Source organism: Mytilus galloprovincialis, chromosome 8 (genome assembly GCF_965363235.1).
Source record: "Mytilus galloprovincialis chromosome 8, xbMytGall1.hap1.1, whole genome shotgun sequence".
NCBI lineage: Eukaryota > Metazoa > Mollusca > Bivalvia > Mytilida > Mytilidae > Mytilus > Mytilus galloprovincialis.
Window position 1 is genome coordinate 85,023,019 of NC_134845.1, and position 72,089 is coordinate 85,095,107.

General features: G+C 32.2%; 1 protein-coding gene and 3 long non-coding RNA genes across 4 annotated transcripts; 1 reads left to right on the plus strand and 3 right to left on the minus strand.

The window, feature by feature from the left end:
* Positions 1–1,964: 1,964 nt before the first annotated feature.
* LOC143042708 (uncharacterized) lies at positions 1,965–29,682 on the plus strand. Its single transcript, XM_076215141.1, has 11 exons — positions 1,965–2,383; positions 9,192–9,355; positions 15,191–15,385; positions 17,456–17,650; positions 21,667–21,789; positions 23,220–23,286; positions 23,844–24,019; positions 24,764–24,882; positions 25,816–27,462; positions 28,101–28,232; positions 29,017–29,682. The coding sequence occupies exons 1-11, from the start codon at positions 2,041–2,043 to the stop codon at positions 29,204–29,206; spliced, it is 3,351 nt and encodes a 1,116-aa protein (XP_076071256.1). The 5' UTR covers positions 1,965–2,040; the 3' UTR covers positions 29,207–29,682.
* Positions 29,683–41,756: 12,074 nt separating this feature from the next.
* On the minus strand, positions 41,757–44,500 carry LOC143042709 (uncharacterized). The gene is made up of 3 exons (XR_012968102.1): positions 44,373–44,500; positions 43,414–43,572; positions 41,757–42,082 (listed from the first exon to the last, which is right to left on the minus strand). It is a non-coding gene; the product is annotated as an uncharacterized LOC143042709 (long non-coding RNA).
* A 4,530-nt stretch (positions 44,501–49,030) lies between these two features.
* Positions 49,031–53,115, minus strand: LOC143042711 (uncharacterized). Its single transcript, XR_012968103.1, has 3 exons — positions 52,968–53,115; positions 51,807–51,968; positions 49,031–49,379 (listed from the first exon to the last, which is right to left on the minus strand). It is a non-coding gene; the product is annotated as an uncharacterized LOC143042711 (long non-coding RNA).
* A 2,755-nt stretch (positions 53,116–55,870) lies between these two features.
* Positions 55,871–60,163, minus strand: LOC143042712 (uncharacterized). Its single transcript, XR_012968104.1, has 3 exons — positions 59,696–60,163; positions 59,331–59,480; positions 55,871–56,311 (listed from the first exon to the last, which is right to left on the minus strand). It is a non-coding gene; the product is annotated as an uncharacterized LOC143042712 (long non-coding RNA).
* Between the last annotated feature and the right edge of the window lie 11,926 nt (positions 60,164–72,089).

Genomic DNA, 72,089 nt, shown 5'->3' on the forward strand with positions numbered 1-72,089 from the left:
GACCACAAAGTGCTCAATGTTCAAAACCTTCCTATATCTTAAGTTTCCATGTGTAACCATTACTCAGTGACATATATTAAAGTCTAAAAATCAAATAAAGAAAATAAATTTATTAAAAACTCATTGTTAATTTGAAGTGTTTATTTCAGATATTTTGTCGGTAACAACTCTGCATGTGTCAGTGTGGTATTCTTTATGGTAAAACATCTCTCAGCTGTGTTCATACAAATAGCAGTCTTCATTTGCTGAAAAATATAATTGTATCATTTTAGAAGCTAAAATATAACAATAAACAAGATTATCAGTCATGTTAAAAGTTTAAAGAAAAAACAAATTTTAAAATCTTTGATCTAGTGATTTAATCACTCATCTTATACCATTAATTTGTAATGTAAGCACGGGGATTTTGACAGCCACCCATCCTATATCACAACATTGTAACATTGTAATGTAAGCACCAGGATCTTGCCAGCCACCCATCTTATACCACAACATTATAATGTAAGAACCGGGATCTTGCCAGCCACCCATCTTATACCACAACATTGTAATGTAAGCACCGGGATCTTGCCAGCCACCCATCTTATACCACAACATTGTGATATAAGCACCGGGATCTTGACAGCCACCCATCTTATAACACAACATTGTAATATAAGCACCAGGATCTTGACAGCCACCCATCTTATAACACAACATTGTAATGTAAGCACCAGGATCTTGACAGCCACCCATCCTATATCACAGCATTGAAATGTAAGCACCAGGATCTTGACAGCCACCTTGAGTTTTTAATTCATTGTTGTGAATATCGATTGCAGTGTTTATTTTTAAAAGTTTTTGCTCGGGTGAAAAAAAGATATCGCTAAATACTCTTTTCAATCGACAATACGTTGTATGTGTATCAAAATTGATATCCCGTATACATATCCCCCCTTTTTTATTGTCCTTACGTCAACATGTGCCGATATTACTTTTATTTATACACTCCTTTTTCTTAAATTCATTTTTTGTAAGTTAGAATTAAAACAAACATACATCATACTTACTTTAAACAATTGGTTTATCTGACAAAATAACAGTTTCCGTGCCTTCTGGTTTGTTTACATCTACACAGTCTATGGAACAAAGGGAACGCGAAAGAGTGCGCGTGAAAACCGATACTCTACACCACGTGGTGCTGTGACCACTAACATAGTCAATTGACCATGCAGGTAGTCATAATGACTTGATGGGTAGTCATATATGCTTTTGACTACCCTTCAGCTGATATTTGACTAACTGAATAGTCATCGTGACTAATTTAGATTTTCAGTGTGGATCATGCTGGATGCCAATTTGTATGATTTGACGGTTAAAAAATATATGTTTAGGTTAAGATCATATTAAACTTGCATTCTATCAAAAGATATTACAACATTTGTGCACATTAAAAGTTGTCCAAAAGAAAATATTTCAAAGATGGTATTTTTTCCCCAAGAAAATGCTTTTTCCAATGTTTAAATGTGTTCTAAAAATAGAATTTATTATTTCTAAAAACAAGAAAAGAAATTAAAAGAATGGAATATTTTCACTTTTGATGGTATACAGAGTTTCTACATGTTATCCTTCCAGATACATGTCACATAACATTAATATTCAAAACTTGCTTATGGACGATTTTGTTGTCATATTACATTGATTTCTCCAGAGACATATAGTCTACACATATATATATATGTCTCTGATTTCTCATAGACAATAGCTAATATTGAATATAACAAGGGACAGATTATAATAAGCACTTATTGCTCGTTTCTATTTGTAAGTGTGTATATAAAAATATTTGTATAATTCATAATAAAATAGTAACACTATTAAAGGGCACCTGTTGAGTAAATTGGATTTTTAAACTCCCGCGGTAAAAACTTTAATAGACCAATCAGTCATTTCGTTGCAAAATGCTCTGGGACGATTTGATAACCGGAACTAGATTTATCTATAATGAGATGTGGGTTGTAAACAAAGTTTGGCATGTGATTAGAAGACGAAGTTAACGCGATGGATGACATTCTAAACGAAGTTAAGGAACTGTCAGTCGCAGAATTAAGGACTAAATTGATAGAAGTAGGAGAAAAAGTTGGACCAATCACTGCCACGACACAAAATTTGTTTCAAAAACGTCTAGCAAAACGATTGTACCAGATACAGCATCCAGAATTATTAACCAGTGAAGCAAAGGAAAAGGATGTGGTGAACAATAACTCACCCCCAGATAATGTAGAGCCTGTGAAGAATGTAGCTAAAGTGAACGAGGATACAGTGGATTCTAAAACGTCCGATGTTCCGTCTGTATTCTTTGGGGTCTGTCTTCCACATGGGGTAGACAAGAAAGAAACAGAAGGTTTGTGGGTTTATTGTTTAATTTCTATGAGCAAATAGCATAATATACATGTATGTAGAGTAGTTAGGATCCAGGGGGAGGTTTCCAGGGGTTGGAGCCCCACTTTTTTGACGATCCATGCATTAAAATGGGGACATACATGTATATGATATACAATGTAGTTGGAATCCCCCTTTTCAAATAGCTGGATCCACTCCTATAGAGTTTGAATAAACATATAAATTGTGTCCTGGTACCTAAGGTAAGATTTGGCTAAACTATTTAACGGGAGCTTACAACTTATGTGAGCCTACGACTTATGTGACATGCTAAGGTTATGAGTTATTGTACATGTGTGTGATAATTATGGGAACGAGACAAGTTGACCTGGAGACACGATAACTTGGGCTGTCAATAAGACAACTCAGACTAAGTTTATTGACGGTCTGAGTTGTCTTAATCTTATACGATCGGATTTGTCTTCTTAGACGGTCCAAGTGGACTCAGTCCGACTTGTCTCCAGGTCGAATTGTCAAGCATTCATCATTATGATCCATGGTGATAGACCATGGTTTGTCATGTGATCAATTTAACAAAAAATCTTACAATGTACTTAATGAACAGGTTTTCAGTCTGCAGGAGGTTTCATTTTTATTATGCCCCACCTTTGACAGAAGAGGGGCATTATGTTTTCTGGTCTGTTCATCCGTCCTCCTGTTCATCCATTCGTCTGTCCCGTTTCTGGTTAAAGCTTTTGGTCAAGGTAAGTTTTTGATGAAGGTTAAGTCCAACCAACTTGAAACTAAGTACACATGTTGCCCATGAAATGGCTTTCTAATTTTAATGTCAAATTAAAGTTTTAACCCCAATTTCATGGTCCACTGAACATAGAAAATGATAATGCAAAGTTCAGGTTAAAGTTTTTGGTGAATGTAGTTTTTGATGAAGATGAAGTCAAATCAACTTGAAACTTAGTACAAATGTTCCTTATGATATGAACTTTCTAATTCTAATGCCAAATTTAAGGTTTGACCCCAATTTTACGATACACTGAACATGTAAAATGATAGTGCAAGTGGGACATCCATGTACTTTGGACACATTCTTGTAAAATGATATAAAATTGCCACATTTTATTTTACCCAAATAAATATATATTTTTAATGCACATGATACAGGTCTATGTCAAAATTTATGATCATGCAAGCACGGAATCAAATTGTCATTTATAATCATGATAATTAGTAAAAACAAAACGGTTTTGTTTCTGGTCTTACTTTTCACCAAAATGTCGACAGTTCATGATATAAGTTTCATGTCAGAAACTTTTATCTACAAAGAAATATAGCCACTTTCAGTCTTGTCAAATTTGCCTACTTGGATACATGTACATGCATGTCATGCATACATGTACATGTACATGTACATACATGTCATGCATACATGTACATGTACATATAAAATACATTGCATTGTAGCCTAATGATTTGTCCAAACTTAATTTTAAAGCTATATAATACAATGTATATACATTTCATAAATTCAATGTACATGTAAGTAAAAAAAATATGATGATGATGAATTGGTGCATCATGTCCAGTGACAAATATCACATGCATTAATCAAGACCAAAACTAAAGGTTATAGAAAATCAAATGCTCTTATTGAATATTCTGTTTAACAATTGTATGCGTAACCAGGATTGGCAAATTAAGTGCATTGTAACATGAACAGAAGGACTAAAGATGCACCTTTCATGATGAGTAACAAACATTGTTGAAATTTATCCAGGATTTGTGTGTTTACATACACTAAAAGAGTGATACAGTCATGACAGAGAAATTTCTGTGGAGTCAATTAGTTTTATTTTAGAACCATGCATAGAAGCAGTTTATTTGACTTCTTCCAGTTTGATACAGGTACATGCAAGATAACTATGATAATGATGGTGAAAAGCTGATATTAAAAAAATCTTGCAAGCCAGAAGTTTGAACACCTTTAAATTTGCTGTTTCATATTAAGCCAGTTCACACATATTATATACATGTACATGTATGCTTTAAATGGGCATGGTGCCAAAGTAATGCAGTTCTAAGGCAGATGTTGTATCAGTGTACATTTATTATATAGCATTCAATAAAAATTTAATGTGATTTTATTAAACATCTTAGCTTAAGTATGATGATTGTATATTACATGTGCCTTGATTACAATTACTGAAAGTTGGAAGATGATTTTCACAGAACAGTAAAACTATTTAGCATTAAAAACTCTTAAACAGGGAAAGGGATTTTGAAATTATTGCCGTTCTTAAACCCATTTATGTCTGTCTGAACTCCCAATGGCACCTATCTGTTGGTCACTGTTTGATTTTGTGTTGAGGTTTCATTTTGAAGGACAAACTATGTACATATGTACATGATATGTAAATTTAACATCAACCGCTTTTGATTTATGAAAAGTTAATAATGTTAATGGTTGCAGCCTTGAAACTAATTTACTAGCAGCTAATTTATCATTTAACATGTTTAGATGAGATTTAAATTAAGTAAGTTTCAGAACTGTCATATGATATGCCTTCAGTCAAGAAATTTTCACCTATTGAAAACAATTAAAAACGATAGTTGTCAAGTAGCTACAAAATGTATCTGAAATAAAAGTTCTGAAATTGAAATTAAAAATACTGCCACTAATTACATCTGGTTCATTTGGTGTTTTTTTCTGTAATTGCCTGTTCTTAGTTGCATGATATTTTAAAAAAGTTTTTGATGTGTAAACCCATCAGTCTAGATTTGATTTGTATAACCAATGATTTGTATATATAGTCTTACTATACAAATCCATGGTATAACAAGTCTATAAATTTATCAGGTTTTAAACATAAGTACTGTTATACCTAATCCAATTAAAATTATATAAACAAACTGAAAAATCAAAGTTACTATTGCCCAAGCTAGTAACTATATGTTTAAAACAAATGTAACTATCTTTTGTATATCATATAGGCAAACAAAAAAATAAGTGTGTTTCGTATTACCTGATTACATAAAAAAAATATCATGAATAGAGGGGAGGTAGGATTTTTTTTATTTTTACTTTTTTTACATTGAATCTTTGGGAGGGTCATTCTGACTTTAACAATGCTTATAATTGAAAATTAAATGACAAAAAAAAAATTAGGGTAGGCTTTATTTTTTAGCTTATAATAATTAGGAAGGGTAGGGTAAAAGGAAACACTCATCTTTTTTATTTGGCCTAAAGCATATTGATTCTGGTTAAACAAACTGTCTGTCATCAAAAGCTATCATCATCACTCTCAAGGCTACCTAAATCTATAATCAATTCAATTTGATAATAAGTTTTTTGTACTTTATGATGGTAGGTGTATTTAAATAGCTAGGATCATATTGCTATGAGAATTCACTTATCAACATGATCAATATTGAATACAGAATGGACAATCAGGGGCGGATCCAGCCATTTTAAAAAGGGGGGTTCCTAACCCAGGACAAAGGGGGGGTTCCAATTACATGTCCCCATTCAAATGCATTGATCGTCCAAAAAAAGGAACCCCCTCTCTGGATCCGTGCCTGACAATCATATTATGAACATGATGAAAAAGATGAATAGACATACATAGTATATGTTTCTTTATTCTACATTGTCTAGAGGTATTGGGAGGGTTTAACCTCCTGGATTTTTCCTGTTTTTTTTTTTTATTCATCTTGTTCAAGTTAAAAAGCAAGACTTTAGTTGACACAGAAACAAAAAAAGTTCAAGGATTTAAATGCATTTCAAAATAAATACATGTATTGATATTTCACAAATCAGCGATTGAAAGCATCAAGTTTTTGCTTTTGAGGGCCGGGCAAAGTAAAATGACAGCTTCGCTCCAGTCATCTGGTAGCTTGATCGCTGTCTATAAATGTAGTTTTGCTGTTTCCAGCCACTGCAGTATTTACAGTTGATATAAGTTGGGCATCAGACTAATTTCCAAAGGTGCAGACTGATACCCTCAGTCATGGTCTATTGACTTTGAAACTTTTGCATACCAATTTTAAGGTAGTTTACATGTTTAAATTAATGAGTATGTTTGTTAACAAGCCTCTGATATAAATGATAAGTCATTGGTCTGTGTTTTTTTTTGTTCAAATGTTTTTAAAATTTCAGAATTTTCCTGATTTCACAAAAATGAAAGACACAAATTGAATTATCCATTCATCCAAAGTCACAAAAATTTCAGAATTTACAGTATTTGAAATATTTGGAATGCTGTTTTCCTGATACCATGCATGGAAACCTAAATCTGGAAAATCCCAATGGATTTGTTAATTATAAGCAATAGAAAGATATATACTTATTGACTTTCCCTATTGATTTGTAATACATATATATATATGATGATATAATTTTTATCATGTATATATGAAATGTGAATGATTACCTCTCCCAAAGGATTTTAATTTTTCTGTATTTGTGTCATTTTTGTAGTATCTTTACCAGTACATGTACTTACAATAAGAACATGCAGAAGTTAGGATTTGTTTAACATGACATTGCATGCATTCTTGTTATATTTTTTTCAACAGTGAAAAAAACAAACTTAAAAAAGCAACTTTCTTTTGGCATTCTTGCTTAGGCCCAAAAATCAAGATTATTTTAAGCTGTATTCTATCAGTGTGTTTCCAATTCAAACTAAATTTAAAGCCAGAATAATTGTATGCATGTAACAAATACAGTGCATGTCAAAATTAGACAATAAGACATTGTTAAAATAAGAAAAAAGCAGCAAAATCATATTTATAAAAAAAGCGCAGCAAAATCATATTTATAAAAAAGATGTGGTATGATTGCCAATGAGACAACTCTTCACAAGAAACAAAAATATTGAAACAAAAATAAACAGCTATAGGTCACCATTCAGCCTTCAACAATGAGCAAAGCCCATGCATGTAACAAATACATGAACAGTGCATGTCAAACTTAGAATAAGAAAATTTGTTATTATAAAAGTTATACATGTACAATGAACATGATGAGGTTTTACATTACCTGATCTTTCATTAACATACATTTTATGTAGAGATAAAAAACTAATTTGAATTTTTTTATGTACTGCCAAGAGCATGTTATTAAAAAGATAAATAACTTTTGATTGTAAACAATTTTTTCCTTCACAGAATTTATTATTGCTAGCGCAAAAACTATAATGAATATCACAAGTCTTCATGGACTTTTGTACAAGAGTAATGATTTCTTGGTTCTAACAATACATGTGCATTATGTAATATAATTGAAAGCAGAAATCACTTGACACAAATAGAAAATGTTTTGTACTGAAGTTTGTATATAACTTTCTTACAAGAGGCAGTTTGTGTTTTGTAGAAAATTGGAGAGTGGTACTAACTTTCTATACTCTGATTCTTGTATAAAATTAAAAGAATATTATTTGCAATGTTTCTTTTAAAGCACAAATTATTGTTTTTTTTTACCAATTTGACAACAGAACAAGAATGTGTCCAAAGTACATGGATGCCCCACTCGCACTATCCTTTTCCATGTTACATGGACTGTAAAAATTGGGTAATAATCTAATTAGCATTCAAATTAGAAAGATGATGCTACAGGGAACATATGTACTAAGTTTTTAAGTTGATTGGACTTCAGCTTCATCAAAAACTACCTTGACCAAAAACTTTACCTGAACGGACGCACAGACGAACGCACGAACGGAGGCACAGACCAGAAAACATAATGCCCCTCTACTATCGTTTGTGGGGCATAAAAATGCTAGTTCATGTAAAAGGATTTGCATTAGACCTGTGTCATATGTGTGTTGTCAGTAAGAAAGATTTTGAAAAGCTAGCAACATTTTCAGAATAAGTGGCAGATATATTTTCAATGGCCTGAGATATACAGATATATATATATACACTGATGTGATAGGGGGTTATGTGGTAATTAGCCCCCATGAAATTTGGACTATTATTTAGGCAAAATCATGCAATTTAAGATTTGATCCTATATTTTACCAAGGATCTATATAATACCATGGATAGTATTATATAAAAATTCTTGGTTTAAATTACTAGATTGTTGAAAAATCATTTGAAATTGATCATCAGAATTAATTTCATCAATTACATTTAGATATGTTTTTACCAGAAGAGCTTATTTGTCTCCGTTTTTCAAAAGGAATGTATATTGTATTTTCTTATCTGTCAGTCTGTATTCAAATCATTGCATTGATTATTTAATACCTAATAAATCCACAGAGGAGAAAAATTGATACATTTCATAAAAACAAGGTCCATATAATTAAGTATAAACATGGTAAGTACCAGAGTTGGTAAGTAATTCACCAATTTAGAATATATAATGCATTCTGGGTAATATTTTCAAAATTGTACACCAAAATATTGTGGTTGGTGTAAATTTAAAATGTTTTAAACAATGAAAATTATCCATTGACTAATGACATAATGTTATTTTCATTTTGTTTACAAACAATGAGATCACCCATAGTCCTTCTGATTCTGAAAAGACGAATTACAAAAAAAAATTTGAAAAATATCATGTCAACCATTAATCTTTTTACATAATTAATAATCGCCGTTTTCACAATCGAAAGCATTCTGGGTAATATTTTCAAAAGCGTACACCAAAACGCTGTGATTGGCTAATAACGTCCCAAACAATTGAAATTCAACCAATGACGTGACGTCGTTTTCATTTTGGGGTACGAACAATGGAATTACCAAGAATGCATTAGATTCTGAAACGACGAATTGTAAGAGTACTTTAGATCAATAAATCATTTCTGTTTCAGATGAAGAATTGGTATTCAAAGACAAAGTCCAGGCCCTACAGGCTGTTAAAAAGTATGCTGGGGCCAGGTTTAAAGTCTTCAAGTCAAAACAAGATGCCAGACTTTTCAGTCAGTCTTCAGCTGATGAGCCTTCTCCATCACCATGGAAACCGTCATCTCCAAAGGTTAAAGTTGTTATCAATTTTATTGATTTTGAAGTAAAGTTGTTAACTTTGTTAAATCACTGGATTTAAAATAAATCTGTTTTCTTCAGTTATAAGTGATGTGCCTGACTGTCTGTAATTGAAATACGTCCCCAAATGAATTAAAATCTTCCAACTTTACTAAATTTATGTACATAAAATTGAGAGTGGAAATGTGGAATATATCAATGAGACGACAGCTTGACCAAAGAGCATTAAACAGCCCAAGGCCACCAATGGGTCTTCCAACACCGTAAGAAAATCTGGCACCAGTAGTTGGGCTTCAGCTGGCAATTTTGCCTAAACAAAAATGTGTACAAGTTCAGTAAAAATGGATGTCAAACTAAACTTTGAAACATATACATGATATAAAAGAAATCAAAATTGAAAAAACAGATAAATTAAGCCTGGTTGCAGGATTGTCTAGCTGCCTTGAAGACCCATTGTCTGCTCCCCATTTTCATTCTCAATTTTAAGACTATCAAAGGCCAGAGGTTCTAAGACATGGGCAAACATGTGGTGGGGTTTGAATTAACATATTTATATTTCATGAAAAAAGAGTAAATGCATGCATATTAAAGATTTTGAACATCTTTCTGAAATCAAATCTATTTTCCCTGTTAGGCCATTCTCAATAAAATGTCAGTTATATTTTTATGACATGATTATAAAATAATGTGAATATATATATCTGTCTGATAGTGTTTATCTGACCTTGACCTCATTAACATGCTTCTTTTGTCAAAGTTTAGTTTTTTCTCAAATGTAAAACCAAAGCAACTTAGAACACCATGACATGCATAGAAGGATGTGTACAAGTATATAGTGAGGACTTGTTATATGTACATATTGATGATAATGCATGTCTTTTAAGTTTGAAGACAGATGATTTAACAGTTTAACTTCCTGATGTAAATAAAGTTATCTCCCCTTTACATGCTTCAAACAGGAAGAAATTTTTAAACTAATTTTCAAGCACCCTTATATGTCCTTGTCTTAACGGAGGATTTTTTGAAATGTATCAGTTTTGTATCTTTTTCAGTCAGTGGCGGATCCAGCCATTTTAAAAAGGGGGGGTTCCCAACACAGAGAAAAGGGGGGGTTCCAACGATATGCTCCCATTCAAATGGATTGATCGGCCAAAAAAAAGGGGGGGTTCCAACTTTATGCTCCCATTCAAATGCATTGATCGGCCAAAAAAAAAGGGGGGGGGGTTCCCCACCTCCCCCCCTCCCCCTGGAACCGCCACTTCCAGTGATGTATATTTACAGATTATTGAAATTTTGCAAACAACATGAATAATTTGTGTTATGCATGTTACGTAATTACATACAGAAATGATAATTGAAAAAAAACCATGATATTATCAATGTGGGTGTTTTTGTTAATAAACATAAACCCAATCATGGCACTTTGTAAAGAGCTATAAATTACCTTTATTTGAATATCTAGAACACATTGGGTGGTAATTAGGCTAATGGATTTTTTTCTAAAAATTATTGTTTATGCAGAACACATAATTGTTTATTTAAAATTACAGGCAAATAACTGTATTTGTACAAACCATTAACATGATTAAGTTTATTCTTTATGTTTAACTATATTATGACATAAGCGTATGATATTTTTCATGCACTCTTTAAGGATGTTCGCTACTCTGTTTCAAAATAACAAGCTTTTTAAAAGACTGTTATAAATTGATGTGAATAAAGGAACTAAAAGAGTAGAAAAAATGGAGGGTCCATGAGCTTGTTTTCCAGATATAAGTTATTGAAAATTCTCTCTAGATTTTCTTACTTTTAACATTGGCATCTTTTTTCTTTCAAAAAATAATGAAAAAATAGCAAGGATTTTATAAGATTTCCAAAGATGACATTTTAAACTAAATGTAATCAAATTATGGAAAGAAAAGGAGGGGCTAGTGGGGCTAAAATTTTAATTGCACTACATGGATAAAACCAGAGGATTCCAAATATCTGGCAATAATTCAAAAACATGAGGAACAAATATCCTTAATTTGTCTGCATTGTATTATGTAAAATTAAGCTAAGAGTACTTAAAATTATTAGCTCCTATTGGGTACTTAATCCATATTTTTTGTCTAGCCTGCTACAAATGTAACATGAGCAATGGGATATCAGGTGCAGAGTTTTAAGAATGACAGTCATTTTTAGCTCACCTGACCTGAAAGGTCAAGTGAGCTTTTCTCATCACTTGGCGTCTGGCGTCGTCCAGCGTCCGTAAACTTTTACAAAAATCTTTTCCTCTGAAACTACTGGGCCAAATTTAACCAAACTAGGGGAGAAATGTAGATTTTGGCTTATATCTCTGAAACCAAAGCATTTAGAGCAAATCTGATGTGGGGTAAAATTGTTTATCAGGTCAAGATCTATCTGCCCTGAAATTTTTAGACAAAGCAGACAACCTGTTGTTGGGTTGCTGCGTCTGCATTAGTAATTTTAAGGAAATTTTGCAGATTTTAGTTATTATCTTGAATATAATATAGATAGATGTAAAACTGTAAACAGCAATAATGTTCAGCAAAATAAGATCTACAAATAAGTCACCAGGACCAAAATTGTCAATTGACCCCTTAAGGAGTTATTGCCCTTTATAGTAAATTTTTAACAATTTTCATAAATTTTTGTAAATTTTTGTAAATTTTTAGAAAATATTTTTAACCGTAATTACTGGGCCAAGTTCATTATAGATAGAGATAATTATAGCAACAAGAATGTTCAGTAAAGAAAGATCTACAAACACATTACATCACCAAAACACAATTTTGTCATGAATTTATCTATATCCATTGTTTAATATGCACATAGATCAAGGTGAGCGACACTGGCTCTTGAGAGCCTCTAGTTCTGTTAACTAATGCAATGTGTTAAGCTTAGGGTTTCCATCTTAATATACGTCCATTATAAATGTCCTTGACATTAATTTCATCCCCCTACCCCACCTCCCATGTCAGCCATGCAAAAGTGCCAGTACGCAAGTTTACCTGACAGGGTTTATCTGTTATGACCTCATTTATATTAATTCATAATACTTGCGTTATTGGAAATTACATAAGGATTATCTCCCCCTAATTTTCATGGTTCTTTAATGTTGGGTATACATTTTTAGCTCACCTGGCCTAAAAGGCCATGTGAGCTTTTCTCATCACTTGGCGTCCGTCGTCGTCGTCGACGTCGTCGTCGTCGTCGTCGTCTGTCGTCGTTAACAATTTTTCAAACATCTTCTCCTCTGAAACTACTGAATGGATTTGAATGAAACTTAACATGATTGTTCCTTAGTATATCCTGCACAAAATGTGCGCTTCGATTTTTGATCCGTCAAAAAACATGGCCGCCGTTACTTAAAATAGAACATAGGGGTCAAATGCAGTTTTTGGCTTATATCTCAAAAACGAAAGCATTTAGAGCAAATCTGACATGGGGTAAAAATGTTCATTAGGTCAAGATCTATCAGCCCTGAAATTTTCAGATGAATCAAACAAACCATTGTTGGGTTGCTGCCACTTAATTGGTAATTTTAAGGAAATTTTGCAGTTTTTGGTCATTATCTTGAATATTATTATAGATAAAGATAAACTGTAAACAGCAAAAAAGATCAGCAAAGTAAGATCTACAAATAAGTTAATATGACCAAAATTGTCAATTGACGTCACCCCTTAAGGGGTTATTGTCCTTTAATGACAATTTTTCACAATTTGTTCATCATATTTGCTAACTTTAAAAAATCTTCTCCTCTGAAACTACTGAATGGATTTGGTTAAAACTTAGCATGGTTGTTCCTTAGATTATCCTGCACAAAGTGTGTGCTTTGATTTTTGATCCGTCAAAAAACATGGCCGCCGTTACTTAAAATAGAACATAGGGGTCAAATGCAGTTTTTGGCTTATATCTCAAAAAGAAAGCATTAAGAGCAAATCTGACATGGAGTAAAAATGTTCATTAGGTCAATATCTATCAGCCCTGAAATTTTCAGATGAATCAAACATCCAATTGTTGGGTTGCTGCCACTTAATTGGTAATTTTAAGGAAATTTTGCAGTTTTTGGTCATTATCTTGAATATTATTATAGATAAAGATAAACTGTAAACAGCAAATATGATCAGCAAAGTAAGATCTACAAATAAGTCAATTTGACCAAAATTGTCAATTAACCTCTTTAGGAGTTATTGCCCTTTAAAGACTTTTTTCACAATTTGTTCATCATGTTGACTTACTTTAAAAAATCTTCTCTTATGAAACTGCTGTATCAATTTCAGCCAAACTTAGGCTAAATGAGTTTCAGAGTTTCAGAGTATCTAGTATAAATTTTATATTTCATTTCCTTGTATGTCAAGAAACATAGCTCCTATGGCTAAAATAGAACATAGGAGAAAATGATTTTTTTTTGCTTTTGAAGAAAATAGGACGATTCAAAGAACATTTAAATAAATTGAAAAGCCAAAATAATCATTGATGAGAGATTAAACCAAAAAAATTCAGGTGAGCGATTCAGGCTCTTGAGAGCCTCTTGTTATGATAAGGTCAGTTTCTCAGGTATTGTATGGGTTTTGCTCATTGTTGAAGGTTGTACAGTGACCTATACTTGTTAACTTCTATGTCATCTGGTCTCTGGTGGAGAGTTGTCTCATTCAGCTTTCCATACCATATCCATTTTTTTCATCCATACTTGTTGTGTATAAATATTGGAAGAAGTACATGTTTCTCTGACAGAGTCTGACCTTTACCTCGTTTTCCTTTATCATCAATAATATTCAGTTCATGCAAACCTTTTAATTTTAGTTTCTTGTGTACAATTCATAATTTAGTATGACATCCGTTATCACCGAACTAGTATACATATTTGTTTAGGGGCCAGCTGAAGGACGCCTCCTCAGGAGTTTCTCGCTACATTGAAGACCCATTGGTAACCTTCTGCTGTTGTCTGCTCTATGGTTGGGTTGTTGTCGCTTTGACACATTCCCCATTTCCATTCTCAAAATTTACTTCGTATTCCAGACATTTTATGTAAGATTCAATCATATGATTACTCAGTACTACAGACCAGACATTTCTGTGTATACACTTTTTTGATATCCAACTATCAAACATCTGATCTTGCAATTTTATAATCTAAGGCAGACATTTATCATGTTTATATAAGTAACCTTTTATAATTTATGCATTATAACTTAGTGAATGTAATAATCCTGTGCTATTTCTGTCACACAAACAAGTCATATTGAATTGTGTAAAGTATAATATATTTGAAAACTATATTTAGATTTCACAGACATTGACAAGATTTCATTGGTCAATAAAGTTTACATAACATCAAAGGCTAATTAAGGTTAACCGATGCAAGTTGTTTGATCTTTTATGCCATAGTTAATCTTCATCATGTTCAGTGGTATTATGCAAATGATTACATGCAAATGATGTATAATTCATGGTATTAGTTCATGATTTTCAAACAAAACCATGATGGAATACTAGTAGCATTAAAAAGAATTTACGTTTTGATTAATTTCTAAATTTATCACTGAAGGACATTTGTCATAGGATCTGCATCTTCAAATAGTTTTAATGAAATAGAATTAATAAATAAGACGAACAAATATTTTAATGATTTATTTATTAATTACTATGTGTGTAACACATCAAAGGAACGACAACTATCATATTCTTTAATTTGGACAGGCCCATTCTAGGTAGAAAATGATGGATTAAATCTGGATTTATAACTTCTCACTTGAATGACAGTTGCATCAAATTCCATCAGAAAGGTTCTTGAAATTTAATTTGATTTTATTTTTTTCAGGCAACAGATGGCTTTATATCAACAATGGGCACTGGAGTATCATTTGAAAGCTCACCATACAAAGCTCCTAAAGTACAGGAGATTTCTAAGTTTAGATTAGCCTTAGAACAAGGGGACACCACCACCATTGAAACTCTGGTGTGGGAAAATCCAAGGTTCCTTATCAGTAGTGCTGATACACCACTAATTATACAGGTATTTATTTAGGGGAAAATCTACTTTTGCTTTCCATCATTGCTATTACATCACTAGTGATACAGATACTAATTGTGGAATAAGCATTTCTATCCAAAAGGCACGATGTTTGCGTCATATGATGTTGTCGTTGTTGTCCGAAGACACATTTAGTTTCCGGACAATAACTTTAGTTTTAGTCTATGGATCTCTATAAATTTTTAACAGAGGGTTCAATACCACTAAAGGAAGGTTGGGATTGATTTTGGGGGTTGTGGTCTCAATAATTTAAGAATTAAGGGCCAAAAAAGGGCCCAAATAAGCATTTTCTTGATTTTCGCACAATAACTTAAGTATAAGTGAATAGAAATCGATGAAATTTAAACACAAGTTTAATCAGGACAATAGGAAGCTTAGGATTGATTTTTGGAGTATTGGTCCTAATTGTTAAGGAATTAGGGGCCCTAAAAGGGCTGAAATAAGCATTTTTTCTTGTTTTTTGCACAATAACTTTTAGTATAAGTCAATAGAAATCTATGAAATTTTAACACAACATTTATAATTACAAAAGGGAGGTTTGGATTGTTTTTGGGAGTTTTATTTCAAACATTTGAAGAATTAAGCGCTAAAAGGGGCTGAAATAAGCATTTTTCTTGGTTTTCCCTCAATGACTTTAGTATAAGTCAATAGAAATCTATGAACACCAAGGTTGATAAACTCAAAAAGAAGGATGGGATTGATTTTTGGAGTTTTGGTCCTAACAGTTTAGGAATTAGGAGCCAAAGAGTCCAAAATTAAACTTTGTTTGATTTTATTAAAAATTGAATTATTAGGGTTCCTTAATATGCCGAATATAACCATGTATTTAGAATATTAATATTTGGTCCCATTTTTACAATGGTCTACATAAAGGTCTAAAGGGTTTAAAATTTAACTTAAATTAGATTTCTTCAAAAATTGAATTCTTGGGGTTCCTTGATATGCTGAATCTAACAATATTGGACCATAATAGGTAAATTTCCAATTTAAAAGTTTTTAAGTTTAAGTTCTTCGACCACATTCATTTTGTGTCAGAAACCTATGCTGTGTCAACTATTTAATCACAATCCAAATTTAGAGCTGTATCAAGCTTGAATGTTGTTTCCATACTTGCCCAACTGTTGAGGGTCTCACTTCTGCAGTCTTATTAAGCTGCTCCCTTCAGAGCACCTGGTTGGTGTTTAATGCCACTTCATCACTTTTAGCTATATATCATCTTACAGTCAGTTTTGATAAATGCAAGAAGCTAGAGATAAGCACAACTTTCTGTAGGAAAACTGTCAATCTTAGGCAATTAGAATAAGATTCTAATACACAATGCAGGGTTCAAACTGACAACCTCAGTATCGACAGACTAGTGATACAGTAGAGTATGCATAACTACTCGGAACACTTGTCCACTGATCATGAGGTCCAATTTGATGCAAGAAAGAAAAGTATATATAGGACTTAATGCTTGATCTTCATGATCTTGCAAATGTTTAAAAGAAATACCTATATTACACACATATATATAGCAGTGAAGTTAGAGTCTGCCATTTGAAATTACTTTACATTTAGAAATTTTGTGTGGATTTATAATTGTGGTTTTTCAAGAATGGACAAAGATTATTAATTGCCAATTCAGGAAAATTTTTTAATCTGCAAACAGAATGACAAAATGAAATACATAGGCCAAATAAAAAAGTATGTGTGGTTCCAGTTACATCTGAAAAAAAGTTAGGGTAGGTAGGTAGGGATATTTTTTTTATTTTATGTTTTTTTTTACTTTGAGTCTATGGGAGCAACATTCTGACTTTAACAGTGCTTAATGAAAAATGACAATAAAATCTTTAGGGTAGGCTATTTTTCAGCGGAAAAAGTAGAGACGGTAGGGTTACTGGAACCACACATATATTTTTATTTGGCCATACTGTATGTATCTTATATCAGAATATGTATTCTTATTATTGCTATACTCACACAGTAACATTAGTAACATTAATAAAGATCTTTCAATAATTTCTGCTCTTACAGTAGATTAGATATAATCTTTCTCTAATATATTGACAGGAAGGACCAAGATATAATGCTTTACACGTAGCAGCCAAGAGTAACCAGCCACAAGTATGTCAGCTGATACTGGATATCTTAGAAGATCCAAGCTTCCTTGATAAGCTCTATGGACACACTAAAGAAACTGAGTGTACCAGGACAGATAGAATGAATTTTGTTGTTGATTTGTATCTCAACACACCTGATAAAGGGGTAGGTAATATTGTAAAATAAATATTTATAAAAAACAGAATTATTGTGTTATTGGAAGTAACAGAAATTAGTAGAATACTCATGTTTAAAACTCGTAAATCCATTTATAATATACAAATCAAGATAAAAAAAACCTAAGAGATTTGCATGAATTCCAAATTTAGGGAAACCACAAATTAAATCCATCCTTTCACACATTTATCAAAATATTAAAACTCAATCAAAATGTAGTGACATTGAATCAAACACAATTGGTAAATTAGCAGATTAGAAGACTGTTACATTCTCATGGTTCTGGTGAGCTAAAATTTGAGGTCAGGAAAATAAGTCTCTAAGACACTGATAAATTGTATGTGTCAATAAAGCATGATAAAAATGAGACAACTTTTTATACGACCGCAAAAATTTTAATTTTTTGGTCGTATATTGCTATCACGTTGGCGTCGTCGTCGTCGTCCGAATACTTTTAGTTTTCGCACTCTAACTTTAGTAAAAGTGAATAGAAATCAATGAAATTTTAACACAGGGTTTATGACCACAAAAGGAAGGTTGGGATTGATTTTGGGAGTTTTGGTCCCAACATTTTAGGAATTAGGGGCCAAAAAGGGCCCAAATAAGCATTTTCTTGGTTTTCGCACTATAACTTTAGTTTAAGTGAATAGAAATCTATGAAGTTTTGACACAAGGTTTATGACCACAAAAGGAAGGTTGGGATTGATTTTGGGAGTTTTGGTTCCAACAGTTTAGGAATTAAGGGCCAAAAAAGGGCCAAAATAAGCATTATTCTTGGTTTTCGCACAATAACTTTAGTATAAGTAAATAGAAATCTATGAAGTTTTGACACAAGGTTTATGACCACAAAAGGAAGGTTGGGATTGATTTTTGGAGTTGAGGTCACAACTGTTTATGAATTAGGGGCCAAAAAGGGGCCCAAATAAGCATTATTTTTGGTTTTTGCACCATAACTTTAGTATAAGTAAATAGAAATCTATGAAATTTAAACACAAGGTTTATGACCATAAAAGGAAGGTTTGGTTTGATTTTGGGAGTTTTGGTCCTAACAGTTTAGGAATAAGGGGCCCAAAGGGTCCAAAATTGAACTTTGTGTGATTTCATCAAAAATTGAATAATTGGGGTGATTTGATATGCCGAATCTAACTATGTATGTAGATTCTTAATTTTTGGTCCCGTTTTCAAATTGGTCTACATTAAGGTCCAAAGGGTCCAAAATTAAACTTAGTTTGATTTTAACAAAAATTGAATCCTTGGGGTTCTTTGATATGCTGAATTTAAAAATGTACTTAGATTTTTAATTATTGGCCTAGTTTTCAAGTTAGTCCAAATGGGGGTCCAAAATTAAACTTTGTTTGTTTTCATCAAAAATTGAATAAATGGGTTCTTTGATATGCCAAATCTAACTGTGTATGTAGATTCTTAATTTTTGGTCCAGTTTTCAAGTTGGTCTACATTAAGGTCCAAAGGGTCCAAAATTAAACTAAGTTTGATTTTAACAAAAATTAAATTCTTAGGCTTATTTGATATGCTTTATCTAAATATGTACTTTGATTTTTGATTATGGGCCCAGTTTTCAAGTTGGTCCAAATCAGGATTCCATATCAAGTATTGTGCAATAGCAAGAAATTTTCAATTACACAGTATTGCACAATAGCAAGAAATATCTACTTGCACAATATTGTGCAATAGCAATTAATTTTCAATTGGAGTTATCTTTCTTTGTATAGAATAGTAGTTGACAATATATGTTGGAAATTTGCCAGACATGACTATGATGTCATTTTCTATTTTTATTTGCCAATAACTTTATGTAAATAACTTCATTGGAAATTTGCCAATATAAAATGTTGCTGATGAAGCTTTTTTTATTGTTTTATACAATAAACAATGTATATTCACTTTTACTACCAACCAATCTTTACCATTCAGTGATAACAAGCACTTTATTTTACATTTTAATATTTTATGATGTATTTAAAAGAGTAGTTATTGTTGCGAACTCCATTAGAAATTTGAATTGATATCATTTTTGGAAAAAGGGAAGCGGGGATGTGAAAAAAAAGGGGGGGGGGGGTTAAATTTTTCTCATTTCAGATTTCATAAATAAAAAGAAAATTTCTTCAAACATTTTTTTGAGAGGATTAATATTCAACAGCATAGTGAATTGCTCAAAGGCAAAAAAAAACTTTTAAGTTCATTAGACCACATTCATTCTGTGTCAGAAACCTATGCTGTGTCAACTATTTAATTTTAGATTTAAAAAGTTTGAAGAAGAAATCTTTAATTGATTTGTAAAATCTTGACATTTGTTTTGTGTAAAAAAAAACCCATGTAATGTAAAAAATTTGATCACAATCCAAATTCCGAGCTGTATCACGCTTGAATGTTTTGTCCATACTTGCCCCAACTGTTCAGGGTTCGACCTCTGCGGTCGTATAAAGCTGCGCCCTGCGGAGCACCTGGTTCAATTTTTAATCAGTGTTCTCCCCAGTCCGTTTTAGCGTCGCAGTACCGCGACGCTATATTTTTATTTTCAGGATGTTATTTTTCTCGTTTATATATGCAAAGCCATGTCCTAAATTTTGAACTTTTATCTAATTACCGCTTGTGATCATAAAAAATATATCACCTTTAATCCCTTCAAGTCGGACAATAAACAATTAATATCAAATATGTGTTAATTGCCCTTTGGGGATAACGTTTGGATAGGAATACCCCAAGCTGTCACTTGTGACATGATTAATACCACGTGGTCTGCAAAATATTACAGTAGTATTACTTTCTTTCTCGTTTATTTTCGTATCTTTCATTGCTTTCGGCGGCCATTTAATATTTTAGTGTAAACTAATGATTGGAACCGGACCAGATATGACAAAAATCCGTATTTTACAATAATAACTACATTTGCACAAATGGCACAGTAAACAGAAAACAATGATACCTAAAGAGAAAACTAAGCATTAACAGACTATTTGTCAGATAGTTAAGAATATATCATTTTGATAAAAAGAAACAACTGGGACTGATTCATTGAATACCATGAACCAATATATTTCATAGACATGATAAAGATTTTTTTTTAACTGGGTAGGAAGGGTAACTGGAACCACACATAAATTTTTATTTGACCCAAGAGGAAAAATAATTCTGGAACTATAAATGAATATACAAAACATAAACTGAAAATACTGTTATCATGGTTATAGTTTAATTGTATTCTCAGTCATGAATTCAACAATATTGACACAAAGAATAGGGTTGAATAGAATATTTTATTCACCAAATAAGGACCTATAGCATTCAAACGATATAATACATTTTGTAATAAACAATAACGCATATATCATAATGGAAATAGAGCATTGCCACGACGCGACAAATTACATTGAAAAAAATACATTTTTTTTACGCCAAATGTGATGCTATCCAAAAATTCTGGGGAGAACACTGTTTTAATGAAAGTAAAAAATGCAATAGATATATGTTATTAGTGCCAATGTGACAACTCTCCATCCAAGTCACAATTATAAAAGTAAACCATTATAGGTCAAGGTACGGTCTTCAACAAGGAGTCTAGGATCATACCGAACATTAAGCTATAAAGGGCCCCAAAAATTACTAGTGTAAAATCATTCAATGCCCTTTTCTTGAGAAAAAACTACTTAGAGAACAGTTAGGCTTGAAATCCACTTTGCATTCCAACTTCATCATGTTCATGAGAAAATGTTGGTCTTCTGTGGATACAAAGGACTTTAAAGAAATGTCTTTCTTTCTTCATCATGTTCATTATAAAATTGAGAATGGAAATGAGGAATGTGTCAAAGAGACAACAACCGGACCATAGAGCAGACAACAGCAGAAGATCATCAACAGGTCTTCAATGGAACGAGAAATTCTCACAACTGGAGGCGTCCTTCAGCTGGCCCCTAAACAAATATATCATTACATATTTTAGAAATTTAACCTTTCTTCAAATTGCATATTTTATTTTATGTTTACAGTGTTGTGAATCACCTCTACATTTTGCCTGTAAGTTTGGATACACAGATGTGGTAGCAGTCCTTGCGTCTCATCCAAAAGTTGACAAAATTCTAAAGAACAAATATGCAGAAACTCCAAGAGATGTAAGAATAGTAATAATAGGGTGCAGCTGTATTAAACTTAAAGATATAGTTGAATAAAAATACAGAGATGCGTTATGATTGCCTATGAGACAACTTTCCACCAGAGTCTGAATATTGTGCAAATAAACGACTATGGGTCAGTGTATGGCAAGGTTGACAAAAAAGGGGTCAATATTGACCATGCCAGTGGTAAATACAGGTAAATACCAGGAAATACTGGCAAATACTGGGAAACACAGGCAAATACTGGTCAATTGAAATTTTCAGTGGTCATTACTATAAAAACCACTCTCTTCTTAAGCAATTATAATTACTATTAATAATTAATTTATATAGAAAGTGTTCAAAGCATTTTTAATGCTTTCATTTCTAATTCTATTGTAAATTCAAACAGGGATCTACATTGATTAATGTGTAAATGTACTGCAAATTTGTACTACAATGTGTTGCTTCTATGGGCCTGAATATAATAAATATATACATTTAAGGAATGACTGTAATATTTTTATGCCCCACCTACGATAGTAGAGGGGCATTATGTTTTCTGGTCTGTGGCTCCGTTCGTCCGTCCGTCCGTCTGTGGTTCCGTTCGTCCGTCCAGGTTAAAGTTTTTGGTCAAGGTAGTTTTTGATGAAGCTGAAGTCCAATCAACTTGAAACTTAGTACACTTGTTGCTTATGAGATGATCTTTCTAATTTTTAAGCCAAATTAGACTTTTGACCCCAATTTCACGGTCCACTGAACATAGAAAATGAAAGTGGGAGTTTCAGGTTAAAGTTTTTGGTCAAGGTAGTTTTTGATGTTGTTGCTTATGATATGATCTTTCTAATTTTAATGCCAAATTAGATAATTACCCAATTTCACGGTCCATGGAACATGGAAAAGGATAGTGCGAGTGGGGCATCCATGTACTTTGGACACATTCTTGTTTCTGTCTATGAAGAAATAACATAAAAAATTAGGTGCACACTGAATAACGTGCATAGTTATGGTTACCTGGGAACTACTAATTTCAATGTCCAACGAATTACAAATGTTATATAGAAATTTATACAGGCTTTGGCAATTTCACAAAATCAAATATCCACGAAGATGAAAATTTTCCTCAATCCACAAAAATTGGTACCCATGAAAAAACCGAATCCACAGTAGTTCAATTGAGTGATTTTTTTCAGACTACATTGTGAGTCTCATTGGGGTCTAAGCGTGACGCGGGACACATGAAAGTCAAATTATTGTGTCGTGAAAACGGGAAATGAGGTCTAGCAGGACTGGGAAATGACAAAAAAACTAGAATTGCTTACGTACATAGTGTAAGCGGGATATGGGAATCTGACAAAACAGTAAGCGGGATCCGGGATCGGAACCCCCCAATGAGACCCCCTACATTTGTATAGCAGATATGAACTAGATTCTGATTATTATTTTAGGTAATATGCACCAGATTAAAAACCCCTACTCAAGATCAGAAAGCTGAGATCAAAGATTTACTTGAAGGTAAAAGACATATTTCTTTATTTATCATAAAAGGCTAAATTTATGATAAAAATACAGTTTCTAAAGTTTGAGAAAAATTCAACATATTATGAAAATAATACTGTGTTACAATAAATAGCCTTACATTGCCTTATTGATCTTAATGGATTTTTAACTTTTAATTTTTGTTTTTGGAAATGGTTGATTATAGAAGTACTCCAAACGATGGCATTTTTATCAAAAGTTATAAAATGATATATGACCATATATAGATTTTGAAAAACTGAACTAAGAATACAAAAAATCTTTCCAATCAATTAAAGAAACCATAGCTATTAAGAAGCAATTAATGTTTCATAGAGTGTATAAAAGAGGAATTGGCATATATCAGGCAAAGTTTGCCGGGCAAATATCAGTCAAAGTTTGCCATATCAAAAGGAAAACAGGCAAATTAATTTACTGTAAGTTGCTGTTGTATGTAAAGGTTTGAAATATTTCGTCTTAAATATAAATATCCTTTTATTTTCAAATTATAAAAGTTTCAAAGTAATATATATTCTCATTCTTTTTCATTGCAGGCCAGTTTTATGTTCCATTACTGAGAGCAGAAGATAATTCTACACAGCCTCTTATTGGCCAGCCCTGGTCACCTGACAGTTCCAAGGTGCCTTTGAATGTAGCTACTGGTACCTGGAGTCCAAAAGATCCTCTTATGGCTGTCAAAGCTTGTGCTGGTCCTATGACACCTTCAAAGGTAAAAAATAGTTTAAATATTAAGAAGCAAATAATCTAAGATTTCCTCTAAAAAAGAATCCTGATATTAAAATAGTTATTAAGGGGCAAAAAATTCATTACAAAACAGGCAAATATAAGAAGAAAAAAATCAGAGTTCAACTGTTTTCTAGGGGGAAAAAACAGAATAAACTAATTCTGACATGGAGTTATGAATGAAGACTTTTAAAACTAAAAAAAGCATCCTTATTAATTATTTAATATAATTCAAGTAAATCACATTTTTTTTTAAACATGAAGCAAGACATGTTATTAAAGTTTATAATAGCAACCAGTTTTTTTTCACTATTAATCTTCATCAGTAGCTCTCATGATACCAAAATAAATATTTTTGGGATGTTTTTATAATTGCAAAATACTTGGAACGAGATATGTTTCTCAATTGATTTTGATAGCTTTCTTTGTATATAGTATATCCTGAAATGCTCTATTCTAATTAAACATGTGTAAAACCTTTGTCAACATTTTACAAATGATTGCAAATTTGCAAATGCCTTGTATACAAATATTGATAAATCTAATGCCTGCCCATGTTAAAACCAGTGTATAGCATAGGATGAAAGAATTATTTCTTAATCAAGCTCTTTGTCCAATCAAAAGAAAGGATGAGCATGAAATACAGTTTTCAAACACAAAAAAGAATTGTTTTTATTCATCTTGTGTAACTGACTATATGATATTTGAAGATTATCTTTATCTGTTCCAGGCAATGTTATTCCACAAGAGATGGATGACTCCTCCCTCTGGTAGTCCTGACCATGTCAAACAGAAATTTGTCTTCACAAAGCGAGAGGACAGTGATAAAGGAGTAGAAAGAATAGGAAGGTAGTCATGGTTTCATTATCTTTCATGTTGACTGGTACTTTCCACGTTTCTAGGTGGTACTTTTCAATTTATTCCATGAATATCTTATATAAAAATTCCTACATTTAGGCGATACTTGTCAATAGCATAGGAGGGTAAAAGTACCGGGTACCGCCTCCTAATGAATGGCCTGGGTAGTTCTATATTTTTTTGTAGTCAGGTTAAGTTTTTTGGATCATATGGGATTCCCTTTTAAACTTATTGAAAAAAAAATCAGGAAAATAAGAGGGCAATTAAATACCAAAAGTTAAAGATAAACAGATGGAAAGAAAAATAAGTTTACAAAACTTGACATAGAAACTCAATACTGAATAACATAAACCCCACAAAAAACTGAGGGTGAACTCAAGTTTATTAGACATGTAAGAAGAGATAGCAAATTCTGCTCCTGTAGTGACACCCAAGATTATTCTATTTGTCACACATTTGATTCATAGCTGATCAAAACACAGATTGGTTATTTTTCTCTACTTATTACACAGTATATACACAGAAAAGTCTAAATAAACTGGCTTTGTAATGTAACATGTTTTCTTGTAAAATTTTATTATCAATTGTAGGCAAACAGTAATAAACAATTTAGTTGAGTACAAAATGGCTTTCTTAGCAGTCTATTATATGGTGTAATTTAATTTGTTTAATATCAATTCACATTACAAATTTAAGGAGGCAGACCTAGGTTAAGGGAGATAACTCATAAAATCATCAGTATGTTTGTGTCAACCACTTTCATAAATATATTCTAAGCTTCTAGGTAACATAGATTATTTCCACTCTGTTTCAGGTAAATGCTTAAAAAACATTGATGAAACTTGACTTTTACAAACGCATTACTGATTTATTGAGTTATCTCCCTGAACCAAGGTCTACCCCCTTAATTGATTAATTTTGTAGAGAATTAGCACATGAGTACCAGATACCATGGGTAGAGTACTGGACCTTCTTACAGACTTATGCTGATCTTACTACAGAAGATGGACTGGATCTGTTTGAAGATTTTCTTCATAGACAAAGTTTAGGATTGTGTATTGCTGAAAAGATAGATAAACTAGACATAAAGTCTGACATGGAAGATAGTTTTGTTACAGCTAATCAGAGTAGTAATCCTATGAATTCTTCGTTTCTAAATTCATCATTATTTCAGTCAATAAATGGTTCATTAGGTCAACGTAGTATTTCCCCTCAGATTCTCGAGGAAAATAGCTTCTTATGTAAAGGACTGCCGAAAACCAGTTCTCCTCTAAATACATCTGAAATGGAGGAAAGTTTGCATTTACCCAAGCATAACATTTATGATTACGGTAAAAATTACATGACATGGTCAATGGACAGTAGTGATTTTATGCAGGAAAGTTTCACTGCATCATCTAGTCCCATGGGATGCTTGACTGCTTTGTTTTCTAAACTTTCATTGTTAGACCGATCAATTCGGCAGAAGAGAAGATCTGTGAGTTGTAATTCATGTATCGGAGACCGTTCTGCCTCCTCTCCTCATGAAAGAAATGGTTCGAAACCCTACAATTCACCACCAAGGGGTATGGATCCAATTTCTGAAAATTTTGAAAAGCGAGATATTAATAAGAACATAGAACTTAGTGAAAAGAAACCGGAAGAAGTTTATTGTAATGGAAGTGTTCCGACTAGAATTTGTGATGATATTGCAGAAGAAAATTCTTCGGATGAAAATACTGATCGTAGTCAGTCTCCAGCATTATCTAATCATTTGGAAGATAAAAATGTCTCCTTGTGGAGGGATAAAAGAAATGATAGTGTCTCCTCGTCATTATCATCACTCAGTGATGAGGGCGGGAGGTTAGAGACATGTGACGAGGGTGAAAATGTTCCAAAGGTTGAAAATGACATAAAACAAGAAAAGAAGGATGTGATTGTAGAATCTAAGTTTAATTGTGATGAGAAAGTTACATGTGAACCGAAAAATGACTCAAAATCGGAAAAACTGGAGTTTGAAAAAGAAGCATCAAATGTTGATGACTTGACTGATAAATTTGATCAGAAAATTAGTGTAACTGATGTAGCTACCTCAGAATGCTCTCAAACTCCAGAAAGAAAACGGAGAATAAGTGGGAAAGAAAAACCTACGTATGTTCACTTGGACGTTGTATTTGAAATGAACAAAAACAAAACTCCCGAAAATGTTTTTGAAGCTATGTTTGAAGCCGTGAATGAAAGAAGGAAATCAAATATGAATTTAGAGGAAATGGATTTCATGAAATTTAGTGATGATGATTGGAATCGGGATTTCGTTATTGATTTTGATTTGACCCAATCTGACCTTTGTGAGGGTCAAGAAATACTTGCTACAGTAGCTGTAGTGCCATTAAACATGAACTTAAATGATATGAAAGTTTTTCCCAGAGTTCCATTTAAACTGACTTCCTGTGAATATTTGAACACTGCTGATGTTAATTTTGCCGATTCCATTGTGATTGTTAATTTGAAGTTTCATTTTGTCAGAGAACAGATGAAGCAAGCTCTTCTGGTCAGGAATTGTTTTTATCAGAGGAGTTATTTTATCAATGGGTAGGTAATTCATTAGGGCTTAAAAACGTTAGACAAAATTTACCTCAAATCTTTGCTTGTTACTTCATGCTCTTGGTAGCACGCTTACTTTCAGTGGTGGAGGTTGTAGATATTTGCCCTAACAGGTTATACTACATGTAATAAAAGACTTTGGTTGTAGTATAATTAGGAAAAAGAGGACAGACTGGTCACAATGAGTCTGTGTAGGCTCACATGTGTATCTTCCTATGGACTTTTTGCCTGGTGAACAACATGTATCACTTATAAACATTGAAAATTGTCTGGTATGTGTGTGTGGTCTAATACAAAGCAGTGTTCATATTCTGTAATCAAATCACATTAACACACATTTATTCATCCTGATGTGCATGCAAAATTTTCTATTGGGCATTAAACAACACCTTCCATTACCATTATAATTTCCAATGATACAGAGTTGCCATAAACAAAAAAAAATGAATATTAAAACTTAAAGTATACATAACAAACGAATTACAGTTTTATCCTATGCATTATGTAAATAATGATTATAGATTTAAAGTGCAATTGATATTTGTGTAAAAAACTAAATAGGTAGAATTGACAATTGAAAATTTTAGAATGTAGATTCCATAGAATGTCATGTTTCTCTTTTACAGTCCACTACCAACCAAGACTGACCTAGATGCCCACAGAGCTATGGATGACCACCCCGTCAATAAAACAGAGTACCCTTATATTCATCGATGGAGGTCATTGATATCTGCCAGGATGTCAGAAATAGGCAATGAGTTAGTATTTTATATTTCTTAGCTATATGCATTATATACATTGTAGTGTTCTGTGATTTTTATATGACCGCAAAAATAAAAAAAAACAAAATTGTCTTATATTGGTATCACATTGTTGTCAGAACAGGATGATTTCTGGATAATAACTTTAGTTTAGGTAAATAGAAATCAATAAAATTTTAACACTAGGTTTATAACCACTAAAGGAAGATTGGGATTGCAGTCGTATCAAGCTGCACACTGTGGAGCATTTTATTTTTTTATGGAAAAGTCTACATATGTATATATGTTTTTAAGGTTGAGATATTTTAGATAGATATTTTTTACTGGAATTTTGGAATATTAAATTACTTGCACCTAACATATAAAAAAGAAGATGTGGTATGATTGCCAATAATTCAACTCTTCACAAGAGACCAAATGACACAGAAACCAACAAATATAGGTCACCATATGGCATTCAACAATGAGGAAAGCAGATACCGTATGGTCAGCTATCAATGGCCCCAAAATGAGAAAAATGTAAAACAATTAAATTGAGAAAACTAACAGGCTAATTAATGTACAAAAAAAATGAACAAAAAAAAAAAATATGTAACAGCAACAAACAAAAACCACTGAGTTACAGGCTCCTGACTTGCAACAGGCACATACATATATACAGAATGTGGCCTGTTTAAACATGCCTGATATAGCAGTTAGAGAAACAAGCAATTCACCCAAACAGATTTTTGTTTTATTTATTTTTGAAAAGTTTAAAAAAAAGTTTATATTTTCTTTACAGATGGCCAAGTCCAGCCAGAGTTCATCAGTATTCCAATCTATCATCGAGTTTCCCACAGATTACTACACCCAGAATGAATGACAGTTCTATGTTGTTTCGTAGTCCTCGTGCACCACTGAATAAGATGACCACAACATGGACGTTACCCAATGTCCGAACAAAGCTATTTAATGGGTCATCAAAAGAATAGAAAGATAGTTATCATTGATACAGAAACATTATTACAAGTTTAAAAAATTTAAAGGACTTTTCAATTCAAGACTTAAACACAAAGCTTTTAATAGGTCATAAAAAAATATCATTGATATCACAACATTTTTACAATTTCAATATCAAAGGACTTTGCAATTTCAAGACTTAAACACAAAGATATTACATAATCTTGGATAGTCTTTGTAGGGAGTCTTTGACTGTTAAAACAGTAAATATTTGCTCTGGGGAATACCAGTTGAGTGCCATTTTGACACATGTTGGAGTTTTAAAAATGTGAAGCTTTGCTTAGTAGATAGAAAAATTGTATTTCAATTTATTCTTGGCAGTCAATACTTATAAACAATATCATTGTATAGCAATATAATATTCCCCACAGAAACTAACCAAAAGTTAGCATGCAATAAATTTTAATATTGCACTAGTGCAATAAATCTTCAAAATTCATGATGTCATCAACATAGATGCCAACCATTACGATTTTTGCGTAGTTTTTCCGATTTTGCTTTAAAAACTACGCTATTACGGTCAAAGTTGAATAGTTACGGATAACCAATCATCGCCGTTCAATTTTGTAAAACGCGGATTTTTATCATTACTTTTCCGTCCTGGTCCAGTATTTAGAAACGCCAATGTAATGCTTCCGGTTTCTTGGGAGTTATCAACTTATTGTTGAGAAACTAACTGACTTCCAAAGAGGCAAACGTGCATTCATGAAGTAGCTTTCCCCCTTTCTCTACTTCTCCTTGACAAAACCAAAATGTACGAGTCGAGAACATCTGAACATTGATTAATGGAATACATACTACAGACAACATGTTAAACAACAAATTTTAGTGCACATCACCTTGCAACCACTCGTCAGTAGTTTTTATTGGTAAATGCACGTTTATGAATGATTACTGAAAACTTTTCAAAAATACGGAAAATTTGATAGTTTGTTACTGATTGTATCAAAAGGGGGTTGGCATTTATGCATCAACGACAAAATCTTTTAGTTTAAACCAATTTTTACTTTCAAATATTATATTGCTATACAATAAAAGGGTTATTGCATGAATATTGGGGAATATTGTCCCTTGTAGAACATATATTGCACTCACAAGCTCGTGCAATATATAGTTCTACTCGGGACAATATTCCCCAATATTCATGCAATAACCCTATACTATTATAATCTTCTGAATTGATATTATTTACATGACTATAATGGAAGAAAAATCATTTCATTGCATTTGTTCTATATTTACTTAAATATTTTTAAGAATATAATACAAGTCATTGGATAATTTTATTGGTTGATTTAACTTTGTACATACAGCCACGGGTAATACTTACACAAATGATATTTATTTACTGGTACAGGTAAATTATTTTGGAGGTAGAGTTACAACCCTTAGAAATTTTTACTTACAAGTAGAACAGTCTTATTTTCTTCTACTCTGGAATTTTTCATGACTTCTTTGCTGTTATACAATTTGATTGTGATTAATTAATAATTTTAATACGACCGCAAAAATTTAAATTTTTTGGTCGTATATTGCTATCACGTTGGCGTCGTCGTCGTCGTCCGAATACTTTTAGTTTTCGCACGCTAACTTTAGTAAAAGTGAATAGAAATCAATGAAATTTTAACACAAGGTTTATGACCACAAAAGGAAGGTTGGGATTGATTTTGGGAGTTTTGGTCCCAACATTTTAGGAATTAGGGGCCAAAAAGGGCCCAAATAAGCATTTTCTTGGTTTTCGCACTATAACTTTAGTTTAAGTGAATAGAAATCTATGAAATTTTGACACAAGGTTTATGACCACAAAAGGAAGGTTGGGATTGATTTTGGGAGTTTTGGTTCCAACAGTTTAGGAATTAAGGGCCAAAAAAGGGCCCAAATAAGCATTATTCTTGGTTTTTCGCACAATAACTTTAGTATAAGTAAATAGAAATCAATGAAATTTTAACACAAGGTTTATGACCACAAAAGGAAGGAAGGGATTGATTTTTGGAGTTGAGGTTACAACAGTTTATGAATTAGGGGCCCAAATAAGCATTATTTTTGGTTTTTGCACCATAACTTTAGTATAAGTAAATAGAAATCTATGAAATTTAAACACAAGGTTTATGACCATAAAAGGAAGGTTGGGTTTGATTTTGGGAGTTTTGGTCCTAACAGTTTAGGAATTAGGGGCCCAAAAGGTCCAAAATTGAACTTTGTGTGATTTCATCAAAAATTGAATAATTGGGGTTCTTTGATATGCCGAATCTAACTATGTATGTAGATTAATAATTTTTGGTCCCGTTTTCAAATTGGTCTACATTAAGGTCCAAAGGGTCCAAAATTAAACTTTAGTTTGATTTTAACAAAAAATGAATCCTTGGGGTTCTTTGATATGCTGAATTTAAAAATGTACTTAGATTTTTAATTATTGGCCTAGTTTTCAAGTTGGTCCAAATGGGGGTCCAAAATTAAACTTTGTTTGATTTCATCAAAAATTGAATAAATGGGTTCTTTGATATGCCAAATCTAACTGTGTATGTAGATTCTTAATTTTTGGTCCAGTTTTCAAATTGGTCTACATTAAGGTCCAAAGGGTCCAAAATTAAACTAAGTTTGATTTTAACAAAAATTAAATTCTTGGGCTTATTTGATATGCTTTATCTAAATATGTACTTTGATTATGGGCCCAGTTTTCAAGTTGATCCAAATCAGGATTCCATATCAAGTATTGTGCAATAGCAAGAAATTTTCAATTGCACAGTATTGCACAATAGCAAAAAATATCTAATTGCACAATATTGTGCAATAGCAATTAATTTTCAATTGGAGTTATCTTTCTTTGTATAGAATAGTAGTTGATAATATATGTTGGAAATTTGCCAGACATGACTATGACGTCATTTTCTATTTTTATTTGCCAATAACCTTATGTAAATAACTTCATTGGAAATTTACCAATATAAAATGTTGCTGATGAAGCTTTTTTTCCTTATCTTATCTAAAATGTTTTTAGATGATGTATGTTGGACATTTGCCAGACATGACTATGATGTCATTTTCTATTTTTATTTGCCAATAACTTTATGTAAATAACTTCATTGGAAATTTGCCAATATAAAATGTTGCTGATGAAGTTTTTTTTATTGTTTTATACAATAAACAATGTATATTCACTTTTACTACCAACCAATCTTTACCATTCAGTGATAACAAGCACTTTATTTTACATTTTAATATTTTATGATGTATTTAAAAGAGTAGTTATTGTTGCAAACTCCATTAGAAATTTGAATTGATATCAGTTTTGGAAAAAGGGAAACGGGGATGTGAAAAAAAGGGGGGGGGGTTAAATTTTTCTCATTTCAGATTTCATAAATAAAAAGAAAATTTCTTCAAACATTTTTTTGAGAGGATTAATATTCAACAGCATAGTGAATTGCTCAAAGGCAAAAAAAACCTTTTAAGTTCATTAGACCACATTCATTCTGTGTCAGAAACCTATGCTGTGTCAACTATTTAATTTTAGATTTAAAAAGTTTGAAGAAGAAATCTTTAATTGATTTGTAAAATCTTGACATTTGTTTTGTGTAAAAAAAAACCATGTAATGTCAAAACTTTGATCACAATCCAAATTCAGAGCTGTATCACGCTTGAATGTTTTGTCCATACTTGCCCCAACTGTTCAGGGTTCGACCTCTGTGGTCGTATAAAGCTGCGCCCTGCGGAGGGGAGATAATTCAAACCTTGATAATAAAATGAAAATAACTTGTTATATGTAGTAACCCTGACTAACATAAATCATTATAAATCTTTTAGTGCAATATAAATATTATAACACAGGTTTTGTCTTATAGAATAACTTGTCAAAGAATTCAGATATGTGTACAGAAAAATGCTAAATGAGTGACATGGCGCTTGAGTTAAAAATATTTTTTGTTATCAGAGTTCTTGGATTAATTATTCTTTTAATTACATTAACCATGGATTTTGAAATGGAATCAAATAGAAAATGCAAGAACCTATATATTGTTCTATGCATGCTCAATTTGTTTTGATTCAACAATTTTAACGATTTCTTGACAAAAACAACTTTTTCAAATGTAAGACTGAATGAATATGATTTTCTTAATATAACCAACAACAAAAAATGACATTTTTGTATAAACATGTACCATATAAAAACAGATGTTGCCAACATAGCGGGAAAATCCAGCACCAAGGACCTTACTTCAACAGGCCCCGTAACATGTTCAGTGAAAATGGTATAAATATTATAGAAAAAATTATCAAAGCCCTTTGTAGACAAATTATTATGCAGATGGTGATGGTAACATGACTGTAGAATAATGTCACTAGCAATTCTTGGAAAATAAATTCCAGTGTAAAAAGTTAAAATCATTAAATTTAATTGAGTAAATGTGATACATTGTTGCTTTTTGTTTGTATTTCACATGGAAGTGCTTTATTTGTGCAACCACAATTTTTATTTCAGAGAAAATTACCAGTATTGTTAGTTAATATGTGCCTGTATTTGTTATAAATATTTTTATTTTAGTTAAAAGCTCAATCTTGTATCGCTATGGAAACTGTTGCTGTATTTTTTCTGTTATATAACAGTTATCAGGGTATATAGCTAGGTAAAATGGAGTACTGTAAAATGGGAAATTATTGTAAGGTTTTTGTTTTTGTTTATGTGACTATTTAAGGAGGTAGACCTAGGTTAAGGGAAATAACTCTTAAAATTATCAGTACGTTTGTGTCAACCATTTTCATAAATATATTCTAAGCTTCTAGGTTACATAGATTATTTCCAATCTGTTTCAGGTAAATGCTTAAAAAACATTGATGAAACTTGACTTTAACAAACACATAACTGATTTAAAGAGTTGTCTCCCTGAACAAAGGTCTACCACCTTAAGTATCCTTATGATAAGAACTTACATTCTGATATCAAATACATAACTGTCTGTAGCTTTCCTAAAATTGCAATAATATATGTACACAATGAATTTCAAATTTACAGTACAGATATTTTAATAAAAGTATTTTACAAATATGAATAATCTTTCCAAATTATGTTATCTGTTTTTGTTGAAGGAACAAATATTTGTTTCTGTCACAATTTATTTTGAGATCGATCTGCTTATTTTTTCTGTTCATAACAATGTTTGTACGTTTTTCATTGAAGACAATACATTGCACTTATACTACCTGTTATACATATAGTTTTTATGTTCAAATATAGAAGATTATTTGAATTTGTAATGAAAAATAAGTATCTAATAAGATATTTACAAAAATATTTAAATTTGTAATAAAAAATAAGTATATAATAAGATAATTAAAAATATTAGAATAAGATATTTCAAGGTAGATTGTTGTGAAAATTAAATCAATGAAATTTTAGATGTTTTGCTAATATGAAGTGTATACATATTTTTTTATTCCTCTCAAAAATACAAAAGTTTAGGTCAAAGTTTTTTTCTACCTACAAGTTGTGCAATATTGTCAGATTTAGTAAACATTATACAAGGGTAAACCACTATTGTGAAACGATAGATCTTTGATAAAAATATATTTTCATCAAAATAAAATAAAAATTAAAGGTCACTGCACTCAATTTCATGCTTTAAAATGAGAAATTTAAAAAGGAAAATGTATTGAATATTCCTCTAGATAGATTATATTATATGAATTATCACCCCTTATAAAAATAAAATGAACAAAATTTGAATCTCACCAAAAAAACCAACTTGTAAATATGTAAATTCACTCATGATAAAAAATAGACTAACCATATACCCTTAATTTTTTTAATTTTGAAGAAAAAAGTGACAACTGAATTGCATTCCTGATTCAATTTGCATATTCTTTTTAATACATTATTTTATTTATTATATAATTATATAGTATAAAGCAACCATCAACAAATCCATAGTCTTGTTATGAATTTTTTTCTGCTTTTTCAAGATGGCAGAGGACCCCAGATCTACCTTACTTTGCATACTAACCTGTCCCTTTTTTACTTCATTACAAAACTTAGAATATTCTCTATAATATCCGAAAGAAATTAGATCTGTTCCCAATAACCTTCTAACATCAAGCAACAATCACAGCTTGTGTGATTTTATGTAATGGTGGACAAAATTGCATACAAGTGTAAATATGTCTATTGCCAGGAGTTTTAGACATCTACAAATAAGTCTAATTCTCTCAATTGCATTGACTTCTTTCATTTAATTTTATCTACCTCTTAAGTAAAATTAATGTTGATTGCCAACCAAGCCTTAATTGCTATTGTACCTTCATTTATCAAGAACTTTCAATACCAAAAACTTCACTTTGATGAAAATTATGTTTTGAAATCTGAAAGATCAAATCACACCTTACAATTAAATAGTTCTAGTCAAAAGCATTTACGTGTAAATCCTAGCAAAGGAATCAACTGAAAAAGGCTATTTTTGATCATTTGTTTATTTTAATTTTTGAACAAGGTTGTTTTATATTGTTTTTGCAGTTTTACGATGTCTTATTTTTGATTTTTATTTAATATATTTGTAGTATATTGCAATTATTTACATGTATTTAATAAATATTTGTATTGCAATATATTGTTTGTAATTGTATGTCTATCGCTGATCGATGTTTCATACCTAATTGCCTTTCAAGCCATATATGTATGAAAACTGACCATAGTAATTAGGAGACAATTGTCTGTAAAAAAGTTAAATCTGATGTATATAAAAAATGGAAAATGAAAAATGAACATAATATAAAATTCATATAAAATTCAGGAACAAATGTCATTCACTGAATTACAGGCTGCTGACTTGGGGCAGGCTTATACATCATGCACATTAATATGTTAAAATCCATGACATCGATTGGTCTGGGGTATAACTAGTGGGCAATAGCTCACAGTACAGCTTGTTGCTTTGCCTGCAATGAAACTCACAAAATGCATATCATTAATATACAATATTAGGTCAATGTCGGGAAAATATTAACTTTTTTGTATGAGGCTGAGAAAATGGGGAAGCACAAGGTTCTACTGAGCCCTTCCCTAGTTTTGCGCCGAGTACAAAAAAGTTTATTTTATTTTTCTGACATTGACCTAATATTGTTTTTATACTGCAACTTAAATTAATAAACTGACAACTTTTTAAATCGTAAAACAAATGTTGATATTAAAAAAGAAGATGTGGTATGAGTGCTAATGAGACAACTCTCCACAAGAAACCAAAATGACACAGAAATTAACAATTATAGGTCACCTTACAGTCTTCAACAATGATTAAAGCCCATACCGCATAGTCAGCTATAAAAGGCCCCGAATTGACAATTCAAACGAGAAAACTAAATGCCTTATTTGTATAAAAAAATGAACGAAAAAAACAAATATGTAACACATAAGCAAACGATAACCACTAAATTACAGGCTCCTGACTTGGAACAGACACATACATAAATAATGTGGCGGAGTTAAACATGTTGGTGGGCCCCCAACCCTCCCCTAACCTGGGCCAGTGGTATAACAGTACAACATAAGAACAAACTATAAAAATCAGTTGAAAAAGGCTTAACTCATCAGATGGACAAAAATCCAAGTAAACTTATTTTCATCCGTTAATGGACCCTGATTGTGGAGAAAGTGTTCCATGATGAAATTGACATTATACAACATATGGGTTTGTTACTATATTTAGGAACTAGTTGCAGTATAAAAATGATAATCAAGCTGTTGTGATGGCTAAAACTATTTGTATAAAGCTTCATAATTCAGAAGGTAGAAGCACTGATTGCTCCATACTTTTTATACAGATGCTTCATTTTAAGAAGATTATGTCTGTTTTGTCTGACTTTGACCTTTGTATTAATTGTTCTTTAATCAATGTTAACTTTTTGTGAGTTGTCTGTTATTCAAATACTTCAGGTAAATAGTCCGGTTTCATATATCCATGACCAGTCTACCTGGTCTTTTGATTTATGGTGTAAGGTTTGTTTCTTAGATACTACCGGTATTGTAATAAGTCAACTTCTCATTATGTAAATGATTGTTAGGTGATCAAAGGGTCATTTCAACTCACAAGTCACAAACAAACTGACAACACCATGGCAAAAATGAAAAGACAACAGCAGCACATTTAACAACATTAAAAACAATCAAATGACCGAGCAACACGAACCCATCCAAAAAGTGGGGGGATAAACATTTTCTCCGGATTGGTAAGCAGATCCTGCTCTACATAGAAGGTTACATCCAACTTTAAAGAACATGTAATTGTTTATTGGTCATTATTAAGTTTTTGTGGTTTGGTCTGTTTCTCTTAAACCTAATATCAACAGATAGCCATCAAAAGGTAACAGGTTAAAAATATTTTTATACGCCAGACTCACGCTACGTCCACACAAAACTGCTCAGATGTATAAAGTTTGAAAGCTATAACAAAAACTATAAAGTTGAAGATCGCCGAGAACCAAAAGTTCCAAAAAGTTGTGAGGCCAGGGTTATCCGCCTGGGACAAAACATCATTATTATCAAGAATAATACATAGTTTTGCAAACAGTAAATTTTATAAAATGACTATAAAATAGATATACATGATTAAACTGAAGTGGTGACTAGCTTTTGAATAAAAACGAATACATTACAAAATCACAGCCCTGTAAGCCATAGTTATTGCAACGACCAAAGTGACGTCTCATTTAAATTTCTAAAACGTGTTCCGAAAATTAAGAAAGTATTTGGATGAAATTCAAGATTAGATTTGTAGGACTTATCTTACTTATATTAATAACAGTGAAAATTATAAAACTAATTAATATTTAATTGTAGTAGTAATTAGATAATTAATTGTATTATCTAGCTTTGTGGGTGTTTCTTCTGATCAAACTGCAAACCAAATATACAGTGTAAATTTCGTTGATCCAAAATTAAATCTATCAAATGAACTGGATGAGTGGTTATCCCCAACACAATACAATAATACAACAGAAAAAAACTTTACAACTACAAACGTAAAGACATTTGACAAAGTCCGATGACAAGAACAAACACAACATCAAAACCCAACTAATTAATTTGGGATGGAAAAGTACCGTGCCACGTTTTAAAGCAATGCGAATTCACACTCAGTAAAACAGTCACATTTGGGAATACGTCACCTTCGGTAATAAAAAGATCAGACGACGTAATTACAAACCACAATCTGCAATAAGTAAAGTATGTATGGTACATGACTTTCTGATAGGGATCATCTGACTTTGACCTCATGCAATACTTATACATTTATCTTACATTTTATTTTTTTTTGGGGGGGGGGGGTAATTTGGTATTTAGATACAAGGGATGTTTGTCAAACTTCTATTGTTTTTTTCACGAATGTGACCTACCAAACTATACTATTTACCGGATTTGTAACAACATGAGGAACATGACGGGTGTCACATGTGGAGCAGGATCTGCTTACCCTTCCAGAGCACCTGATATAATCTCCAGTTTTTGGTGGGGTTCGCATTGCTTATTCTTTAGTTTTCTATGTTTTGTCTTGTGTACTGTTATTTGTCTGTTTGTCTTTTTCTATTTTTAGCCATGGCGTTGTCAGTTTATTTTCGATCTTTGAGTTTGAATGTCCCTCTAATATCTTTCGCCCCTCTTCTAGTGCAGTTTTGAATAAAACACTTAAGGGAAACTTGTTGTCAAATCAAAAACGTTTAAAATTCAACACTGCAATATATGTTTGATAGGTATGCAGGAATCTGAACTGCGATGGTACTCTGAACCAAGATAATCACACACTAATGCGCGATGGTTCGACGCTCAAGTGCTTTTATTTATTATCACGGTTCGATGCGAAAGTGATATTATCATATCTGATGATACTTTCTTTAAGTTTTATTTATTGACCTATCTCACATCAGCATTGCAATCACACTTCAACATGACCATCACACTTCAGCGTGGCCATCACGCTTCCGCATGGCCATCACACTTCAGCATGGCCACCACACTTCAAAATGACCATTACACTTCAACATGACCATCACACTTCATCATGGCCATCACACTTCAGCATGGCCATCACACTTCAACATGACAATCACACTTCAGCATGGCCATCACACTTCAGCATGGCCATCACACTTCAACATGACCATCACATTTCAGCATGGCCATCACACTTCAGCATGGTCATCACACTTCAGCATGACCATCACACTTCAGCATGACCATCACATTTCAGCATGGCCAACACACTTCAGCATGACCATCACACTTCAGCATGACCATCACACTTCAACATGACCATCACACTTCAGCATGACCACCACACTTCAACATGACCATCACACTTCAGCAAGACCATCACACTTCAGCATGACCATCACACTTCAACATGACCATCACACTTCAGCATGACCATCACACTTCAACATGACCATCACACTTCAGCATGACCATCACACTTCAGCATGACCATAACACTTCAGCATGACCATCACACTTCAGCATGACCATCACACCAGCGTGACCATCACCCTTCAGCATGATCATCACACTTCAACATGACCATCACACTTCAACATGACCATCACACTTCAGCATGACCATCACACTTCAACATGACCATCACACTACAACATGACCATCACACTTCAACATAGCCATCACATTTCAACATGACCATCACACTTCAACATGACCATCACACATCAGCATGACCATCACACATCAGCATGACCATCACACCTCAGCATGACCATCACACTTCAACATGACCAACACACTTCAACATGACCATCACACTTCAACATGGCCATCACACTTCAGCATGACCATCACACTTCAGCATGACCATTACACTTCAACATGACCATCACATTTTAGCATGACCATCACACTTCAGCATGACAAGCACACTTCAACATGACCAACACACTTCAACATGACCATTACACTTCAGCATGACCATAACACTTCATCATGACCATCACACCTCAACATGACCATCACATATCAGCATTGCAATCACACTTTAACATGATCATCACACTTTAACATGACCATCCCACATCAGCATGACCATCACACATCAGCATGACCATCACACCTCAGCATGACCATCACACTTCAGCATGACTATGACACGTCAGCATGACCATCACAATTCAACATGATCATCACACTTCATCATGACCATTACACTTCAACATGACCAGTACACTTCAGCATGGCCATCACACTTCATCAGCATGACAATCACACTTCAGCATGACCATCACACTTCAGCATAACCATCACACTTCAGCATGACCATAACACTTCAGCATGACCATCACACTTCAGCACGACCATCACACCAGCGTGACCATCACCCTTCAGCATGACCATCACACTTCAGCAAGACCATCACACTTCAGCATGACCATCACACTTCAACATGACCATCACAATTCAACATGACCATCACAATTCAACATGACCATCACACTTCAGCATGACCATCACACTTCAGCATGGCCATCACACTTCAGCATGACCATCACACTTCAACATGACCATCACACTTCAACATGACCATCACACATCAGCATGACCATCACACCTCAGCATGACCATCACACTTCAACATGACCATCACACTTCAACATGACCAACACACTTCAACATGACCATCACACTTCAACATGGCCATCACACTTCAGCATGACCATTACACTTCAACACGACCATCACATTTTAGCATGACCATCACACTTCAGCATGACAAGCACACTTCAACATGACCAACACACTTCAACATGACCATTACACCTCAGCATGACCATAACACTTCAGCATGACCATCACACCTCAGCATGACCATCACACATCAGCATTGCAATCACACTTCAACATGATCATCACACTTTAACATGACCATCCCACATCAGCATGACCATCACACCTCAGCATGACCATCACACTTCAGCATGCCCATCACACTTCAACATGACCAACACACTTCAACATGACCATCACACTTCAACATGGCCATCACACTTCAGCATGACCATTACACTTCAGCATGACCATTACACTTCAACATGGCCATCACACTTCAACATGACCATCACACTTCAACATGACCATCACACATCAGCATGACCATCACACATCAGCATGGCCATCATACTTCAACATGGCCATCACACTTCAGCGTACAACGCACCTCTGAGTAATACACCTATACCAAGTGTGTGCATGTGGAGTCTTTACAGGATATTTATTTTCTTCATTATGTTACCTTTACTAATTGAGCCTGGGCAGTATGCATCGTGTTCAGTGAATTGTTAAAAAATGCGAAAACCAAAATTTGGCTTTTAATTTTGACCTCACTCTTTTGGTTTTGTGTTTGATTAAATAATCGCAAAGATATGATATTTTTTTAATAGTTTTGCTTTTCAAAAGGGTGATAGTTACAATATGATATGAATATAATTTCCCATTCTGTGTGTATACTGCCAGTTGTTGTACGCGAATCTAATATAAATGGATATAGTTATATTGCTTTATTTGAAATAATGTTCATATACGATTGCCTATTGACAAAGCAATGCCAATACAAGGATGACAACACTTGGAAACAGTTTATTCTGTCCGTTTACAACTGGTGACTGGAAACTAGACGTACAGATTTTGCCGTTTATATCTTGAATTTGTCCTAATCCAAACCCTCGTTTTGATGGATCTAGTGCGTCTTCCGAAAATGCCTTGAAAAGACCCGATGACTCGTTTCTAACATTTCGGATGTTCACATCGTAGCAGATTGTCTGATTTCTTGCTGAACAGTATTGGAACTTTATAGTCACATTTGTTGTCCCTGCCAAAAAATTATGCTGTATTAAATAGTTGATAGAAATTTTTAAACCGATAAATAATTTATAATACATATTACACATACTTAATGTAAACTATTTCGATCTACTACTAGAACAAAAGATTTTTCAAATTTGTGATTTTTGAAAGCCCCTTTTATTCACATTTTAACATTTTTTTATAGAAAATTTGATTATGGGATTCAATTTGAAATTCCGTGATGTATCTATATATACATTGTTGTTAGAATTTCACATACAGATGAAATCATAATATGTGATAAAACATATGTATACCCAAATATCTATCCACTCATCAGGTATATTAAACATTGATTGTCATTTTAAATTTATTTCATAATTATCAGCTAGTTTCACAGTTTGAAGTAAAAATCTGAATATCTTCAACTGCATTGGTATAAAAGTTTAAACAAACCATGCCATTTGTTTTATTTACTTGTTTTCATTTCCGTTTCAGTAAAGGAATGATTATTTGCAGTTTAAAAGTACAAATCTCTATACGCACGAGCTTCATTTTTTTCTGAAGGAAAACTGCAGTTTCAAAATACATAAAAAATCAAATAAGCTTACTTCACCTTTATATCATTCAATTTACTTTAAAATGTTTAGCGAGCAAAATTTCTAACTTTGATATTGCATGGTCAGGATTTTGTTGTTGATAACAATTTCGCATCACTTCTCGTTTAAAATTCATTTTTATCCTAAGATTTTAGCAGGTTCTGAATAGATCTTGGACAAAAAATGATCAATCATCCCAAAATATTCGAGGACTTCATAAATCCTTTACAAAATTTATTGATTCAGCTTCATACCTTTCTTTATGAAATATTATTTAATCGATGGTCTTTTTTTAGAACTTTTGTAAAGATGTTCCTGTCTCCCCTCACTCTTTAATAGTAATGGGGATATTTTCCAATCTATGATCCTGTACCCATGTGCACTTTGGGAATGCTTGCACTTCCATAAAAAATCATTACTATTACAACCAAAGGATACATCTGATCAAATGATCAAATGAAACATATTAAAACCTTTTTTTTTTATAAAGTCAATAAAATTTAACATATTGAACACGAACAATCTACATTTTTCAAATAAAAATAGCTAATTACTAAAGTATTTCGTATAATCGTAAAACTTATTAATCACTGCGCAAGTGTAAATGACCTTATAAGCAAACTTTAAAATTCGAAAGGAAACATTCCTATTGAATTCTGCGCATCCAAAATATGTAGCTAATTACTAATTAAAAGTGTTTTGTATAATTGCAAAACTACTTAATCACTGGGCAAATGTAAATAACCTTTCAACCAACCTTTCAATCCAAAGGAAACATTCCCATTGAATTCTGCGCATCCAATAGCTGTACCATTACACTGTGTCGGATGCGGCGCAGAAACACATGTTGGTAATTGTTCAGTTGAATTCATCGGTGTTGTATGTATTATGTCAGCGCATTGTTTACAATGTCCCGCTGAAATGGGAAAAAACATTTTTTAATTCTATTTTTTTCTTCATATTGCCATCCCATAATGAATTTCGTTGCTATTTGTTTTTATTCATCAAAAACATATTTTGAATACTGCTTGTTTTGAAAATTATGCCTGGCTTGTAATTCTTTCTAATACAATTGCACATGCAATTGTGAATCACATTAGTAATTGTTTCTTTTTGTCCTAAACACAATAACCATATGTATTATCAACATTCATATTAATTTCATTCAAGTTTAAAATTTATATAAATAATCATTTATGTTATTATTATTAGAAAAATAGTATTTCCAAAAATGAATTAGAAAATGACGAGGTAAATGGTACAACCTAAGGGAACTCGGTTAGAAAAGACAACATAATCATTATATTCTAATATATATTGTTGAATGATATATTTTTTTCCTGAATATTTTTTATTGAAATTTATATAAATTTTGCCTAATCTTTAAAGAAATAAAATATAAGCCCTCTTTAACTTGTTTTCTCAAAGATTTAATTACCGCAATATACTAGAATCATCATTGTTCCAGCCCAATATATTAAAGGTAACAGGTTGATAAATCAGAGCGTCATTCTATCTCAGCATCTACGGTCCAGGTACGCATCCAGGATTTTTAAAAAATGAATTCCTCTAGAATGCCAACACTAGAAGTGCTACTTTAAAAAAAAAAGCCTATGCATTTATCATATATAAAGTTCCATACGTGTGACCAGTCCCCTTGCTCCCCTAAATCTGCCTCGGCCACCAGGTTTGAATGTGCAGATAATCTAAACTTACCATTAACCGCCAGTCCTCCACATAGTACAAATGCAAGGATAAGCAACATGTTACAGTACGCCGTCCTCTTCAAATTAAAAAAATATGTAATATGTGTTAAAATGTTATTCAGGAAGCTAATGATCACGGGATATCTCTTGTCGATGTTGTCGCTCTTTTTATTTATTTTGCGTATTATTATAATTCATGCACTTATACACATTTATAGTAATTGTTAAGTTTTTATATAATTACAGCTCACATAGCAAAGATGTGTTGTTATTTTAGGACAATGAGTGTATACGTATATAATAAGAAAAACCCCCAGATAGGATGAATTCTTTATTCAAATGATTAAATATAGTGTGAGGTATAAATGTATAGATAGATGATAATTACATGTACGTTTGTACAGAAAAGGATGATATTCATAAATATAGGTGTTAATTATTTGTAACGGGAGTTTTGTTCTGAATTCTTTCTCCCGACAAATGAGACTGTAAAAATCGGAGCCCACTTAGTTGTTTCCTTAACGGTTGATGTAACAGGTGATTATCAGTAAAAAATGTTTAAAATTTGAAAAAAATTAAATATCTTTATCCTGCAATTGGGTGTCCTACTATACAGATACAACCCTACAGATATCGTTAAGTTGTATCGGTATACTATACAGATATCGTTTGAAAGCTCCGCCCACTGTCGGACTGAGTATTGAACCTGTGAAACCTCAGAATATGTATTGCAGTCGCATTCAAATGACGTATTGTTGAATTAACAAATACTTTTATACGTTCTGTTTGTTTTCAAACATTTTTTTAGAGCAATACGAATTCCACAAATTTTCTGATAACATAAACGCATGAACAACAGTCTTTTCTACGATGATAAAACTTGAATGTGTATGATTCTGTAACAAAATCAACCATGTCAATTTCAGTATGCATGTTTAATGATTGTCAAGTCTGAAGCGTAGGACAACTCGTACATTTCTGTTTCAAATTGGACAATGTTTTGCTATTTGTTTTTTATACGACCGCAAAAATTGAAATTTTTTGATCGTATATTGGTATCACGTTGGCGTCGTCGTCGTCCGTCGTCGGCGTCCGAAGACTTTTGGTTTTCGCACTATAACTTTAGTATAAGTGAATAGAAATCTATGAAATTTATACACAAGGTTTAGATTGATTTTGGGAGTTTTGGTCATAACAGTTTAGGCATAAGGGGCCAAAAAAGGGGTCCAAATAAGCATTATTCTTGGTTTTCGCACAATAACTTTAGTATAAGTAAATAGAAATCTATGAAATTTAAACACAAGGTTTATGACCATAAAAGGATGGTTGGGATTGATTTTTTGGAGTTTTGGTCCCATCAGTTTAGGAAAAAAGGGCCAAAAGGGTCAAAAATTAAACTTTGTTTGAATTCATCAACAATTGAATAATTGGGGTTCTTTGATATGCCGAATCTAACTGTGTATGTAGGTTCTTAATTTTTGGTCCCATTTTCAAATTGGTCTACATTAAGTTCCAAAGGGTCCAAAATTAAACTAAGTTTGATTTTAACAAAAAATGAATTCTTGGGGTTCTATGATATGCTAAATCTAAATATGTACTAAGATTTTTGATTATTGGTCCAGTTTTCAAGTTGGTCCAAAATTAAACTTTGTTTGATTTCAACAAAAATTGAATTTTTGGGTTTTTTTTTATATGCTGAATCTAAACATGTACTTAAATTTTTTTATTATGGGCCCAGTTTTCAAGTTGGTCCAAATCGTGGTCCAAATCAAACTTTGTTTGATATCAACAAAAATTGAATTCTTGGGGTTCTTTGATATGCTGAATCTAAACCTGTATTTAGATTTTTGATTATAGGCCCAGTTTTCAAGTTGGTCCAAATTGCGGTCCAAAATTAAACTTTGTTTGATTTCAACAAAAATTGTATATATGGGGTTCTTTGATATATGCTTAATCTAACCATGTATTTAGATTTTTGATGTTTGGGCCCGGTTATCAGATTGGTCCACATTGAGGTCTTAAGGGTCCAAAATTGAACTTTATTTGATTTCATCAAAAATTGAATTCTTGTGGTTCTTTGATATGATGAATCTAACCATGTTTTTAGATTTTGGATATTGGACCATAATAAGCAATGTCCAATTTAAAATATTTAAAGTTTTTAAGTTTAAGTTCTTAGACCACATTCATTATGTGTCAGAAACCTGTGTTGTGTCAACTATTTAATCACAATCCAAATTTAGAGCTGTATCAAGCTTGAATGTTGTGTCCATACTTGCCCCAATGTTCAGGGTTCGAACTCTGCTGTCGTATAAAGCTGCGCCCTGCGGAGCTTTTGGTTTTTTCTTAATCTATTTTTAATTAATTGTTATGTTAAAACAGATAATAATTCACCTGGAGCGATGTATTATTGCGGACCATTCAAAATTCTTTTTTTTTGAGAACCCGTCTTCAGCTGAATATGTGAATTTAACATTACTACGCGGGCCTCAAGGGATTTCAGATTGAAAATAAATGCAAAAAATGTGAGTATTTGTGTCTTTCAAAACACAAACAATATACAGAATTAATTGCAGGATAAAGTCAATAACTGTATAGTCACGGCTCGTAACAGGAGCAATAGCTCGCTAAAGCTCGCATTTTACCTATTTCTTAGCCTCGTACAAATACAGAGGATATTTTAAGACACTAAACAGTTATTGTCTATGAATGTGAAGCCAAATGATCCAGCTTCTAGCAACAAGGAGATGCACACAGTTTGTTCACAAAGTATTTATTTTTTGAAAAGTATAACTTCAATTTCTACAAATATGCTAACAATAAGAAAGTAAGAAAAGTACAAAAATCAAAAGTTTTGATAGAATTTCTTTCAGTGGAAGATCGTGGTTTGAAATTATCTAGAAGTTCTAGAGAATTTTTTAGAATCCACTTATGGTTTATACAACTTTGTAAGTAAAACAACTATACAGAGTCTTGCACTTTTCAAATATGGAAAACAAAAATCGGAGAAATTAAAACAGACAAAAAGAGGGCTGTTTAGTAAGTTCAATTCCTAGAATATTGGTAATGTGTGACATAGGTATCCTATAAATGCAAAATAACAAAATCATAATTACTGACGTAAATATTTAAGAAAAATGACTTTAACTAAACCATTATGGAGCCTGTAATTCAGTGGTTGTCGTTTGTTTATGTGTTACATATTTGTTTTTCATACATTCTTATATAAATAAGACCATTAATTTCTCGTTTGAATTGTTTTACATTGTCATTTCGGGGCCTTTTATAGCTGACTATGCGGTATGGGGTTTGCTCATTGTTGAATGTCGTAAGGTAACCTATAACTGTTAATTTCTTTGTCATTTTGGTCTCTTGTGTAGAGTTGTCTCCTTGGCAATCATACCACATCTTCTTTTTTACATTCGGAATTCTTAGTACTAAAGGGAAGAATAAAGAGATCTATATTTTGGTATTGTTTCAATGTTTGTGTATTTTATATAGGAACCACATACTGTAAAGATGTATGGATATCACTAAACGCTTATATTTAAGAGTTGGAGTAATAGACGTATTGATATGGAATTCTATAGTCCTGAAATATTCATTTTTGTTCTTTTCAAGCGTATATTTGCGCTAAACACAGGTCAACATATATTGCTGGATTCGGAAATTCGTTCAAGAGGACTAAAGTTAATATAAAAGAATAGAAAGAAAACTAACAAAACCGAAAAAAATAGAGAAAAAGAGTCAACATTCTTCCCCATGACCATCACACATGTCACACTTTTTATTTTATTTTACAAGACTTAGAGTGACTACAATATTTTTTACAATGAAAGATTCTACAAATAGAGTTTGTTGTTTTGGGATCATATTTTAGTCCGACGTGTTATGGTAAACCACTCTTAGCAGCCAGATGAATGATGTATCATTGTGCACGTCTATATTTCATACTGTTCCATTCCAATCTGCAATATCCCTTATTGAAGTTAAAAGTATTTTTCGATGTCTGTCATAATTCAGGTGAAAAATGTTTTTTACTTTGCGATGTTTTATTCTCGTTGCATGTGTTTGTTGGAAGCTGACATGAAAAAAACCCCGTTAAAACTTAAAAAAACAAGTAATTGTTAACATTTACCAACAGGTTTAAACTGGTAATAAAGGTAGAAACTGGCAGAAACTATATTCATTTATAGTGTCCAGATATTTTGCGATCGTTATTTTGTTCTTATTGGCTAAAACAATTTAGCAACACAACTATAGAAGGTTTAAGTTTTACAAATGTATTGTACATTGAAGTGCACTTTTGCCAGAATACCACAATGTAACCGTAGACGCAAAAAGTATTGTTACATTTCCATGTAATCGGATCCTTACCCAACCCTAGGGGTATACCGGCAGTTAGTCTTCAATGGAACAATATTTTTTATAATTGTTTCATTTCCATGTAAGCGTAGCCAGTGCCATGTAAAAAAGAGGTGAAACCAAAATGTGGCTGTTAATTTAGGCACAACAAACTCTTTATTATGTTTTGTTTGATTCAATATTCGCAATTTTTTTTTTTATTTTTTTTTTTATATAGTTTTGCTAAAAAAGGATGATAATAACAATATTTTTCCATTCCGTGTGTATAATGCCAGTTGTGTTAAAATAGTTTATATAAAGACATATGGTTTATTGTTTCATTTGAGATTTTTTTCACAGATGACAGACTAATGACAAATCAATGCCAATAAAAGAATGACAACACTTGGGAACAGTTTATTCTGTCCGCTTACAACTGCAGGTGACTGGAAACCATGCGTACAGACTCGTCCATTTATACCTTGAGGTTGTCCCAATCCAAACCCTAGTTTTGCTGGATCTAGCGTTTCTTCCGAAAATGCATTCGAAAGCCCTGATGTGTCGTTTATACTACTGTTTCCTTTGTTTATCACATTTGTGTTTGTATATCGGTAGCAGCTTGTTTGACGATTTGTTGTACAGTATTGGTACTTAATGGTCGCATTTGTTGTCCCTGCAAAAAATAATTTAGAAATTTGGCCACTGATATTTAATTAACCGATTCAGAATCTAATGCATTCTGGATAGTATTTTCAAAAACGCACACTTAAACGTTTTGATTTGTTTAAAATGTTCTAAACAATGGAAAGGCAACCAATGACATAACGTAATTTTGCATTTTGGTATACGAACAATAAAATTACCTATAATCCTTTAGATTTTGAAAAGCCAAATGATAATATCATGTTTCATTTAATGTATTTCGGTCCAATGCTAGAACCAAAAGTGCTTCTTCAAATTTGTGATTTTGTTAGACAGGGACTATTTTGCTGGCTTTGGCAAAATAGAATATATCATATTTCGCCAGGTCTGATTAAAATATCTCAATTGAAACCAGCAAAGTAGAAAGTAAAATCACAAAAATACTGAACTTAGAAGAGGAAAATCAATTCGGAAAGTCCATAATCACATGGCAAAATCAAATAACAAAACGCATAAAAAACGAATGGACAATAACTGTCATATTCCCGACTTGGTACAGGCATTTTCAAATGTAGAAAATGGTGGATTAAACCTGGTTCTATAGCGCTAACCCTCTCACTTTAATGACAGTCTCATCAATTTCCGATATATTTACATTGATGCGTTAACTAAACAGACACAATAAATAAAATAGTCAAAATATGGGTACATCAGTCATCATCGCATAACAATTTTAAAAGGAACAATTTTACAGAACACAAAATCATCTACTATCTACGAACACATTCATTGATTTGAGTGTCTGACGTCAGAAAATTGTATACGTCACATAAATTTGTCGTTCAATGTGCATAAAAACAATTTTAAAATTTACATAGGAAGGCTATTTCTATAGAAATGGATATTTTACCGGCAACAGCAATAAAGTGAACTTGTTATTTTGCTGTTTCTTGTAAAAAGCGAAATTTAATTATTTTGAATATTACTTCGAAAGTATGCACTGTCATAAGAATTCAATAATAACTGATATAAATGTAGTTAAATAAAATTTAAAAAAAATCTAACAATATTCAATTTATCGGTCAAAAAGATTTTATAACAAGAACTAAAAAGTAAAATATTGAGCATCCGTTTGTTGAAAAGTAATTATATCAAAACATGCAGTTGAAGTTAATTCTATAAAATCTGTCACAGTCTAATACTGCATTTATGCATGAGAATAAAATCTCAGATTTTTAAATGGATGACATTTTAATCAGAGCTGGCAAAATAGTCACTGCCTTCTTTTTTTTTAAATTTCTATTTATTCATATTTTCAACTATGTTGAATCGAAAATTTGACTATGGGAATCAATCTGAAATTCCGTGTAATATCTAATATATAAATTGTTGTTTAAATCCTGGCACATAAAAATGAAAACCATAATATGTTCATTGTCAAAGAAAAATTAAGTTTTAAGCGTATTTCCTTTAAATTTTCAGATAATAAAAATCGGAAATATCCGGAATCAATCATCACTTTCCATTGAAATTCCAGCTCAAAAAGATATTTCTCAAACCTTGTATATTTTTTTGACCAAAGAAAATGATTTTTCAAAAGTGTTTCCGTCTTTTAGATAAAAACAAACAAACCATAAACATCTTCCTCTCATAGATATACATAGTGTTCATAAACATTTTTTTATATCATATGAGACATTTTTAACTTACAATAATGACATAATTTTTTTCCAGACGATAATAAAGTTTCACACATTTGAAAATTGTTTTGAACACTTTCAATAAGTTGCACAATATATAACATCGGATCTTTCACGACCCTTTTCACGATCTTAAAAATGTGGTTCTTGATTTTTCACGATCATGACTAAAACTTTATAGATATTCTAATTTTAAGCCGCCTGTAGATTTAGCTTCTTTCTAAATTCAAATAATTGAGAGTCATATGAAACATTGATATAGAATGACACTGATTCAAAAATAAGGATTAAGTCATTTCTTATAATTAATTCTAAATTCCATTTTTAACCAGAGTAAATCATGAAAAACTTTGATGACGTCACGATCACATGACAAACTTATGCCTTTGAGCTGATAAACAAAACAACGTTAGCCAATCAAAAGACGTGTTACACCCAAAATAGATTTATTCATTTTTTTTGAAAAAAAACCATGTTTGTTTGTACATATCTATGATCTTGTACCCAAGTGCCTTTGGGAATGAATACACTTCCATAAAAAGTTTCTATTACACTATAAGAGCTACGATTAAACTAATCAAATAAACATTTTCTTTTTACCGCAAATTTTTAAAGTCAATAAAATGTCACATATTAAACAGACACAACCTATAATTTTGACCTGTGTTACTTAAATGAATATAGCCAAAATGGCTAATAACTACAGTATTTCATGTAATCGTACAACCTGTGCAAATGTAAATAATCTCTTAACCAACCGTTTAGATTTTCATAGGACACCTTCCCATTGAATTCAGCGCATCCAAAAGCTGTACCATTACACGGTGTCGGTGACGCAGAATGACATGTTGGTAAGTCGTCTGTTGCATTCATCGGTGATGTAATATTTTTTATGTCAGCGCATTGTTTACACTGTATCGCTGAAATGGGAAAACACATAATTTATTAATTTTATTAGTTTCATATTGCCATCCCACAATGATTTTCATTGCTGCTTTTTATTCAACGAAGAACTGATTTTGAATATTGCTTGTCTGAAAGCAACTTCATATTATGCCTGTTTTGTATTGCTTTATGATTAAATTGTAGGGCATGCCATTGTGAATACATTTGTACTTTTTCCTGTTTGGGCTTCCAACAACAATTACCATATGCATTATAAACACTCATAGTAAAAAAATATAAGTTTACAGATCTTATAATTATCTATGATATGGACAGGACGCTTTTCAAAAGGGGTTTCCCAACGCAGGATAATTTGGTGGGGGGGGGGGGGGGGTTCCAACCATATGTCTTCATTCAAATGCATTGATATTTCAAAAGAGGGGTACAACCACCGGAAACCATAATATCCGCCACTATGGACAGAAGGATCCATCCATTTTCAAAAGGGGAGGATCTTCAATCCCCGAAACCCTCCTGAATCCGTCACTTTTAATGTTATGATCTGATATGGTATATCAAAAGAAAAAAAGTATTTCAAAAAACGCAATTGAAAAATTTAAAAACAATCGCTTTGAATAAATGCTCCAAATACAAGAAAACCCCCTATAACAAAGACAACATATTTTAAATCCAATTGTTGCATGATATACATTTCTCAATATAGACTCTCAACTCGATTACTTGCTTTCTCAAAGATATTAATGCCGCAATATAACACATACAGGAAAATTTATCATCCCGAAATAATAAAAATAAAAGATATAAAATTATGTTGTCACCCAATCTCAGTATCTGCGGTTCAGGTGGAGATCCAGGATTTTGAAAATGGGATGTACCCTAGGAAGCCAACATATGGAGTGATACTCGTATGCATTTATTATATATGTAGTTCCATAAATGGGAACGACCCCCTAGAATCCCCTTATATCTACTGGTGCCATCCGGATGTACTATACCAGTTAGTTAAATCTTACCACCATCCGCCAGTCCTCCACACAGTAAAAATGCAATAATAAGCAACATGTAACAACAGTACACCATTCTCCTCAAATTAAAAAGTAAAGTAGTATTTGTTAAAAACTTATTCCGGAAGTTAATAATCACAGGATATGTCTTGTCAATGTTGTTGCTCTTTTAATTGCGCATTTATAATTCATTTATACAAATTTGTAATAAAAAGAAAAATCACAAAAATACTGAACTCCGAGGAAAATTCAAACGGAAAGTTCCTAATCAAATGGCAAAATCAAATGATAAAACACATTAAACGAATTGACAACAACTGTCATATTCCTCACTTGGTACAGGCATTTTTCAAAATGTTGAAAATGGTGGATTGACCCTAGTTTTATAGAGGTAAACCTCTCACTTGTATGACAGTCGCATTATATTTCCAACGATGCGTGAACAAAGCAGTTTTTATATGGTGAACGCATACAGAAAGACGTGTCGAAATATAAGAAGGCAAACTGAATATTATGCGAAAATCATTTTGAAAAAATAGAGCCAATCTCTTAAGCATAGATGTGTTTCAGCTTTTTATTTTGCTATTTGTTTTGTGACTTTCTGTTTTGCAATTTCCTTGGAACTTTTTTTTTTGTTATGTTTCCTTTTTTAAATTATATCCCAACATGTGATTAATTATATTTAACCTTTCACAATTGTTTTGTTTTGTAACTGAATGAACATTACCTTTTCTAAAAGAGTTGATCGGAAGCTGCCAAGACTTTTTTGATAAATATTCTGTATCAACTTCACAAATAATATACAATTGCCTTTAAGTGTAGATTCTAGATATTGACGTTGTGTATCATTTAATAATGTTTTATAGTATCATTTTCTTTGTTTTTGTGAATATTTTATATTACTGTTTAGTAAATTTGGGCAATGAGCATTTGACAGGATCGGTATTTATACATACCGTCATTGTTGTTGTGTTATGGTAAAATGTTATACTCTTGTCTTTTATATTTGTTGCTGTTTTTCTTGTTGACATTTTTGTTTGTTACAATAGTAAATAAGATTATTACACAATGCTGTACCCTTCTTTTTGACATTTGTACCTATTATGTCTGTATGATTTGTTGTCAATATACATGTATTACTGAAATGGAATTTTATGCGACTGTCATATACGTTAGATGTTTAGCTGGCTTTAAAACCAAGTTCAATTCCCTATCTTCTACAAGACAATGTCTGTATCAAGCCCGGACGTACGACAATGATTGCTATTAATATTTTGTTTACTGTTAAATAACACAAACAAACTATTGCTATGATATATTATTACTGCAAAAGAGTGCTGACTGCTGGGCTGGTGATATTCTTCGGTATCTGGCTCATAATTTAGTACGACTGTTGCAAGTTCAGAATTGATTTACATTTACATGTTTTAAAATACATGTAGTAAGTGCACCACGACATTTAACATCCTTCCGACATGTCTTCTAGACACTTCAAAATAAAATATGTTTAAACAAAATGGGAAATTGTTTTTAATATAAGTAGCTGATGCCATTTTATTCCGAGCGACAGCGAGTGTAACATTCGAATATAAATGCCCAAACCATCGTTAAATGAAAACAAATTTACGGCTTTCATGAATTATTTCGATTCCAATAGTGCAAATGCGGTAATTTTGTTAACCGTTAAAATTATACACACACGATCTGCTTTAGCTATTACGCTTGTACCCTGATATGATAATATTAGTAATATTATATATTTCAACAATAGAGTTACAACGAAATAATATTTTTCAACTATATATGTTCTTTTAATGTAATTTCATTGCATTCTGGTGCGACAAAGGAGCTTTTAAAACGTCCAGTGTTTACATTAGATGTTTTTCTTTACGGAAACATTGTTTCATTGCCACGGAAAGACGATAACATTTCGCTGAATTTCGGTTTAAGAAATTTTACCACGAAAACTAAATTGAAATGGACTGATTTGTTTATTTTGTTTAAGAGTATAGATAAATATATTTGATCTGATTCTTAGCCTACGAACTGTTGGTTTTGATGTCGAAAATTGAGATTACCTGGTAGTATAATTAGGTTGGGTGTAACGCGGATTAGCCAGTTTTGTGTATTTGTGCCTAAAGCAGATATACTCTAATTATACTAGTTGACGAAAATAGGTCGTCATATTAGAGTTTTGTTTACTTGTATATATCTTTTGATTAAATTCAGCCATTTCAATTGGTATTTTATAGTGTGCCTTTCTATGTTGTGATGTAACACAACTGTTTTCGGTTAGGTGAAGGTCTTTTAAATTTTAAATCCACTGTATTTGTTTGTACAATGTTGTACCTGTCCTAAGTCAGGAACCTGATGTTGACCCTTGCTCTTCTGTATGGTTTGAGTTGGTCAACGTTGTGTTTTGTGTTTTGTGTTTTGAGTTCTGTTGTTTGTTTTTTTGTTGTCTTTTTTCAAATGACATTGTTAGTTTTTTGTTCGACTTATGAGTTTCTATCTCCCTTCAGTATACTTTTTTGCCTCCTTCATATGACAGTCGAGAGAGTTGAAAAATCAATTCGTATAATGGATTTTGCGGAATCCGGTTGATTCAGGTCTGCGATTGGTGTACTGATAGTTTGCAAGTGTTATGTTGACTGCCAAAAAACTAGGTCCATTTTTCAATTAGATAAGGAAAATGAAATAAAATGGACTTGTTTTCTTTAATTGCAATTTCTTGACCACCAAGAAGCAAATGTCATAGTGTCGTACCATTCCAAGGAAGCTAACCAAAGTTGTCGATGTCTTAAAAGTGTAGACCGTTACTGTATGTGAATGAAAACTGCAAAACACTAAATAAAGTAATATTTAAACTCATAGGTCGAAAAAAAATAACAAAGCCATGCATGGCAATAAAGAAAAAAAGATGAAAAAACAAACAGTACACAAGACTGAGCAACAAGATCCCAACCAAATGTCGTGGTGATTCTGTGTGCTCGGGAAGACGTCGTGAATCATGAAAGTACAAAATCGGTCATAATTGTAATTCAGTAGGTAATTTTTAATAGTTCATACACTTATCAAAGTTAATATGAAAGATAGTATAAAGAAGATAACATTTGGCATTAGCCTGCTATTCCCATTGAGTGATGAAAATCCTTTTAAACATATTTGTCCAGCTGCCTCTTGTGGTTGTCCTAACAAAATTCCTTTACTTCTAAGAACTGGCAGTCTCCTTATGAATGCTGGAATGATACCAGATGGCTCATTGGTAAAGTTGGTGGTATGAGTAATATTGTAGCAAGTGATGCGTGAATCTAATGAACAGTAGCGGAATCTTACAGTGACACTGTCTGTTGCTGTAAAAAAAAACGAAACAAAAAATTTGAAGAGATTTTCACTTGAGATTTAAGGATATTCACTCCTCTTGTTTTATGATTTTTTGCCAGATATTCGGGATCCTCTGGTTTTATCTATGTAGTGCTATTGAACAATTTGCCTGCTAACCCCATTAAAAACTTTATGTTTTGGTTTCATACTTTTATTAAATGACGTTTAAAATGCCAAATCAAAAATCTTATAAAACCGTTGATATGTTTCGTATTTTAAATCACCCCCAGCAAAATGGCTTTTATCTCGGAAACAAGCACACAGACCTTTATTTTTTCTTCTGATTTTGTTCCCATATTCATATACTTTTAATTTATCACAGTCTTTTTAAAAGTTTTTTTATTTTAAAACAGAGTTGAACATCCTTATTATTATCCTGTAGAATTTATAAATATAATAATATTGTTTATAAAGCCTAGGTTGGTGAGTGGTTCATGGGCAAGCAGTGTTGTCACTCACTTTGTGAATCGCACTGAGGGAAGAATAAAAAGTTTCAAACGTGATTGTGAAGATCTAACATTGTAACTAAATTGGAGACGCATTATATATTTATATGCATGTATATATTCTTATCATCTGCATCCGATTTCACCTGGATAGATGCACGCTTGATAAAGCTTGTTTGTCTAGCGAAATATTGCGTTTATTTTTATTATTTTGTAAATATTTTAAACATTCAAGTATTTACATACTAAATAGTGTGTTAACATTACATTGTTAGGCAATCTATGCATATATGTATAGTTATATAAAAGAAAGAAGATGTTTAGTAGTGGTCGTTTGTTGATGTGGTTCATAACTGTTTCTCGCTTCTCTTTTCTTATAAAGATTAGACCGTTGGGTTTTCTCGTTTGAATGGTTTTACACTAGTAATTGTTTTGAGCCCTTTATATCTTGCTGTTTTGTGTGAGCATTGGCTTCATGATGAAGATCGTACCTTGACTTATAATGCTTTACTTTTATAAATTGTTACATGGATGGAGAGTTGTCTCATTGGCACTCATACCACGTCTCTCTCTCTCTCTCTCTCTCTCTCTCTCTCTCTCTCTCTCTCTCTCTCTTTAGACCAAGCAGAGTTGTGGTCAATGATAGTAATGGTCAGTCTATTGAGACTGACCATTACTATCATTGACCACAATTGAGACTGACCATAACTATCATTGACCACCAAATGGGATAAATGAAAAGATGTAGTTCGACACCATGCAGTGCTTCACATCTGAGTTATATTACTTATTACAGTCTCCGTTTCTATTTCTTTACCTTACTCATCTCTAAAATAAATCTGTTGAATATAACAATTTAAATTGCTTAATTTTTTGAGGGATGTATAAGTACCAAGCCACGTCCAATTATTTTACTTTAGTCTAAAATTGTTATTATATTTTAACGGCCGTTTGTTTTAAACATCGAAGACTCTAATGTAACTACACTACAGTTGTCAAATCTGAAATATTTAGAAATTTAGACCGTTCAGTGCTGTTTATTTGGAATTCTTATTGACGCAATCTTTCTTGTAACATCATAATATCGACACCGTTAAAGCTTTAAAATTGTGCTAGTTCACATCGCACATTATTATTTTTATTTAAAGCCTATATTTGAACTCTCTGATGTAATTAGTCATATAACCTATGTCATATTCAACAACTTTTAGAATGGTGCAAGCGTCTTAACTGATGTTCGGTTTGCCTTTTTTATTGTATAAATTTCAAGATTTAGTAACAGTTTAATCTAAGAACACTTAAAGATGATTCATTTAACATCAGAATCTGACTGACGAAGGATATCTGTTATCCGAAATATTTATAAAGAATTACATGTATAGTTTCTTTTTATATCATTGGTGTTGTTATGTACACTTTTATGCGTTATATATAACTCCTCTAAACATCAACCCAACAATTTTAGATCTGTAAATCATTGTTTTTTTTCAAACTAGACTGTTTTAGACTTACTTTTATATTTTCAAAAATAACAAGATTTTTCAAGTATTCAATAATCTGTTGTGTACTTTACCCTTATGAACATGAGATGAAATACTTGAGGTTAGCGTGTACTTCGTGCATCATCATTATTAAGTGTTACATCCGAGGGTCAATTTACGAGATTTAAAAACAGGTGAAAAGAACGACACGTGGAAGTTTACCCATGTTTCAAAGCGAGTACAATCAAATTATTCACCGATATATGTGCGAAAGAACAAAAAAAAAGAAATCCAGCTTATTAATAGTTATCATACAATTGTGCATAGAACTCATTAAGATACAATTCATATCTTAAGATCGAGCATCAACATTTATTTATTTGTTGTTGAAAAAACGATTAACTATATATATATTTTTTTAATTTGTATGAACATAATCAAAACGTTGAAGGGTGCAGATGAATTCAAAAGACAACAATGTTTACAATAAAAGTCACGTGTGAAAAAAAGAAATGATTAAATCTAAAACACATAGTGCGCCGCAAAAGGCTACGGTATAAAAAGTGTATAAAAAATGTCTTTTGGTATCCGGTTATTATCGAAGCAAAACTTTAGTCATATTAATTGAACGTGTTAACGTACTGGATATATACATTTTTTATACCATTTGGCCTGTGGTGGCTAACTAGGCCGCTTAGAATTGCAAAACGTTGACAAAAAGATTAAAAAAAAAAAAAAACCAGCAGTGACTGTATTTGTTTACCTCAACTATTGTATTTGCATCTATATTGTATGTTTCTCTGTAAACTTGTATTTAATTTTAAGAGAATAAAGTATCTATCAATATATCTATATAAAACTTCACAGAATAATATGTATTTAGCGACACGAACACATGCAAAAAATTCGGGATGATATTCGACTCAACATGACTTATAAATGATAATAAAACAATAATTAACTGTAAATGCTAGCTATAAGTACATTTTTACAATTCTTTTCATTTGACAGCACACACAAACAATCGCTACTTTAAATACATGATTGATTAATGTATTCACCTTGACTTGTCCCTAAAGCGACAGTTCCTTTGAAATCAGCACATCCTTTGGCTGAACTATCACAGGAAGTGAATGGTACTTTGGTAGAACATTCTGTTGAAACACTTGCGGACTGATGTATAATATCAATGCATTGTATGCATCGAATTCCTGTGAAATAAAATAAAAAGTGTATACTATGTAACTATATACTCACTACTCCGTCAGAGAAGAATATTTATCATTAAAGAATATCTTAATTTTTACCATAAATGCATTTAAAGTTTGATTAAAAAATACAGATTGTCAAGAAGCATGAAGACTATCTTGGTCTATATTAATCTATATTAAATATACCTAACTGTTATGAATGATAAAAATCTTACCATTAGCCTGCACTGAACTATACATTAAATGTCCAATTAAGAAAATAACAATTAGGTATAAATTCATTTTGTTCTGTTCAACATTCAGTGTTAAGTTATTCTATAATGTACATTATTGTAAACTATTAATATACATGGCGATTCCGTGCGTACACAGGAAACCTAACGATAGCTGAGGACGGTAGGTTGTCATATTTTTAAGTACCATCCTTCAAATATCATAACATACTAACAGGTAAACAAGTAAATTACTATCCCATGTTCTTCGGTAAACTAAACAATGTGTTTAAAATGTACAAAATAAATATTATTAAAAATGGATATTTATACACAAAACAAACGAAAAGTAAAATCACAAAAATACTGAACTCAGAGGAAAATCAAATCGGAAAGTCCTTATTCACATGGCAAAATCAAATGACAAAACACATCGAAAACGAAAATATGGCAAAATATTTTTAAAAGTGACAATATTACGTTACAGAATTGCATTACAAAATAACCGCAAGACGCTCAGGACAGAGAAATACGTACATGATCGTAAATAGATAAAATAATAATATATTGAACCATTGTCGTGACGTCAGCATATTCATTAACCGTTGATACTTTTTGTAGAATCAACGCTTCCTAAATGTGTAAGTGAAACATGTGAAATGAGCTCTCTGAATTATATTCAATTATTTCCTCTGTGTGCAATATTTTATTTAGTTTGAATTGGATGATTTACTGTTCCCAAATGGAATTTACATTAAAATTTACCCTCATTTACCCAATTGTTGCCCTAAAATCATTTTTTCCTGTAAACTAATTTCAAGGTTATCATTTGAATATACTAGATTTCTATAATTTTGTAGCAAAAACAAAAAAAAAAGTGAAACTAGTATATATGTTACGATGTGATGCGTTATTTGTTTTGTAAGGTATACAAGCATTAAGAATAGGTTTAAGTTTATGAAAAATCAATTTTACTGTATAAAATGACATAATTGACTTGTCAGAAGTCACGGTGCACAGTTGACAACAAGTGTGCTACAAATCAAATTAGATAAAATAGAGTTATATATTAACATCCTTCTATGTAAAGGGAAGGAATTTAAAAATCAAGTCATATTAACCATGGAAGTTTTCAATGCTGTTTTGTGTTTCACAATGATCTTCTTTAGTATGGATCACGTCGTTTACGGAGGAGGAGTATCGAATTGTAAGTATATGCTTTTAGGTAACACCACTTTATATATTTATGCATCGTAAACAACTTAAAGATAACAAAATGAAAGCAAGGGTGTAAAAATATAATTTGTATAGCAAATACATGTAGGTTATTTGCTGTGGCTTTCATAAATTTTCTATGACCACGTGTTGTGGACTTTGTCATGATCATCTTCGATGATTGATGTAGATATCAAACCATACTTATCTTTGCAACAAGTGCCCTTAAATCACTTAATTAAAGTTGAATATCATGTAAATGTTCCAGACCATATGATTATTTGGACCGTACGCGTACGATCCGGACCGTATACGTATACTCGTGCGGACCGACCATACGCGTACGGTCGGATCGTATGAGTATACGCGTATGGTCCAGTACGAGCTAACCATACACATTTATCACAATCTATTTTTTTTAGTTATACAAATTGTTATTATTACAATTAGATGGACAAACGAACAATTGAAATTAAATAGTTTTTTAATTGTATATCTGAATCCTAAATGAGGGAGTTGATAACCTCAATTACTTTTAAGTTTTATAAAGTTTTATTTTCGTTCCCGAAAGTAATGAGACGGTCATGCATGTGCGACGTTAAGTTAGCAATCAAGCTAGGTTTAATCAACCATTTTCTACATAAATGCCTAGTTAATGATATGACAGTTATTTTCCCTTCGTTTGATGTGTTTCAGCTTTTGATTTTGACATTTGACTATAGACTTTCCATTTTTAATTTTCCTCTTAGTTCAGTATTTTTGTTATTTTACTGTTTTCGATACTGCTAGTCACTGAGAGCATAATGAGCTAAGTGGTCAGTGTTTGATAATGACGTCATTTATTGCATACACTTCTTAAATGCACCAATTGTGGATTATAAAATGTTTTAAGAAAACGAAAATATCACTTAATAAATGACCCACTTTTCTGGATATACTTTTATCAGAGACCATCAATCAAGACACCATAAAATTGAAGAAAAAATTTTATTGATAATTGAGGAGCTTAAGTCTTAAAGGACACGAAAAAAGAATAATGAAGGTTTATCAGGTATTTGATCAGAGAGGACTTTGAAGTATAAAAAATATACACCCGAAACTTTGTCTGATTTCCTTTATTAACGATATTCATGTTATTAAACCCAAACTTTTGCTAAGGGCAAGATGCACAACTGTGTGTTTGAGATTTTTTAATAGCACCGAATTGTTCTCCTTAAAATTGTTACTGGTTGTTTTCTTACCACAATGGATCCACAGTAATAATTTCCTATGACGATACCCGATCGGGTCTTATTATTTAATGTTGCTGTTTTTTCTTTGGTCTTTTAAATATCGAACCACATTAATTGCTATTCTTTTTTGTCCATTTTTCTCTAAACCTTATATTTTACTCCCATAATTCTGTGTTCGATAGACCCAATCGAGACCCTCGTTATTCTGTGTTCGATAGACCCAATCGAGACCCTCGTAATTCTGTGTTCGGTAGACCCAATTGAGACCCTCGTAATTCTGTGTTCGGTAGACTCAATCGAGACCCTCGTAATTCTGTGTTCGGTAGACTCAATCGAGAACCTCGTAATTCTGTAGTCGGTAGACCCAATCTAGACCCTCGTAATTTTACCCTTGAAAAATGAATGATATTGATTATCTCAGATACTTTAGATAAAAAGGCAAAAATAAGAAGATGTGGTATGATGGCCAACTCTCCACCAGACACCAAATTACCATACTTCATCGTAGCTTATTTAATGATCAAAATTATGTACTTAATATTTAAATGATAATGGTATATCATGCAACCAGGATAAATACCGTGATATTTAACTTTAAGTAATGTCATATCTCCTATTATTTTCTGAAGTTTCAACTGAAGGTATGTTAAAATTTTACAAATATAACAAATAAGTGTTTGAGATATAAATAAACAAACTCTGTCTTTCCTGTTCATTAAGATTACAGTTATCACCTCAACCAATTCTAATTTTAAATCTTTTTTTTTTTTTTAACTATTTTTGTATTTTCTTCATAAATAAACTTCTGTTGTATCGATTTTTTTTAACTATAACGACTAATATAGCATTTTTTGGGCAATGCCTACTATTTTGGTGGTGTGAGTTATATATAGATTTACAAAAGACTTTTTTTCGACAGAAAAAAACCGGTTTGTTATTTTCATTGATGATAAAAAAAAATCACAAAAATAAGGTAAAATAACCGGTATTGTATTCAACATAAATTTCAGAATAAATCATGTATTTAGATATAGGAAGATGTGGTACGAGTGCCAATGAGACAACTCTCCATCCAAATAGCAAGTTATAAAACTTAACCATTACATGTATAGGTCAAGGTACGGCATTCAACAGGGAGCCTTGGCTCCCACCGAACAACAAGCTATAAAGGGCCCCAAAATTACTACTGCAAACCATTAAAACGGGAAAACCAACGGTCTTATCTATATATTTACATTTATATATTTATTACAGTACATTGGTGAATTATGAAATACATGTAATTACTAAAATTTAGGAATTACATGTAATTCGCGAGGCACTTAGTAAATACAAGTAATGTCAGTTAACTGCTATTAGTCTGTTGTTATTTATTTATTATTGTCATTTTATTTATTTTCTTTTGTTACATCTTTTGACATCGGACTCGGACTTCTCTTGAACTGAATTTGAATGTGCGTATTGTTATGCGTTTACTTTTCTACATTGGCTAAATGTTTAGGGGTAGGATTGAGATCTCATAAACATGTTTAACCTCGCCGCAATTTTCCGCCTGTCCCAAGTCAGGAGCCTCTGGTCTTTGTTAGTCTTGTATGATTTTTAATTTTCGTTTCTTGTGTATCATTCGGAGTTTAGTATGACGTCTATTATCACTGTACTAGTATACATATTTTTTAGAGGCCAGCTAAAGGACACCTACGGGTGCGGGAATTCTCGCTACATTGAAGACCCATTTGTGGCCTTCGGCTCTTGTCTGCTCTATGGTCAGGTTGTTGTCGCTTTGACACATTCCCCATTTCCTTTCTGAATTTTAATTCCTAAAACTGCCCAGTAATTACCAGTAATAACTGATTTTAAAATGATTTTTTAAACCTATTTACTAACTGTTAAAGCAATGTTGTAATATGGTCAACAGATCAAAAGTTATGGTAATACTTACTAGAAAATCAGTGAGTATTTAGTTATCATATTTTAAGGGTTTTTCAGAATCCTGTGTCTCGCCGTCTTCTGTTGTGAGTCGCAGGCCAACCAAAAAATAGGGGAAAAAATTAAAAATTTTCCTCTAAATATTATCTTTTGACTAGTTCTGTAAGAAGCTTCTGTCCAAATTTGTGAAAAATTCAGGATGGTTTAGGAAATCTTAACTTTAACTGCAGAGTGTATGTTATTTTAATTGAAAAAAATAGTCCGTTTAAATAAGTAGTATACGAAAAAGGATAGTTTTTTTTACATAATTTACTTTTAGATATTATCTTAATATGATCATAAACAAGCTTCGCTTTGGGGATTCCGTATATCGTCAGATTATCGGAATTCCAATGGGGACTAACTGTGCACCACTTATTGCGGACCTGTTTTTGTATTGTTATGAGTTACAATTTTTGACAAAAATAAGCAAAGACCCATCGAAACAACATCTGATAAACAAATTTAATAATACTTTTAGATATTTGGATGATATTTTGGCTCTCAATAATGACGACTTCAGTATGTATATTAATGAAATTTATCCTGTTGAACTTACTTTAAATAAAGCTAATACTAACAATGACCACTGTCCTTTTCTCGATCTTGATATCTATATCACTAATGGAAAGCTGAATACTAAAATTTATGATAAAAGGGATGATTTTTCATTTCCTATCTTTAATTATCCGTTTTTAGATGGTGACGTTCCCTTGTCACCATCTTACGGTGTTTATATATCTCAACTAGTACGATTCGCTCGTGTATGTAACAATGTTTTAGATTTTAACGAGAGAAATTTATGTATTACTGACAAATTATTACACCAGGGTTTTCGATATCACAAACTAGTCAAAACATTTACTAAATTTTATAAAGACATCATTCGTAAATATAGCTCAACATGCAGACTTCTAACACGTTCAGGTATTTCACATCCAATTTTTTATGGAAATATTCTTTATAAAGCACAAAGGTGTCAGTATTCACCTCAGAAACTTACAAAACCTTTGAATAGACTTATTAAGAAGGGATATAATTACGATACTGTTGTCAAGTCATTAAAGATTGCATATTTTGGCGTTAATATTGAGTCACTGATAAGGTCTTTGCATCGGAACTAAACACATTTATTCTAAAAACAGTTGTTGGCATGACACGGGTTATGCTCTTCTCATATATGTTATGACGGTATGATACTAAACCCCTAACGGGAAGGATTGTGCCTGATGTTCATATGATGAAATCATAATCTTTCAGTCAGTTTAATTGAAGTCTGGAGCTGGCATGTCAGTTAACTGCTAGTAGTCTATTGTTATTTATGAATTATTGTCATTTTGTTTATTTTCTTTGGTTACATCTTCTGACATCAGACTCGGACTTCTCTTGAACTGAATTTTAATGTGCGTATTGTTATGCGTTAACTTTTCTACATTGGTTAGAGGTATAGGGGGAGGGTTGAGATCTCACAAACATGTTTAACCCCGCCGCATTTTTGCGCCTGTCCCAAGTCAGGAGCCTCTGGCCTTTGTTAGTCTTGTATTATTTTAATTTTAGTTTCTTGTGTACAATTTGGAAATTAGTATGGCGTTCATTATCACTGGACTATTATATATTTATTTAGGGGCCAGCTGAAGGACGCCTCCGGGTGCGGGAATTTCTCGCTACATTGAAGACCTGTTGGTGACCCTCTGCTGTTGTTTTTCATTTGGTCGGGTTGTTGTCTCTTTGACACATTCCCCATTTCCATTCTCAATTTTATCTGTTCAATTTTGATAGAAATCCTGGATATTTTGAGAAAGTTGTTAAAATTTAATAAAATTTAATCACAGTGTGAATGTAATGTTAACTGGCATAAAAACTAAGTCTAATTATAAGTAAAATACGGAAAAACTTGATTTTAATTTTGCAAAATTTACTTCTTGAAAATTTATCTTTTGATCATAAACAAGCTTCTATTCATATTTGGTAGAAATCCAGGATAATTTAAGAAAGTTATCAAAAATTAAAAAGAAACTTTAACCACAGAGCGAATATTTGTGGACGCCGCTGTTGACGGAATTAATGTTGGTTCGCTATTTCTCGCTTTTGCGAAAAAAACGCAGGCTCGACGAAAAGGAAAACAATGTCAACATTGAAAGTATTAAAAAAGAGAAGAAACAATGATAAAATGTTGTTGCAGGTATATAAGCTTCAGTTTGGAGGTCTTGAAAAACTCATAAAAACACGGAAATATGAAAATGTGACTCTTAACGCCATCAATTTGTATAAATTTGTTTGTGAAGAATGTCAGCTTCATCGCAAATGTCTGACAAAAAAAAACTCGTAGTTAAACCTATGTTGTAAAAGAAATTTAACTCGTGTCATTGGACAAGTTGATATGCAGAGTATGCCTGATGGAGATTTTAATATAACAAAATTATGAGATTTTAAGACTTCTCAAGATCATTTAACCAAATTTGCCATAATCTAATGTCTTTCTTAAAAAAAGAGCTGGCTAAGTTGCCTATGAATTTCTCAAAAATGTATGTCTCAATTTTGGTTTGATATCATTGTCTTGAATGCTGAAATGATTCTTAGGGAGTTTCAAAACTTATAAAACAACCATTTTCCAGATTCAATTCACAAACAATAAAGAGTATGCACTTTTAATCTGCCCTATAATCCTTGATCCTTTTAGTAAGCCCCTAAAATCCTTACCCCTTACTTTCTTATTTGATATCTTGAATTAAGTCTTTAATTTTTAAACCAAAACATGAAGTTAGTAAATAGCTGTAAAAATGACAACAACAAAAAATAAGTAAATACTTGTAATCACTGAAACAACTAGTAAATACATGTAATTACTAAATTGACTAGTGATTACAGGTATTTACTGACATGTTTAGTAATTACGTGTAATTCCTAATTTCACCTATTTACTGTAACTTTGAAAGAAAAAAAAGAAATCTGATGTAATGCATATAAGCGATACGTCAGTACAGTAACAAAACAATACCCTTATCAAGTCCGAAAATATATAGAAATAGATTTGGCTTCATCACCACATTATCAACTTTTGTCGAGAAAGTATCCTCCCTCAATAAAAAATAAAGCAATTTGCGCTCTATTTTCATTTCGTAACTTTGAAAAGTATAGATCCTGTGTCCAAGCATTACTTTCAAAGAAATAAATTGGCTCCAATCTACTTTCTGTTTTAAATAAACTTGTGAATGGAAACGCAAAATGTGTAAATAGACAACAATGCGACAAAAGAGTAGATAACACCCAAGGTCACGATTGGGTTTTTATTCAGCCAGAAAATCCAGGCGTGCTGTGGCTTCCTAATAAACAAAAATAAGTACTTGTTTTGTCGGATTAATATTTACGAATTGAATGCTTCTTTTTGTAACTTCATTGGGGTGTAAAAGCGATGACCAAAGTACATTTTGTATGAAGCGCAGAAGCGGTCAACGCTTTTACAACCCTTTGAATTTACAGAAAGAAGCATTCAATACTTATAATTACATTTGTTAGCTATGATCACAGAAACACGAATTGTATATATTTTTAAATTTAATTCACCAGTGCACTTTATTGTGTGACCAAGTGTTATCATGGATGATAACTTTTATTGAGGTATGCAATTGCTGAAGGAATAACATGTGATGTGCGATTAGCCAATCAGAATAAAGTATTATACAATGTTATAATGAAACATACATCTTATGTAATTATTTACCTTTAAAACACGAAGGCTGTTAATTTCTTGGGTCAAAATTTATTACGAAATACAAAATAGTGAACGACCTGGTAGCCATCCCCACTGATCAACACATAGAATTCAATAATAGACCATCCAGAATTTCAAACGTCAAACAAATAAAACTTTTACCAACAAATACTGGCAATTATAAAAATTCGATTTTTCCACAATTATCATTTATTGGAACTTACTACCACATACTGCCAAGAACTGTAATTGAACTGTGGAAAGTTTTAAGGCAGTTATATCGCGCGACAAGCTACATCAGGGGCGCACACAAACTTCCTGGATAAGTTTAACTCAGTATTTTGAGTTCATTTCCAGTACTATACAGATACAGATACAGATACATAAAAAACGAAGGTAGATGTGTGGATTACAACCTTTCACCCACAATGCAAAATAAATATATATAACAATACTTCGATGCCCCAAAAGCTCATATAAAAACACAATGTATAAGAAAATACCTCTTCCAAGTCGGGAATATGACAGTTGTTATCCATTCGTTTCATGTGTTTGAGCTCTTGAATTTCCGATTTGATTACGGACTTTCCATGGAATTCTGTATTATTTATGTCTTTTTTTTTCTTTTAACAAATGTACCAACATTTCAGTGTTATCTTTTAGGTTGCAAACATGACGCTGAAATTCGAATACTACGCTTTTCTTGTTTTTGTGAACAGTTGCATTTTGAAAAGCAGAGTGGACGCTGCAGGTTTGTATGAATTATAAAAATGCGAACTTTGTCTCATGAAAACGACCAAGCACAACATTTTTTTAAATGCAGTCACATTCATTTTAGGGATAGAAATATCATTAATGTAGGCCAAACAAGAAATTAAGTATACATAACGTGCATGCGTACACGCTCAGAATTATATTTGGACACTTTAATCGGAGAAAGAATCTCGATTCAGAAGTATTGTAAACTTTGAAATTATTAGATGATAAAAAAAAGTAGTCCGATTAACATTAATTGTTTACCACTTTGACTATCTTTCTATCATGTGTGTTCAAAGGACGTTTAATCCTCAATTTCATTAATAAATCATGAAGACTTCTATTTTGTGTAATTTTATCCTTTTCTTCTTATCAAAACAGCAGTTTACGTGTCAAGGACTGAAAATATAAAACAATCCTAAGGTTTAAAAAGAGATATTTGGTTACCGTAAAATTGTATTTAAAAAACTGAGTTTAAAAATAAGTTTAATATTTAGATAGGATATCGCTATTTCATCAATTATGTTTTTCTCAAATAGACAGACGTTGTCCGAATGATTATATCCGTTGTAGGGACGGGATTCGATGCTTCCCTATTATATCGTTATGTGATGGTACGGCAGCGCTCTGTAAAGATGGTAGTGACAAAGATCCTGAGTTCTGCAGAGGTAGTTATAAATAAAATGGGACAATAACGATTCATTAAACTTTTAATCTGTTTGAAATACTTATTTAATATCTAAATGAAGTAGAAAGTGATTCTCGCGTATAGATTATCGCTAATGCAAAAGGTTGTACCACTGATATTAATGTTATACATTTTCGCAAACAGCCTGCTTGGCAATACAACAAAACACAAAATACTTCTTCAATTATGTCGCTTATATTCCTGATATGATCTATCATTAAATTTACGATGCTGTCTGTCAGTAAGGTGAAACGATTTAGTTTGTATCATTACATAATTAATTGTATACAATACAGCACAGATTTGTCCTTCTACTTATGCTAAATGTAGAAATGGCATCCAATGTGTCCCATTACAAGATCTGTGTGATGGGGATAACACTTACTGCCTTGATCAAAGTGACGAAGATCCTGACTTTTGTAGAGGTAAGGGCTGAACTTGTATATATTATCATTTGATACATATGTATGTAAGATGGGAAAATACAACCAATAAGATTGACATGCAAATGTTGCCATTTGAATCTGGATTACTGATATTAAAAGTTATCAGTATTTCGTAAATGTTTATTGATGAACTTAATATATATTTTATATGTCTATTAATGTAGGTGTCAGAAAGCTATTTCCTTTGTAGAATATTTGCATATAAAAAATAAATAGCACTCGTTATGTAATTATAATGGTTTTTTTTTCTATTTGTTTTATCATTGTTGTCTGTATTTGACTTTATGTATAGTTAGATAAATTATTATGTTACCCTCTTTGTACCTGTGGCCATTTATTTTGGGGAATTTAAGTATCTAGATAACTGTAGATTCATTTATTTTCGTGGGTACCAATTCTTGTGCAAAGAGGAAAACTTGCATAATCATGGATATTTGAATTCGTAGTTTTGACAAAGTCAACATGCATTTCTTTAGAAAAATTTGCATAGCGTTGATCATTTCAATTCGTTTTGTCCCTGTGTCCAAAAAATCCACGAAAATTGGTGTCCGACGAATACTAATGACTCAACAGTATCAGAAGATGAGGTGTGAGTACCAATAAGACCACTCTCCATTCAGGTTACAACCTAAGAATAACCTCTAAGATATTAAAATACCGTCTTCAATACGGAACTTAGGCTCAAACGGAACAGCAAGCTATAAAATGCCCTAACTAGTGTAAAACTATTCATTTGAGTATCTGTTTTTGTAAAAGATCAAAATTGTGAGCCTGGTTACACTAAGTGTAGGGATGGTGTACACTGTTTCATGTCTCAATGGCTCTGTGATCGTGCAGGAACATATAATTGTCCAGACCATAGTGACGAAGACCCAGAGTTCTGTAAACGTGAGTAAATTTTAGGTACTAGTATATGAAAAAATTATCTGCATTCGCCGTATGGAATTATGAATAAATTTGGTGATCGTGCGACCTCGTGCAATTCCATGCATATTAATCCTTATTTTTGTCTGTCAAGCCGATAATCGATAGCTTACGTATATTCGAATTCAAAAAATCCATTTAAGAAAAACATATGAATGTAAATGATTACCCTTTAGAGATTCACATGAAATACTGCTTTCCCAATCAGCAGACATCATTATTATGTTGTACTGTTATACCACTGTCCCAGGTTAGGGGAGGTTGGGATTCCGCTAACATGTTTAACCCGTCACATTATTTATGTGTGTGCCTGTCCCAAGTCAGGAGCCAGTACTTCAGTGGTTGTCGTTTGTTTATGTGTTACATATTTGTTTTTCGTTCATTTTTGTATTTATAGGAGGCAATTAGTTTCTCGTTTGAATTGTTTAACATTGTCATAACGGGGCCATTTATAGATGACTATGCGGTATGGGCTTTGCTCATTGTTGAAGGCCGTACGGTGACCTATAGTTGTTAATGTCTGTGTCATTTTGGTCTCTTGTGGACAGTTGTCTCATTGGCAATCATCCCACATCTTCTTTTCTATAGAGTATAGATTGATCGGGTCGAAAGCAGAATTTATATGTCTTAGTATGATGGCAGGTGTACCTTCGAATTATTTCATTTTTATTTCACTTACATAACGCACACCATGTCTAGTAAGTACAATTCAGGCTACAGTATCGATGTTCAGATCTCGAAAGCGACTAGGGAGAGAAATATCAATGTAACAAATTAAAAAAGAGGAGACCACACGAACTCTAAAATGAGTTAGACATGTTACGAGAAACCGTTATCTGTTTTAATGCATCACAGCAATGCCAATTTACGCTTTAAAAAAATATCACCATCAGAAAAAGAAAACAATCGGTAAGATTACAGATCTCTTGTCTATTCTAACTTCTAAAAACATGTCGAAAGTGAGTTCAATCAAAAAGATATGAGTTTAATGTTATATATAACATTGCCATAAAAGCGGAAGGTTTGGCATACCACAAAACCAGGTTCAATCCACCTTTTTGTTATAAAAATGTCCTGTACCAAGTCAGGGAAATGGCCATTGTAATATTATAGTTCGTTTCTGTGGGTTAGATTTTAATGTTGTGTTACTGTTGTGTCGTAGTTCTCCTCTTATATTAGATATGTTTCCCTCAGTTTTAGTTTGTAACTCGAGTAGTTTTTAATTGTCAATCGATTTATGAATTTCCAACAGCGGTAAACTATTGTTGCCTTTATTTATGTCGATCAAGGAATTCTTGATCAAGACCGTAACAACAATGTACTGTCGATTTCAGTTGTTCTTTCTCAAAATCCTGTTTTAATGCCAGGTGCACGTGCATACACATGTAAATTAAGTCCGTATACTCAAAACATGTATAAGCGTAGCGTAATAATCAATATAGATAAACTATAAAGAAAT

What these genes read in the sequence shown, in the direction of transcription:
- LOC143042708 (XM_076215141.1), top strand. Translation starts at nt 2,041, where the DNA reads ATGGATGACATTCTAAACGAAGTTAAGGAACTGTCAGTCGCAGAATTA. An exon ending in ATGCAGAAACTCCAAGAGAT is followed by an intron (nt 21,790 to 23,219) that starts GTAAGAATAGTA and finishes TTATTATTTTAG; the next exon opens with GTAATATGCACCAGATTAAA. An exon ending in ATGTCAGAAATAGGCAATGA is followed by an intron (nt 28,233 to 29,016) that starts GTTAGTATTTTA and finishes TTTTCTTTACAG; the next exon opens with ATGGCCAAGTCCAGCCAGAG.